Raw genomic sequence first — 72,089 nt, forward strand, 5'->3', positions numbered from 1 at the left:
AAATACTAAAACCATGGTACACGTAAACTTACTTAGACTGTTTTGGGACTTACGTATACTCCCAGGAGGACAATAATCTTATATTAATATAAACCCCCATTGCGGACACAGCCACTAACAATCTAATTAATTGACTAGACTTCCCATGATGAAATATTTATCTAATCAGCAATCCTTTTACAAATATGTTTCCTTTAAAAATGTAATAGCTATATAAAAATTGATATTATTAAAGAGGAATCCTCATTTCCTACTTAACACAGCCACACAAGACATGCTTGAGCGTGATTCTTTCATCACAAGGGTTACAAAATGGAGGATCCTCACCTTCTGACAGATATTCATGAGTATATCTTGTATGGCCAAAATGATATGTTGAATGATGACCTCTTGAAATCTGCACTGACAACCCAAGTAGATCTACACGGTATTATGTAATATATTAATACCTGTTTGGGTGTCCCATTACTTCATCAGATCACGGACGTATGAGCTTGACAATAAGTGTATGGAGTAAGTAGTGGTATCATAGGTTTGTTCAGTGGTGCCTTTGCAGCAAGATCGGCCATTGTCTTCCCAGACGCACCCGTGGCGAGCCACCTCCTCGTGGAGGGTACTGAATAATGCCAAGAGCTCACCGACACCCCAGTAGTGGACCCGGGGGATATTTGGTCCACCAACCAGTTTGCCGTGGGTTCCGGCCCTGTGTCGGCGGAGGAAGGGATCCTGGTGGGTGAGGGCAATATGAACCGTGTTCCTGTTGCTCAATACACCCTGACTTCACCTAGACGGGTGGACAAATGGGCCCGGTTCGACCAATTGGCTGGTCATGCCAAGCCCTGTGCAGGTAGTATTATTGCATTTATTAATGCACATATATCATTTAGAATTGTTTTAACTTTGGACTTGGCTTTATTATATAAAACATTTTTATGTTCTTCTGAATTTTGCCTAGAGTCTTATGCCCAGAAGGCGGTGGCTCATGGGCCAGTCTGGTGGATTAATTCTTTGTAATTCTTCTACTGGAGTATATCATCCGGGTATCCTTGATGCTGCAAGGTGGAGGCCCGCTTGCTTTATCATTGTCCTTGTGATACTCCCTGGTGGGTGGGGAGCTCGGATGATGAACCATATTACACTAACTATGGCGTATGAAACCCCATCCAAAATAACAAAACGTCCACTTGATATTGACCCTGTTGATACTGACCATAGACCGTCTGCATCGATTGAGTATTGGCCGCGTTTCGTTGTTATTGAGACTCCTGACAAGACAACGTTAAAGTTGAACCCCTTTGTTGTATCCAAAGGTATTCAAGGTATTGCTGGGGAGGTGAAAAACATTAGACGATTGCGTTCGTGTGCCCTGCTAGTCGAATGCGAGAAAAAACAACAAGCAACGAACCTGATGAACATGAAATCTTTCGTGGGCATTCCGGTCACAGTCTCTGCTCACAAGACCTTTAACACTAGTAAAGGTATTGTGAGAGATCGTGATCGATTGTTTGCTGATATGTCCGAACTTGACATAGGATCAGAAATGAAAGATCAAGGTGTGCTGTGCGTCAAGCGCTTTTTGACTCGAAAGTGCAATGAAACATTCCAAACAAATACATATCTGTTTACTTTCTCATGTCCAAATGCTCCTAAATCAGTGAAGGCAGGCTATTGTAACATAGAATTGTAATATACAAGTTGACACCTACATCCTCTCTGTGGTGAGAAAACACACACAACAGAGGATTTTGGCAGTGATTTCAAAAAATTGCACCAACTGTTCAGGCGACCATTAATCTTCTTCGAAACAGTGTCCTATTTGGAAAGAACAAATGGAGATAAACAGAATAAAATTTATTCAAAATATCTCCTTTTCTCAGGCCAAAAAACTGGTAAAGAGGTCTGATTTTCCAGAAAGTTATGCTACAGTAGCAAAAACATCATTGGAGTCTACCACTAAAATAACAAAATCATCCACAGGATGCCAGACTACCTTGACTTCGGTAAATTGCGATTCTCCACAGCTTTTGTACCTTGCTATATCATCTCAGACAGAAGAATCACTTCTTAGTACCTCAAAGTCTTCTTCATCTCATCACACTCAAAGTCTCAATCGACAGCTGTTAGTCAACAAACTGTGAAAAGTAAATCGAAGCCAAAGCCTGATGCTTCAAAACAACAAAGTGGCAGAGCTCCTAAAGGGTCACAGAACAAAATTCAGTTGTTCCATAAATACGGGTCTCTCGAAGATATGGGCACATAGCCCAGGGCACATAGCTTGTCGCCCTCCAAAAAAGCGCGGGGTAGATCCCCAATAAATACCCCCAAAAGATAGTTTATTCCAATAATATTGTGCAGTGGAACTGCAGACGATTGAGTACTAATTTACATGAATTACAGCTATTAGTCCAAGATTTTACACCTTCAGCGATATGTCTCCAAGAGACATATTTAAAACAAACAGATACATTTGACCTTCGTCATTTTAATGCATATCATTGTTTTTCCCCTCCGGGTGATCGGGCCACTGGCGGATCACCCATTCTAGTCAGACAAAACGTTATTCAAAGCCCTGTTTCACTTAATACTAATATGCAGGCTGTTGCAGTGAGAATTACGTTACATGTAGCATTTACGCTATGCTCTCTCTATATTTCGCCGTCTTCGACGTTTGCCAAAACCGATCTTCAAGCTCTATATGACCAACTCCCGAAGCCCTGTATTATAATGGGAGATTTAAATGGGCACAACCCACACTGGGGTAGTGTAACTACAAACACTAAAGGTAAATAGTTGGAGGACTTTTGTTCTGACAATGATTTATGTATTTATAATGATGGTTCCAACAGATATTTTACACCCTGGTACAGGGACCTATTCTGCTCTTGACTTGTCACTCACAAATTCAGAACTGCTTAATGAATTTGAATGGTCAGTCCACGATGACCTGTGTGGAAGTGACCATTTTCCTACTATACTAAAATCTGTAACTCCATCTGATGTTCCTCCATCATCAAGACGGACTTTTAAAAGGACTAACTGGGGTTTCTATGAAACACTGTGTGCGGTGAAACTTAAACCTGAACGGTTTATTGACCTTCCTGATGCTATTAAATGTTTTTCTGATGAACTGAATTCCATAGCTGATGAGTGTATACCAAAGTCTTCTGCAGTTCCACATATTCGAAAACCATGGTTCAGCGATGAGTGCAAACAAGCTAGGAAGGTCGCCATCCTATGGTGCATAATTTAAAAAAAAAATAAAATTTTATATGCTAAAGCACGGCATACTTTTAAACAGAACAAAGGCCAATCTTGGCAAAATTATGTATCTAAAATACATTCTCGGACACCCATGTCCAAGGTATGGAACATGGTCCAGAAAATTAAAGGTAAAGGTACTAAATCTACTGTCCATCATCTTAAGTGAGTGAGTGAGTTAATATTTAACGTCACATCGGCAGTATTGCAGCCATATCGTGACGAGAGCATTCTTCTAAAAGGAATCTATGTATATGAGAAAAATCTGTCGACGACGGACGGTAAAACAACTAGAATATCACAATATGAAATAAAACTAGCGTGAAAAGTTAAAACTAATATCCCTATTCAGACAATACAATATAAAAACAGGCTATATGGATCACCAACAACTGAAGGTAGATCACCATACTAGGGGCCATGGGGACTTACAGTACTTCTGCTACCTGCATGGACCCTAGCTGGATTTACATCATCCTCTCAGCTGCTGGTGATTGTATGCAAGATTAGCCACAAATTAAAATGACAGAAATACTACGGCTAAGAAAACATGGAAGATCAAATTTGACTTCAAATGTTTTGGGACTGACGTACCCTCTCAGGAGGACAATAATTTTACAGTGCTTTAACCCCTCTCGAGGATACAGCCACTAACACTCTAAGTTACTCATTCAAACTTCCAAGCATAAAATATTTATCTATTTGTAATTCATTCAGCAAATCTAATTCTTTTAAAAATGAAATAATTAAATGAGAGCTAACATAATTAAAAAGATCCTTCAAAGTTCGTGAATTAAAACATTTATCCCTTGTGATGGAATATTCAACACAGTCAAGCAGGACATGTTTGACGGTGATTCTTTCATCACAAGGGATACAGAACGGAGGATCTTCACCTTTTAATAGATAACCGTGAGTCTACCTCGTATGGCCAATGCGACATCGTCGCATAATGACCTCCTCAAATCTGGACTGACAACCCAAGTAAGTATAACCGATATAGGGTTTTATTTCATGTAATTTATATATACCCACTTGGGTGTCCCACTTCTTCTGCATCAGATGACGGATATAAGATCTTATTGTGGCTTTATAATCTGAGTATGGAATAAGAAGTGGTGTCACATATTTGTTGAGTGCTGCCTTGGCAGCAAGATCGGCCATTGTGTTACCAGAAATGCCCACGTGACTAGGTAACCAACAAAGGACGATGTCGCACTGGCCAGTAGCAAGATTATTGTACAGTTCAATAATTTCTATTAAAAGTGAATGTTTACAAGAAATATTTTTAATCGCCTGAAGGCAAGAAAGAGAGTCGGAATAGATTATATACTGTTTATGTTTAGGGCGTTTTTGTATGTATTTGAGAGCCGTTAGTATGGCGTTAGCTTCTGCTGTAAAAATAAAACTATTATCTGGTAATCTAAAAGATATTATTCTGGATCCAATGACAGTGGCACAAGCCACAGCGCCACCGTCCTTGGACCCATCTGTAAATAAGGATTTATAATTGCTATATTTATGTTTCAATTGATTATATTCTTGTTTATACTTTAATTCATTCGTTTCTGATTTTCTAAATGTAGTTAATGTTAGGTCAACTTGTGGCCTAACCATCTACCAAGGAGGAGAAGAAAGAAGACGGGAGGGAGCTATGTGTTCCAGCTCAATGCCGGCTGAAGAAAGAAAGGGTTTTGTCGTACAAATCCTCATACAGTGGATTGAACACACAGTTATAGGCAGGGTTAGATTCATTAGAGTGTAATTTAGTAATATATTGTAAGGATAATTTAATACGGCGTTGTGTAAGAGAAGGTTCGTCAGCCTCAACGTAGAGACTGTCAACAGGTGAGGTTCTGAAGGACCCAAGACAAAGTCTTAGACCTTGGTGGTGGATAGAATCAAGAAGTTTCAGGTTGCTTTTACAGGCTCTACCATATACGATGGAGCCGTAATCAAGTTTAGACCATACTAATGATCTGTATAAGTGAAGGAGGGTAGCTTGATCCCCTCCCCACAATTTGAAACAACTTTTAACAAATCTAGTGCCTTCAGGCATTTAGCTTTAAGGGATGTAATATGTGGTAAGAATGTTAATGAGAGTCGAAAATTAAACCCAGGAACTTGGCCTCCTTTACCACCTTGATAGGGGTGGCATTCAAAGATAATTCTGGGTCGTTATGCGGCTTATATTCTCTACAAAAATGTATACAATTAGCTTTTGATTTAGAAAATTTAAAATCGTTTTCAAGACACCATTTATTTATTTTATTTAAACACAACTGTAGTTGCCGTTCAATGGTATGCATATTTTTACCACGACAAGAAATATTAAAATCATCCACAAAAAGTGATCTGTGAATCGAATCGTTTAAAACCTTGGATAAACTGTTGATCTTAATACTAAATAAAGTGACAGACACAATACTGCCTTGTGGAACACCCTGATCCTGATTATAATGGTCAGACAGGGTAGAACCCACTCGGACTTGAAATTGTCTGTCTTTTAAAAACTGTGATATAAAAAGAGGCAAACGGCCTCTCAACCTAAAGTCATGTAAATCCTTCAAAATACCATGCTTCCATGTCGTGTCATAAGCTTTCTCGAGATCAAAGAAAATCGACACAACATGTTGTTTATTGACTATAGCATTTTAACGAAGGATTCTAAACGTACCAGATGATCAATAGTACTTCTATTCTTCAGAAAACCACACTGAATATTTGTAATGAGGTTATTGGTTTCCAGATACCAAATCAATCTGTTATTTACCATTCGCTCCATGGTTTTACAGACACAGCTGGTTAAAGATATCGGTCTGTAATTGGAAGGATCAGTAGGATCCTTACCAGGTTTGGGTATTGGGACCACAATGGCATTACGCCATGAAGGAGGAAAATTTCCAGATGTCCATATTTTGTCAAATATATCCAAAAGTGTAACCAGACATTGTTCAGGCAAGTGTTTCAGCAGCTGATAATGAATATTGTAATCACCCGCTGCTGTGTCATGAGCTTGCACAAGAGCAGTATATAGCTCATGTAATGAAAACACTTCATTATAGTCTTCACCGTTATCTGATTCAAATTTAAGTTTTATCTTCTCCTGTTGTTTCTGGTATCTCTGAAACTCAGGGACGTAATTTGCTGATGAAGAATTTTTGGCAAGAGTTTCGCCAATTTTGTTTGCAATTTGACATTTGTCAGTAATTAGATTATCACCATCTTTGAGATGGTGAACGGCAGATTTTGAACCTTTGCCTTTAATTCTTTGAACCATGTTCTATACTTTGGACATTGGCGTGCGTGAATTAATTTTGGAGATATAGTTCCTCCAAGATTGTCGCTTACTTTGTTTAAAGGTACCACGCGCCTTTGCATTCAGTATTTTAAATCTGTTTCAGTTATGGACAGTTGGGTGATGGCGGATATATTTCTCTGCCTTTTTCCTTGCTTTTCTAGCACTTTTACAGTCTGTCGTAAACCATGGCTTTCGTACATGTGGAGTTGTAGAGGATCTTGGTATGCACTCATTAGCAATTACATTTCAAACGTCAGAAAAAACCTGAATAGGATCAGCAATATCACCGAAACATTCGGGTCTTAGTTGAGATGTGCATTGAGTTTGAAATGAGGACCAATCGGCCTTGGAAAAATTCCATCTTGTATAAGATGAAGAATCAGTCGGAGAAGATGCAGATAATATCATTGGAAAATGATCACTTCCACAGAGATCGTCGTTGTGAACGGACCAATCAAATTCATTGAGTAGATTAGAGTCTGCTAGAGACAAATCTAGAGAAGAGTAGGCGCCTGTTGCAGGATGTAGATAAGTGCTTGAATCCTCATTAAAAATGCACAGGTCATTATTTGAGATAAAATTTTCCAGTATTTTGCCTTTAGTGTTAGTATTTGTACCACCCCAGAGTGGATTGTGACCATTAAGATCACCCATTATAATGCATGGTTTCAAAAGTTGATCATAGAGACCTTGGAGATCAGTTACGTGAAGTGTTGAAGAAGGCATACAGTGAGCATAATGTAAGTACAACATGAAGTGTAAGTCTCACTGCAACGGCTTGAAGATTAGTTGTAAGTGGGACATGGCTGTGGATAACATTCTGCTTAACAAGGATTGAAGATCCACCAGAGGCCCTATCACCCGAAGGTGAGAAATAATGATATGCATCGCACTGACGTAAATTAAATGTATCTGTCTGTTTCAGATGGGTTTCCTGCAGACAAAATGATGATGGTGCCAGATCTTGGACTAACAGATGTAACTCATTATAATTAGTCTTCAATCCTCTACAGTTCCACTGTACTATATGTTTGGAAGACATTATCTTTTAGGTGGGTTGTTTGGGGATCTACCCCTCACGTTCCTGGAGGGCGACAAGCTATGTGCCCTGTGGTGGGTGTTTTCTGACACATCCATGTCTTCGAGTGAACCATATTTATTGAATAATTGTATACGATTTTCTGAACCCTTGGGTGATCTGTCAGTCTTTTTCCCATTACCTGTTCTCGTTTTGACAGTATTTTTAGACTTTGAGTTTGTTTCAGATCGAGTATGTTCTGCAGATTGTGACAATCTCTGTTCTTCACCCTGAACTGTAGATGGCACACGGGCGTTCACATTTGTTTCTGAAGTCTGAGTAGTTTGTTCAGGCGTGAAAAGTTTCGGATTATCAGTTTTAACCCAAGTCAGGTCTGTTTGAGTCACACTTGATGAAGTGAATACGTTTTTAGTCATGGTGTCAGAAGGTAATCTGATGACTGATGCATAAGTCGTATTAGATAGTGTTGATTCCACAATCTTTTTAGCATCTGCAAAGCTAACATTTTGAGTGAATTTCACTTTGTTTATTTCCATTTGCTTTTGCCATATTTTACTTTCTCTGGAGGGAGTGAGTGAGTGAGTTTAGTTTTACGTCGCACTTAGCAATATTCCAGCTATATGGCGACGGTCTGTAAATAATCGAGTCTGGACCAGACAATCCAGTGATCAACAACATGAGCATCGATCTGCGCAATTGGGAACCGATGACATGTGTCAACCAAGTCAGCTAGTCTCACCACCCGATCCCGTTAGTCGCCTCTTACGACAAGCATAGTCACCTTTTATGGCAAGCATGGGTTGCTGAAGGCCTATTCTACCCCGGGACCTTCACGGGTCACTTTCTTTGGAAAACGATGAATGAGTGCCTGAACAATTTGTGCATTTTTTGACAGTGCTAGTGCAGTCTTCCGTTACATGAGACGTTTCACTACAATGAGAACATGTCACTGGCTGTGTACAGGTATTAACTCCATCACCATATTTTTGGCATCGAAAACACCTCAGTGGATTCGGGATGTATACTGCAACTGCGATGTTACAATAACCCACTTTAACAGACTGAGGGAGACTTGGAGATGAGAATGAAAAAAGACATGTGTTTGTGGATATCAGTTCATTGTTTTTCCGGGTAGTAATTCGTTTTAACATATGTCACACCTTGATCTTTCATTTCAGACGCAATGTCCAGTTCTGACATGTCAGCTAACAAACGGTCTCTATCTCTTATGATGCCTTTGCCGGTGTTCAAGGTTCTATGGGCTGTGACTGAGACAGGAATGCCAGCCAGTGTTTGCATTGACAATAGGTTGGAGGCCTGCTGTTTTCGATTGCATTCTATCAGTAGAGATCCCGAACGCAAGCATTTGATGTTCTTAACGTCGCCTGTAATGCCATATATACCCTTAGAAATAATAAAAGGGTTCAACTTCAGTGGAGTCTTGTCAACAGTGTCAAGAACAACGAAACGTGGCCAACTTTCTGTTACAGTGGATTCATTCTCTTCATTGTCATTATCAAGTTGACGTTTGGTCTTTTTCGAGGGATTCTCGTAAGCCATAGTGAGTTTATAATTGTTTCATCATCCGAGCTCCCCACCCACCACGGAGTATCACAAGGACAATGCTATAAACAAGCGGATCTCCAGCTTGCAGCACCAAGGATACCCGGTTGATATACTCCAGCAGAAAAATTAAAAGTATAATCATTCCACCAGATTGGCCCATGAGCCACCGCCTTCTGGGCAAAGTTTATGAAAAACGTACCACGAAGTGAAATCTTTCCTATGAATAAGGGTGCCAATACCATATTTTCAAAAAGTCCAAGTTAAAAGGTTGTGCAATCATATAAAATCTATGCACAGGGCTTGGCATGACCAGCCGATTGGTTGAACCGGGACAGTTCGACCACCCGTCTAGGTGAAGTAAGGGCCGAAGTGGTGTGTTGGGCAAATGGAACGTAGTTAATAGTCCAATTGCCCTCAACCACCAGGATCCCGTCCTCCACCGACACGGGACGCAACCCACGGCAAACAGGTTGCCCAATTTGGTCGCCTTTTACGACCAGCAATGGGGTGCTGTTGACACATTCTGCCCCGGGTCCACAGGGAGAAGAGCACTTGGCGTTACCCAACACCCACCACGAGGAGGTGGCTCGTCACGGGTGCCTCCATCATCAATTACTTACTGATCAATCAGATATTGCGAATAAACTGGGCGAAACTCTCGCTAAAAATTCTACCTCTTCTAATTCTAATTATATACCTAAATTTCAGCAATATACAAAACAACAAGAAAAGAAAACTATTAATTTCAATTCTGATAATGGGGAAGATATTATAATGAAACGTTTTCTGTTCATGAACTCCTTGCTGCCCTTGAACAAGCTCATGACTCTGCTACAGGAGCTGATAACATACATTACCAACTGCTGAAGCATTTACCAGAATCCTGTTTAGAGACGCTCTTATCAATATTTGATGATATTTGGACATCCGGGAAATTTCCTTCTTCATGGCGTGATGCTATAGTAGTACCAATACCTAAACCTGGACGTGATCATACGGATCCATCCAATTATCGTCCGATTTCATCAACTAGCAGTGTTTGTAAGACCATGGAACGCATGATAAATAATGGACTTGTTTGGTACTTGGAAACAAATAACCTTATAACAGATATACAATGTGGTTTCCGTAAAAACAGAAGTACTGTCGATCACTTAGCGCGTTTAGGATCATTTGTGAAAAACGCACTGATTAATAAACAACATGCTGTGTCTATCTTTTTTTTATCTTGAAAAGGCATATGACACAACCTGGAAATGTATACATTTTGAGAGATTTACATGATTTCGGTTTGCAAGGTCGTTTGCCTGAATTCATTGGCAACTGTTTAAATAACAGACAATTGCAGGTCTACCCTGTCTCGTCATTACAATCAGGATCAGGGTGTTCCACAAGGCAGTATTTTGTCAGTCACACTTTTTAGTATCAAGATAAATAGTTTATCAAAAATTTTAAGCGATTCAATTGATGGGTCGTTATTTGTGGATGATTTTAATGTTTCTTGTCGTGGTAAAAATATGCATAGTATTGAACGGCAGTTGCAGTTGTGTTCAAACAAAATAAATAAATGGTGTCTTGTAAATGTCTTTAAATTTTCTAAATCGAAAACTAAGTGTATACATTTTTGTCGTAAATATAAACCACATAAAGACCCTGAACTATCTCTAGATGGCACACCAATTAAAGTTGTGACGGAAGCAAAATTCTTCGGTCTCATTTTTGACTCACAGGTTTTTACCGCATATTAAGTCACTTAAAACTAAATGCCTTAAAGCACTTGACTTGTTGAAAGTGGTTTCAAATTCTAAATGGGAAGGGGATCAAGCTACCCTTCTCCACAGTTAAAACAATGAAGGATCTTTTTACTAGCGTTAATTCATATTTAATTATTGTTTATTTTTTGAAAGAGCTTGATTTTTTGGTGGAATTTTGAATGTTATGTTATGTGAATTGTTGTATTTTAATAATTGGTAGTTTGGATTAGTAACTTGAATTGTTGGTGACTGTGCCCTCAAAGGGGGTTGAAGTATTGTAAAATTATTGTCCTCCTGAGAGGGTACGTAAGTCCACAAACATTCACAGTAAATTTAAGTCTACCAGGATTTTAATCGTAGTATTCATTTTCTTTTAATTTCGACTAACTTTTCATACAATCGCCAGCAGCTGAAGGGATGGTGTAAATCCAACTAGGGACCATGCAGGTAGCAAAGGTACTGTAAGTCCCCATGGTTCCTAGTGTAGTGATCTACCTTCTGTTGTTGGCGATCTATAGTCTGTTTTTATATTGTATTGTCTAAATAGTGCTATTAGTTTTAACTTTCCATGTTAGTTTTGATTGAACTTGTGATATTCTAGTTGTTGTACTGTCCTTCGTTGACGGGTTTTTACAATGTATATATGCTCTTTTTCATTGTTGAATGTTCTCGTCACGATATGGCTGAGATATTGCCGATGTGACGTTAAATATTAACTCACTCACTCAATCAATCAATCACTCTTCCCAGAAATACTTACTTCTCTGGGTAACCAACAGAAAATCTCTATTTGCCCAGTAGAATGTTCATTATAACATTCAATAATTTTGATTAAAAGCGGATGGTTGGAAGAATAATTTGGAAGAACGTGAGTGCGAAAAGATTACATACTGTTTATAAATAGGGTGTCAGAGACCAAAGATATCACTTCCTGGTACACCTCGAATACAATCAAACACAATCCCGAGTGAGCGAGTAGTAGTATATACAATGGGGGTTTTAAAACACTTTCAAGAAAAGTCTCTACAAAGCCTTATTTACTAAATAAGGCTTTGGTTGGGCCCTTAGCTCTTGCTACTATTACCCCTACTACTTAACGTGTGTTGGAGGTAACACTGTGCCTATGTCACGTTTATATCGATGAAACAGTTTAACGTGAACCGCCTACGATCACTTTGGTGTTCGTAATAAAGGCTTGCTGGGCTTTTTGTATCCCCTGTTCTATGTACTTTTTTTTCTCGTCCTCGCTGATAGCAGACTTACGAGACATGGACCGAATATCTTGTTTCATTCCGTTATATTTTGTGAGTTCAGAGAGGATTGAACGAAACTCCTCTTCTGAGATCTTACTATCAGAGAGTGCCTTGGAAATACGCTCACTCACTGTGTTCAGCTTTGCTTCGGCCAGAACCCTGATCTCGTCGTGTTTCAATGCCTTACGATGCAGTCTGCGTGATACTAACTTAAGCGCCAACCCTAACACCCCTGCTATCCCAGCCGTTATTTCAATACCTAGCACTATAGGTGCGGCCACGATGGTAGCTAACAACCCAACACCTGCCGCCCCTGGTCCCATGCTGGTTGCCATAAGGGTAGTGTCAGCCCCGTCCACGATATTGAAAGCTCTATTGTACTTCTTACATAGTGCTTTCCGCGTGTCACGGTCTTGTTCTAGTTGGCGTTTCACATCACATAACTGCCTCAAGCGGAACCCATCTACGGTTTCCAGCGTCTTCGCTACTTCCTCTACGACTGGGTACAGACCCATCCTATAATATATATTTTGAAAGATATTTTAATTGGGTTTCAGTTAATACTCTATTAATGTATTTGAAGTCTACAAGATCTAGACTAGTAGTCAGGGTAATAGGTGAGAGGCTAATAGACTTTCCTGTTGTAATAAAAACCCCACTGAGGTTTATTAAGCGGTTTATAGAACCCCAGTGGGTATCCTGTTGTATAATAATACGACAATATTGGTGCATGTGTTCGTTAGACCAGTGTATTGACACCCCGAGTAAAATTTGGTGTACTGTTGGGGGGTTTTCATTGTCTAAACCAAAGAAGACTTCTATGATGAGTGTGAAAGGGGGGAATATTCTATCAGGATTACTGCTAAATGTTAATTTATTGTTTGACCTAGCACTTAACCCCTTTTTTTCCCCGTCCCAAATAGTTATCATGCGTAATTCCCTCTCCGGAATGAAATCCCCGGGCCAGATACTGTTGTTCCTAATCTTAGTGGTATACCCCGTATCTGCGTCTATTGTGATATAACGTGAGGCGAGTGTTAAGTTGATCAGCCATTTGGGCTCTTTTAAATCTGATAACGACACCAGTCTGTACACGTTGTCTTTGAAGTGCAGGATGTATAATTCATCTTCCTCACCAGGCTGATCGAATCCCTCCGTATCTCCTAGGTCGTTAAGCGTAGTGTTGGGACGATGACTGGTCATTATTACACTATTACGATATAATTTCCAACTGGTTTTCTGATAATAGTTCAGGGGTGAACTTCATACCCATGAAGTGTATGTTGTCAGGCAGGAAGATCTTGGTTAGTGATATCTTGTTTTCCACGATCACGTTGACCCCCTGCAGACTGGTGTTGGAGCCGACACTCACCCGCACGTAAACGTTGCAAACTTGATACTGGTGTCGTTTCCCCCACCCGAGTTTGATCCCCTTCACGATCTCGACATCATTCCCCGATGGTTCCCCCTAGGTAGACTTTGATGATCAGTGTTGAGTTTGCCGGTAGACTCTCTAGTATACTGACCACGCCTTCGAATTCAGACACCAACTGCAATGCCACGTTTTGTATGGCCGGTTTACTTGATAGCATGTGGGCTGCCATAGTGTTGAGTGGGCTGACAACTACGCTACGTCTCTGAGTTGGGACGTAAGCCACGAGCAGGGTTCCATTGTTCACGACTTTGTTTAGGTGGTTGTCTTTGTTATCCGTGAATACGTAGGGGGAGCCGAGCCTAATATTGAGAAACCAGTCGTTATCGGGTAACAACACCCACTTGTCATCTTCGGTGAAGACGAGCATATATGGCTTGTTTTGGGCGACGGTAGTGCTCTCAACATCGTCTAAGTCGAACAGTTTACCCCCGAACGATGGGTATATTATCCAGTTACTACCGGTGTTGACAAGGGCGTACTTAGTGTTGATTTTTGCTCTTGTGGTATCTACTATATCACTTAGGGTTCCACCGGAGGGGACTTCAACGCGTTTGTAAATGTTGTTTTTCAGTTGCAAGGCGTACGATTTACCATCTACTCCGGGAGCGTCGAAACCGCGCGTGTCTCCAAGGTCGGAGATCCCGATATTGACGCATTTTTTCACTCCGGGCCCTTGTGCGCTGGTCATTTTACATGAAGCGTTAAGCTGAGGTATCCTATATTTACAGGATTATGATTTATATCTAACACCGATATTATCAGCTCAGGTATGTTGCCCTGGGTTAATCTCTTATACTGCCGTGGTGAAAACGACTCGGTTCTACCGTCGTTGTATTTCTCAGTTTTCACCGGCACTGCTCTCAGTATAGTGGAAGGGTGACCTCCTTGAATATTGTACGTTGTGCTCACCTGACCGAGATGAATGTACAGCTCTCGGTACGGTACTAGGTCGGGTAACTTCGTGCCTGTGACGGTTGTTGTTGGTTTTATCTCGTCAGGAGACATACCGAGCATCCTCGCTAATGGTCGGACGAGCCTCAAGGAGGTTCTTCCGTTGTTGATTAACACCACTGTGCCGTTTGAGTCGTTCATCTTAAGTTCGGCTCCCAGGGGTTTGAAGACCTCGTCGTTTAGAGAGCACACGCTGTAGTAGCCGTCAGTTATCTGGCTGCGAGTTCCACTGACGAACAGCTTATTGTTGCTGGCGTTGATGTTACTCCATTGCGGTAGGTAGGTGATATCGCAGAGTGCGACTTCGAGTTGGCCTGACGTGTTATCGATCGCGTGCGTCAGCTGAACGGCCTCACCGCTCGTTATTCCTGGAAGTGTTATGTACATATTATAATATATAATTTATATATTATAATATGGACTTAGCACACTTGAAAATCATGGTGGTAGGTAGTACGGGGTTTAAAACAACCTTTATTAATATCTTTGAAAACTATATCGTGACCGTTAATAACGCGCAGGCGGTGGTAAACTGGAATCAAAACCCAATGCAGTTTTGGCAGAACCAACTCAACTTTGCTGTGTGGTGTGCGACGACAGGGTCGGGTGTGACACTAGACTACGGTATAGACGAACTGAGTAAGGCAGTCATTTTGTTTCATATTTATTATCAAACGAGACGAATATTGAAGGAAATAAGTGCTCCTCTTCCCCAAGATAAAGCGTGGAGTATGACGAATAACCCCTATGATAAACGCGCTTATGAACGTGTTTGTGGGGAGTTTGAGATTCCAACGAATAAAGACTTTCGCCTTCCTGGTGTTAACCATGGTCTCGGTATAGTTCTCGTGTACTTCTACAGGTCCGGAACATATCAGGCCGGTTCTGCAGATGGTACATACAAACCAAGCCGTCATACATTTACAGGTCCCACAACGAATGAAAAGATCCATGTCACCTACATAAAGCAAACCAATCCTGATGCAGCCACAGCCTGGACTAAAATGATCTCAAAAACATCGAAAGAATTCACTCGTGCTGGTACAATACGCTTGAACGAGTCGATTCGAACGTACGTGTGGGCGCTGTTGGGTGCGCAGTCGATGACGCGTTCCAACATCCTCGGTAAGGGAACTGCTTACGACGCTCAGAAACAGTTCGTTGCCAACGTTGAGGATGCTATCAATTCTCCAGTTGATCTCCCGCGGGCCATCGACCGTTACCAAAACGTGTTAGAATACGCCAGATCGAAAGTCAATTGCGTGTTGGGCGTGGGGCTGTACATGGCTCCGAGTGATATGCAACTGAGAGTAAAAAAAGTGGTGGGTTATAACAACAAAATAGTCATAGCCACGGCGGATCAAAAGTTGGGTATCAACCCCGATATTAACACCCCCTATATCCCACACATCCCACCACGTGAAACGGGTATAGTGGCGCCACCCCCGGAGTCTAAAGTTCATGTGGGGGTACCCCCCACACACCCCCATATTCAGGTCTCCAATCACATCGATAATAAAACGGCCCTGGTGGTTGGTGGGGTAGCTTTGGGACTTATTTGGTTAAAAATTTCTTAGCTGCTACGTACACCAGACCCGCCACGGCGACGATGACTGCCCACAGGTTTTGACTGAGCCACGTGGCAGTTTTAGCCAGAGCGCCCAACAACCACGAGACGATGCTACCCAGGATGCCGGGAAGGGCTTCGGCCCACTTGGGGTTCCGCCGCCGGCAGGCCCCACAGTACCCCCTGTCAGTGACAAGACCAAGGTTGATATGATGAAACCCAATGCAGTCAGAACGCTGACGATGGTGATCCCTTGCTCCCGGAACAATAACCGAATCCTGTCTGCTAACGTGGTGTCTCGGTAGAGGACTTGATTGATGGTTTCCCACACACGGCTGACCTGGGATCGAAGCTTTTCTTTGAAGGAGGACGCTGTCTCCAGCCAGGTCTGCCTTTCCTCTTCCAAATTACGTATTCGTTCCTCGATGGTGGCTTTCATAGACTCGTCCTCAGTTTCACCGAGTTTGGTCTTTTCATAGGCGATGTGGTCGTCTATCACGCTAATTTTGGCCGTGCTTTTCGCGAGATGTCCGCGAATGGTTTGCATCGTCAGGTCCAACCCCCACAGTTCCCGAAAGGTAAATTCGAGACCCGGGAAGGGCTTGTTCTTGTAGTCGGCCAACACCTTTTTAATATCATAAGTCATGTTTTGATCCAATGGGGCATCCCTGATGCCTTCCAGACTTTGAATTAACTTCGGAGGATACTGCTTAGGTCGCGCGCCACCGTAATCTCTGAAGTCTAGTTCATCTTGGACAAACTTACTCCCATGTTTACCGGCCAATGTTGATAAGGCAAGCGGTTCTCTCGTGCGTTTATTCATGAGATCGATCTCCGGGCGAGCCTTCAAACGCAGCGTGCCATTGCTATCGATGGTAAACTTGGAAGAGTCTCGCCACGGCGGCTTGATGTTGTCTCTATTTTCAAATGCGTTGTAATAACCGTCGACAGCCTGCTTTAGAAGGTCAGTACTGAATGAGGTCTCCTGGTCATCATCGAATGCCTGGGCACTATCGCCCGGCATCTCATCCATAGGTATGTCTTCATCCATTAGTATTAAAAATATATTTCATTTATATAACAATGTACGGCAGAAAATTAGATCCTTTCAGAAGATTGAGAGAGCCATTAGGCGCCAGAGCCGTGCGCCAGTCGGTGACCATCACCAACAATCCCAGCAAGATAGACCAGAATCAAACTCTGCTGGTTAGATTTCCAAACCTTGGTGAGAATGACCTCATTGTACCAGGCACTGTTCGACTGGCGTTCAATATCACGTTGACCTCCGACAACGACAAACGCGAGCTAGTGCGGAACGTGGGTCGAGCTATCATCAAGAAAACGACCGTCAAGATCAGCGGTAACGAGGTGCTGAGTATCGACGACAGCGACGTGTTTCACTGCTACGGGGATCTCTGGAAAAGCAAGGGAGAACGAGTCAATGATGTGTACCAGGGTATCAGCAAATCAACCCGGTCGCGCATAGGGTATGCCTTCACGACAGACCAGCTAGACAAGCTATCGGACGGTGAAAAGGCCATCGCTCGAGCATACGGGAATCGATTCTGCGTGCCGCTCGACTTCGAGTTGCTCACGGGACACGCGCCGTTTTACCAGGCCGCGCTGGGTGATAGGCTCGAATACGAGCTCACGTTTAACGACTATAGCAAAGTAGTGCGTACGCCGAACGGTGATGAGGCCAGTTATGCCATAGACAACATCTCTCTGGAGTTCGACATGGTCACTAGCCCGGAGCTGGCCAGGCAGGTTCGAAGCCAGTACTCTGGGAAGATGGCTATCCTGTACGATCGCGTACTGAGACATAGATCAGTCGTGCGAGATAAGAGCGACACTGTGTGGAATATCAACCTGAACGTGCCGGCGCGATCGATGAAAGGTATCCTGGTCGTCCCCGTGGAGGATTACGAGCCATTCCGGAGGGACAGCGAGAAGTTTTTCAACCCCGAGATTGAAAAGGTGGAAGTGACCATCGAGGGCGTGCCCAACCAGCTGTTCAGTCATGGTATGAGACCACACCAGCAGTGGGATGAGATAAAAAAGCTACCAGTGGGGGATTATATAACAAAGGACCTGGACCTAGGCTCCGTGCAGATCGGTGAATACCTGACCACCAAGTACGCCCTATGGTTGGACATGCGATCCACGGATGATGATAAACTGCACGGTAGCGGGCGTCGTATAGATAACGGCAGCAAAGGGATAACCATCCAGATTACTAAGAAGGCTCAACCCGCTGGTAAGTTGAAATTATATCTGTAGGTTATTATGGACGCGCAACTTAATATAGACAATGGGAGATTCGTGCAAGCCATCTATTGACCTGCCCACTGACCCACACTGCGCCATAGTGTGCGGGCAGACTGGCTGTGGGAAGACCGTTTTCGTGTTGGATATGTTGGAGGGTTACTACAAGGATGTGTTCGATAACATCGTTATCATGTGCCCTACTCTGAGCATGAATAAAACGTACGCGCGACCTTGGGTGATGACGGACCCGGACGTACACAAAATCGACCCTGGAACACGCCTGCAGGACTGGTTGAAAGCTCTTCACGAGAAATTTAAAGGGGAACCGACGCTGTTTATACTGGACGACTGCAGCGCTAATCGCGAGATAACAAAAAAGAGAGACATGCTATCGTACCTGGCCTTCTCCGGCCGGCATGCAAATCACAGCGTCTGGGTGCTAACGCAGAAGTTCAACTCGGTGTTGAAAGACCTCAGGGAGCAGACGCGATGGGTGGCCTTATTTCACTGCAAGGACAGGGATTCGTTCGAGGAGTGTTTGAGAGAGAACGATGTGATGAGCAAATTAGAACGGGAACGGGTGAAGAAACAGCTCGCTGAAACTAAACACGCTAAGCTCGTGCTCAAGACCGACCAACCAGTAGCATATAGGGTGTGCTAAAGCTAAGCAAAGCTAAGCTAAAGCTAAGCAAAGCTAAGCAAAGCTAAGCAAAGCTAAGCAAAGCTAAGCTAAAGCTAAGCAAATACTAAGTATAGCTATGATATTTGAAGTGTTTGTCGTGTGCAACTTAACCTTCATTTCTCTGTGTTTTTGCTGCATCGGGTATTATATAGTTAAAACTAAATCTTACTTGTTATATTATAAGATGGAGTGTGAGGAATTGCTCGAACAATTGTTGGTGGAGGGTACCCCCACTGATGATAAGCGAGAGAAACTGGTGGCGTTGGCTGTTGGCGGCAAAGCCAAACATTACTTTGGAGACTACACTCCGGATAAAATTCACAAAATGTCAGCCGAAGAAATCGATAAGCTGTACGCTAGAGTCCCGGCTCGGAGCAGAAATGACAAAGACAATAGGATCGGCTATGACCCAGATATACACCGGTATTGTATCATACTTCCTTCCCATTCCACCAGAGCGCCGACTTTACCTGTAGGAGGACCTCGAGAAAGACCCTTTTATCGAACACGCCGTGAGTTCTATCAGCTGCGGGCTGTACCACAAATATGGTATGTTGTTGGCTCCAGTGACGGCGGCGATTATCACGGCAAAGCATTGTCAATTTGAGAGAAAAAATAATAATAATAGTATAGATGGATGCTGCTCCCGAGGTGACGGTGGGGGTACCCCCCACAGTGAGGGAAACCCCTCCCGAGGTGACGGTGGAGACCAGGGAACCAGTGGGGGAAGTGACCCCTTCACAGGAACCCCCAACAGTAACCAGGCAGAAGAATCCTAAGAGAGTAGCTGCCGGTAAAAAACGGTGGTGTAACCAACATAAAATTATTACAGTGACCAACCCAACCCGACTGTTGTTGGTTGTAGGCGTAACTGCTGCCTTGGCTATCTCGTGGTTATATACACGTGAGGGAAACCCTCACCGTGAGGTGGTACCCCCCAACTGTGAGGTGGTAACCCCCACTGTCGACCCGCATATCATGTTATAATTTAAAATATTTTTATATATACATAATGTCTGAGGGGAAAACGTTCGTCAACGACGCATACCACGCCACAGTGGTCGCCAGTCTAGCAGTAGGGTACGCTCGGTTGACTAAAATGGTGCTTAAACAACCAACTATCAAGCTAGATTTCAACCTGCAGGATATGGGTATGCTCATAATGAACCTTGGTATGGCGATGGCCACAAAAGACATCCTAGTAAAACAAGGGATAATACCTGATAATATAATGAAATAAATATAGGATGGCCATGATAGCTATGATGGTCGGTGGGGCGTTAGTGAATGCCCTGGCATTTTCCGGGAGTAATTTCCTCTTCTCGAAACTACGAGATGATCACGCGGCTGAAATACAGGAAGAAAGGAAGCGGCACGATCTCGCTACTGAGAACTTACAAAAGGCACAGGCCGAGTACGCTAAAAAACGCCTCCAGAGGATCGATTTTATTAACAAACAACTCCAGCGTGAAAACCATGCCGTTCAAACATTCAACGATGCCGATGAAGCAATGAAAGAATACTACCTACTAACTGGTAAACGATTGGAACCGCTCAATAAACCCACACTCGCTCAGTACTACACACCATCCAAGGGACAAATGAATCATGAACTGGGCTTCATAGTGTTGGGTATAGCAGCTACTGCGTTGGTTGCGAAGCAATTAAATTAAATACCTATATAAGTAAACATGAGACCCGCTCCATACCGATGCGAATACATACTTATGGGGAAGACCGAGGCCTGTGGTAGGAAATGCAGGAATCAGGGATTCTGTTGTTTCCATATGGGAAGTCCTAACTACACGTGTTCTGTGTGTGGTATCGGGGTTAAAGGACACTACTGTCTATGTAAAGCTCACGGAGCGAACGTAGTCAGACATCAACTCATCTACGAGAATAAAAAGGGCTACATAAAAGAACGTAGGCGACTGCTCAAGATAGACTCCAAATAAATATTTTACTCATATACATGCACAAGGAACAGCCACATATTTTTTATCAAGGGTTACCTCCCTTTACTGTGACCCAATTAGACATTGGTTATGTTAGGTGTAAACACTATGACTACTGTACGCGAGCTTAAGCGGGTCGCAAAACAGAGAGGTGTGATCGGGTATTCTCGAATGCGGAAGTCAGCATTGTTGAGATTACTAGGTTTAGAAGCCCCTCCTACGGTAAAACAATTAAAAGCTCAAGCAAAACAGCTTGGATACACGGGTTTTTCAAACCTGGGGAGAGCCGGGTTAACCGCATTGTTATCACATGCCCCCGTTCCCACTGTAAAACAACTTAAAGCCGAGGCACACGATTTTGTTTTAGGCGGATATTCCCGTATGAGGAAACCACAGCTTGTAGAATTATTACGACAGAATAGAGCTATTGACCTACAGTTCGTGCGCACTGAGCGCGCTGTAGGCAACTATTTGAGAGGTTGGCGCATGCACGTTGATAGAAACATAGACATTACAGATATCAAGCCTCTGATAGCTGATAAGGTCAACCAGGAACTAAATAATCTAGGAAGTATCAAGTTTCAGATCACAGTGAAAATGTCGCTCGATAAGCAGGTTGTGAGTACCACTGAATATGTTCAGCCTTACTTCCGAGGTAAACAAGAGGTTGTCACACATACAGAGACCATTGACGCATCAATCGATACCAGTTTTCAGCAGATACGAGAATACCTAGAACGCTACACACACTTGGGGTCCGGGTGGGCTGTAGATAAAATCGATAATGTCTATCTAGACATAGCTAACTACGTGCCATTCAGAGGCGGGTCATACCTAGCCTTGCCCCCCTACTATAGGAACAAACATGCCATAGTAAACGTTAAGAATAGAGGAAACGATTGCCTGAGGTTAGCTATCAGGTCAGCCTTATTTCCAGCTGACACTAATCCGAACAGGTCTTCTAATTATCCTCAGGAAGATGGGCTCAACTGGGATGGTATGGATGAACCCACCCCCATATCCCAGATCACTAAAGTAGAAAAACAGAATAATCTGGCTATAAATGTCTTTGGGCACGAAGGTAACACAACAATAGTACACAGGGTCAGCCCGGTGAAGGATCGCCAAGTTATCAATATATTCATGATCCAGCGACGTGACAAGTATCACTACACATGGATAAAACACTTTAGCAGGCTGTTGTATGACCAATCGGCACACAGAGAAAAGACCCACTTCTGTGAACGATGCCTACATGGCTTCACACGAGCTGATTTATTAGAATCCCACCGGGATGATTGTCAAGGTGTGGGGCAGACGGCCATACGAGTCGACATGCCTAAGGAAGGTGATAATATCCTAAAATTCAGTAACCACAAGAACCAAATGTCTGTGCCTTATATCATATACGCCGACTTCGAAGCCTTGGTGGTGGGGGATTCCCCCAGTGGTGCCGCCGGCGAGGTTCCCATCACCCACAAAACACAAGAGCATAAAGCCTGTGGGTTTGGATACATTGTCGTCCGTTGTGACGGGGAAACGAAAGCTCAGGTAGTGTATAGGGGCCCTGACGCGGCTGAAAGGTTTCTAAAGTGTTTGCAGGAGGAAGAAAAAATTATTAGGAATGCATTGTATAGAATCGCTCCCATGCGTATGACCCGAGTCGACAGGCTAGCTCACGCTAGTAGCACTAACTGTCACGTGTGTGACTCACCACTTAACGGTGATTCGGTGAGAGATCACTGCCACATAACTGGTAAGTATAGAGGCGCCGCTCACAGTGCGTGCAACCTCAAGCTTAAAATCAACCCTAAGACAATAAACATCCCCGTTGTCTTTCACAACTTGAGAGGGTACGACTCACACTTGATCATGCAGGCCAGCGCGAAAATCGATGGTAATATAACGTGCATCCCCAACAACATGGAGAGATACATCTCCTTCAGCTTAAACGGACTTAGGTTCATTGACTCGTTTCAGTTCCTCCTGTCGTCACTCGACAGTCTGGTCAAGGCCAACAATACCTTCCCTATCACCGATCGATACACAGACGCCGAGACTAGACCCCTGCTTATGAGGAAGGGTGTGTACCCCTATGAGTACATGGATAGTTGGGTCAAGTTCACCGAGACCAGACTACCCCCTATTGACTGCTTTTATAGCAAGCTGAATGAGGCGTCCGTCTCACGAGATGATTACTCGCACGCGACTAACGTATGGAATAAACTGGGTTGTAAGAACCTGGGTGATTATCACGACCTGTACTTGAGGACAGATGTACTGCTGTTAGCCGACGTGTTTGAGACGTTTAGGCGAACGTGTTTCAAGCAGTATAAACTCGACCCCGCATGGTATTACACCAGCCCAGGTCTGTCGTGGGACGCCTTGCTTAAAAAGACCGGAGTTAATTTGGAATTGCTCACAGATTACGACATGCACCTATTCATTGAGAAAGGCTTGCGAGGTGGGATTTCCATGGCATCCAAACGATACGCTAAAGCAAATAATCAATACGTGAAAGGTTACGATCCTAACAAGCCAACCAATCACATTCTCTACCTGGACGCAAACAACCTGTACGGCTGGGCCATGAGCCAGTATCTACCTACAGGGGGATTTGAATGGGTACCCCACGTTGATGTTATGGGGGTTGCACCAGATTCGAACAAAGGTTATATCCTCGAGGTTGACTTAGAGTATACCAAGGAATTACACACATCGCACAACAGCTACCCCCTGGCCCCCGAACGTATGAGGGTTAACCCAGACTGGATGTCTGAGTACCAACATAACTTGTTAGGTTGGCGTGTGACAGACGTTGAAAAACTCGTGCCTAACTTAATGAATAAGACCAAGTACATCGTTCACTATCGCAACCTACAGCTGTACCTGTCGTTGGGTATGAGGCTGACCAAAATACACAGGGTGCTCATGTTCGACCAGAGCCCATGGATGGAGCCCTACATCAGAATGAACACAGACCTACGAAAAAAAGCCACCAGTGATTTTGAGAAAAATCTCTACAAGCTCATGAACAACTCAGTGTTTGGTAAGACTATGGAGAACCTGAGGAAACGCGTGACCGTGAAGCTGGTTCGGTCGAGTGAGGAAGACAAGCTCAGGAGATTGATAGCCAGTCCGGCATTCAACTGTAGTAAGATATTCACAGACAACCTGGTTGCCCTACACATGAAGAAAAGCCACATAAAATTCAACCGGCCTGTTTACGTGGGGATGAGCATCCTCGATTTATCCAAACACCTGATGTACGACTTTTACTACAACGAGCTCAAGAAACAGTACGGTGACAGGTGTGAAGTGCTGTACACTGACACGGATTCCCTGCTGATGGAGATTCGAACCGAGGACGTGTACGAGGACATGAAAAAACACCTCGATTTATACGACACCAGCGACTACCCTAAGACCCATGCCATACACAGTACGGTAAATAAAAAGGTCCTAGGTAAGATGAAGGACGAGTGTGCTGGCACGCCCATAGCCGAGTACATAGGTTTGAGACCTAAGATGTACTCCATACTGAAAGCCGACAATAGTGAGATCCGGAAGGCTAAGGGGGTTAAGAAGGATCGACTGAATGGGTCACGAGGTTACCCAAGGTGGTGTCGGCAATCAACCATGAAGTCACCCGTCTCACCGGTAAGAAACCGGCAGACGCTATCAAACTAAAATCAATAGTTGCAGAGTCGGCCGCTCCATTGCGTGGGAAGGAGAAACAGATACCAGATAGGGCCCTAGTGAGGTATCTATACCAGCCGGGGGAACACGAGGGTGATAGCCGTAAGCGGGCCACCGATCCTATATGGTCAGTCAAAACTTACAACATAGATAAAGTGGATATGAAAGCCGACGAACCTAACTTGTACTACTTGAGGAATGGGCCGGGTAGGGGGTTTGTAAGAGAAGAATTATTGATCGTACCGTACGGCACAGTGTTACCTCCAACACACGTTAAGTAGTAGGGGTAATAGTAGCAAGAGCTAAGGGCCCCACCAAAGCCTTATTTACTAAATAAGGCTTTGTAGAGACTTTTCTTGAAAGTGTTTTAAAACCCCCATTGTATATACTACTCGAGTTAATATTTAACCTCACATGGGCAATATTCCAGCCATATCGTGACGGGAACATAACACTGGGTATGGGTATTATAAAAACCTGTCGACAATGGACAGCAAAACAAGTAGAACATGATCCCCTCAGCCGTCAGCAATTTGGGAAATCCGAAAAGACAATTATTCTACGCTTAAAAACGTCAAAAAGTTTGAATTCACTTTGAATGTTTGTGGACATAGTACCCTCTCAGGAGGACAATAGTTTGACAGTACTTCAACCACCTTTGAGATACAGCCACTAACAACCACAGTTACGAATTTAAACTTCCAGTAGTAAAATATTTATCTATTTAGAATTCAGTTGGTAAATGTAATTCTTTCACAAATGCAATGGCTACATGAATTAGTGAGTGTGTCAATATTTAACGTCACATTGGCAATATCTCAGCCATAACGTGACAACACCTAACATTTAAATGAAACATATGCATATGGTAAAACAGCTATTTTTTACATACTTATCAGGTAAAAAAGCCAACAATGCCCACGTGAGTGGCGCTTACTCAATTTCTCTCATAACACAGTCTACAAAAAGTAGAGACGCGAGGTCAACATACGGGCGGTAGGTCACCCAGGTCACGAGATGACCTGGACACGTCATTCCCTTACTAGAGACGAGCGAGTCAAGACGTGTTGCTTGGCCGCTCTACTGGATTCTAGTTAAGTGTGTGCTTTGTTTATTGCATTTTTCTATATTTCGCTCCCTCTCTCTCTACTATCATCATTCTAGTCGCTTTTAGGTGTTTTTCATTATCTGCGACTAGCTGATTTTTTCTTTCTTGCCAGCAGTTTGTGGGTCGTCGGCCGTCGTCCCACTTGCACGTGCTTCACGGGTGTCCCGATTGTGTCTCGGTTCACGCTTGTGTGGCTCGTGCACTCGGACCCTTGTCGGGCTTCCGCGTTACTCGCTGGCGGATAGGCGGATTGGCGGATAGGCGAACCCTTCGCCCGAGCGGACCTTTCGTTAGGGGTTCCTTAACTATCGTTCACCTGCGCCTTTGTGCGCAGTAGCGGAGGTCAGGCGGACCCTCCGCCTAGGCGGACCCTTCGCTAGGAGATTCTTCTGTCGTTCCCCTCAACCCCTGTGTGGTGTAGAGGAGCATTGGCGGACCTTTCGCCTTGACGGAGAGGCGGAGGACAGGCGAACCTTCCGCCTGGTCGGACCTTTCGCTTATGACGTGCCTATCCTCCTCGTATAGGAGTTTACTCTGCCGTCACCCCTCGGCAGCGTACCCTGTCGTGCGTTCCACCATGGTATTCGCCTCCTTCTGCACTCAGTGCGGCACTAGGAAGTCGGCTAAGTGGGATCCTCACACATTGTGTAGGCTTTGCAAGAGTCCCTGCGCTGCGGATAACACTTGTGCAGAGTGTGAGGTCCTCTCTAAGCGGGACTTTCGTCAGTACCTGGCAGTACTTAGGAAGAGCGAGAGGGAGTCTCATCGGAAGAAGGCAGCGCCTTCCGCAGGTTCGCCAGTGTCTTCGGCGTCATCTAGACGATCGGTGCCTCGCTCTCCCATCCGCCCTCCTTCTCCCTCCGCATCAGAGGAGTTAGTTATTCACGAGGAGGCGGAGGAGTTCGACTCTCAGTCAGGAATGGAGTCGGACCCCATCAGGACTATGCCAGAGGGGAGCGATACTCGCTCCCGTTCCGTCTCTCCCTCTCGGCCCCTCCTGAGGGAGGACGTAGCAGTATCACCGGAGGGGAGGAAGGAGAAGAAGAGAAGGAAGGAGAAAAAAGCGAAGAAGTCTCGTAACAGGGAGCAGGTTCGCTCAGAGAGGCTTCTCCTTTCCGTTAAAGGGTTAGTGGAGTCCATCCTTGATCAACGCCTTGGTCCGCCCACATCGGCTCGTTCCGCGGGAACCCTCCTCTCCGCTCCGCCTCCGGAGGCGGACGCCTGTTCACTCCCCGAGGCGCTCTCCTTCTCCCAGGTCCTCCCCCTCTAGGGAGTTCATTAACACAAGAGACCCTCCACTTATTCCTATCCTCCCGGAGGAGGTGGGGGATGACAGCGACCCTGTCCTCCCAGAGCCTAACCCTCCAGTCTCTGACTCTGCGTCTAGACTGGAGGCAATTGCGGAATACACCGGTGTGGTGTTGGCGGAGGTGGACGATCAACCTTCTGCCGCTTCTAGGGCGAGAGGCGAGTCTTTCTGCCCTGAAGACTGTGTTCTCTCCCCTCGGAAAGTCCTCCCTCCGCACCGCTTCCTTGAAGCAGCCGCTAAGGAACTGAAGGAGGCTGTTGCCACCGCCGGACCAGGTCGCCTTACCCCTCAGCTCCTCCTCTCAGACAAACAGAGGATCAGGCTTCCAGTGGCGAACTCGCCCATTCCTTTAGATCCTCCCTCCTTGGATCCCGATATCTCTCGTGTTGCTTCTGCTGGGGTACCCCACAAGGTGTCGGACAATCACCTTATCCATTTGGACAAGGAGGCCAGATCCATTGTGGGGCTGAGCAACTATGTTGCTCACGCCTGCCAAGCTATGGCCACTTTCGCCAAGGAGGCAGGGATGGAACAGGGTGAGGAACCTCTGTATAGGGCATTTGGAGCGGTAGCTGGCGGAGTGGCACAAGTCACCCAGTGGGCTGCTAGGATTTCAGCTGCCATTACCAACCTCAGACGGGAAGGCTTCCTGGGGCGCACTAATCTCCCTGCGGAGATTAGGGACTCCCTCCGTCACGCCTCAGTGTCGGCAGACACCTTGTTCGCGGGGGAAATCCCAGAAGCTCTCCGCACTCGCCATGAGATCCAGCAGCAGGACCTAACCAATTGGATCATGACGGGTGGCGGACCCTCAGCAGGCTCCACCCCCCGCAAGCGTCATGGAGGTCCTCCAGCAGACCAATCCACTCCTAGGAAGCGGACAGGGAAGGTGGACTTTCGGTTCGGAGGTCGTGGCCGAGGACCCACGAACCAGTCCAACCAGCCCAGCCAGGCTAACCAGGGATTCCAAACCCCCAGCAAGGGCACTCCGCGGAAGCGGAACAAGGGCAAGTGGACGTCCAAGAAGAAGTGACTCTTGGTGCCCGCCAATCCTTCTGCCACCTATCATTCCTCCATTCGATGGACCCGTTGGCGGCCGCTTGAACCTCTTTGTCCCAAACTGGCGTCAGCTAGGACTAGACCCATTCGTGTGTCGGATCCTGGAGCGTGGCTTCCGCATCCCGATCTCCTCTCCGCCCCCTCTAACCTGCTCTCCAGTGGAACGTCCGATGGACTCGGTCAGGTTCCAACTCACCTTAGAGCAGGTGGAGTCTCTAGTCTCCAAGGGGGCAGTTCAGGAAATCCCCCTCCAGGATCGGACTCCCGGGTTCTATTCCCCCGTTTTTGTCAGGCCCAAACGCAGCTCGGGGAAATGGCGGCTGATTCACGACTTGAAGGAGTTCAACTCCTCCTACCTCGAACAGCCGCCATATTTTCGACTCTTGACTGTTCCATCAGCCATGCGGTTACTGGAGCCCTCGGACTACATGGTGTCCCTCGACCTCCAGGATGCGTACCTGCACATCCCCATTCACTTGGCGGATCGCAGGTACCTCCGTTTCGTCCTGGGGGACAGGCACTTTCAGTGGAATGTCCTCCCGTTCGGGATTTCCTCTGCCCCATGGCTGTTCACTCGTGTGACCCAACCCATCGTCCAGTTCCTCCACGAACTCCAGGTCCAATTCCTTATGTACCTGGACGATTGGGTTCGCTCACAACCCTTCGCCCTCCATTCTCGAGGCGCAATGGGACCTCGTCATCCACCTCCTTCGACGCCTAGGGTGGCTAGTGAACCTGGAGAAGTCGGACCTGGTACCAACCACCTCTCTCCAATACCTAGGTGCCATACTGGATACAGTAGCCTTCAAGGCTTTTGTACCCAAGGAGCGGATGACCAGGCTAGCGCCCCTGATGACTCGGGCACTATCAGAGCCCCTGTCCCTCAGGCAGTGGCAGCGGATATTGGGCCTCCTGACGTCAGCCCAGGACCTAACCATAAGGGGGAGGCTGATGCTCCGACCTCTTCAGGTGTTCCTCAACGAGCACGTCAGGGAGACCCACTGTCTTCACCCAATAAGTCTCCCACCTCACCTCAGACACTTCCTCACCTGGTGGCAAGTGGACGACAACGTCCTCAAAGGAGTTCCCCTAAGGACACCTCTCCCGACCAGTCACCTTTTCGTGGACGCCTCCACCCAAGGATGGGGCGCTCACTTGGGGTCGGACCAGACGGCAGGTACCTGGTCAGCAACCCAGCAGGACCGGCACATCAATGTGCTGGAGTTGGACGCCGTACGACTTGCCATCCTCCATTGGTCCGTTCCCCTCAGGCACCAGACCTTACTGGTCCACACGGACAGCTCAGTCGCAGCCTGGACGATCAACCGTCAAGGCTCCACCAGAGCCACTCCTCTCCTAGACCTGACCCTCCGCCTGTTCGAACTGGTAGACAGGCTCTGCCTGAGCATCCGTGCAGTTCACATTCCAGGAGCCAAGAACGTCCTGGCAGATGTTCTCTCCCGGCCGGACGCGCCTCCTTCGACAGAGTGGCAACTGAACCCGCGGACGTTTCAGTCCCTCTGTCTCCAGTTCGGCAGGCCCATGTTGGATCTGTTTGCCACCAGGCTGAACTGCCAGCTCCCGATCTATGTATCCCCCGTGCCGGACCCAGCGGCCTGGGCCGTCGATGCACTGTCGTTAGAGTGGGAAGGGATGGACGCTTATGCCTTCCCTCCCCCAGCGGTTCTAGCACAGGTAGTGGCCAAGCTTCAGAACACCAAGTCCATCAGACTGCTTCTGGTGGCTCCCATGTGGCCTGCCCGGCCCTGGTTCGTTCCCCTTCGCAGACTCTGTCTGCAGGATCCCGTTCAGATCCCTCACCGGAGGGACCTTCTCATAAGCAAGCCAAGCGGCCGTGTTCATGAAAACCCTCAGGTATTCGATCTGCACGTTTGGCTTGTATTCAAAGGGGGCTCAGGAACAGTGGATACTCCAAGAGAGTAGCCTCACAGAGGAAAACCACGCAGAAGCTCTACGACTTCCAGTGGGGTTCCTTTTCCTCCTTCTGTGAAGACAACGGCGTTGAGGCCGGTTCTGCCACTCTTCCCCAGATAGCTGATTATCTGGTTCACTTGCGCAACGTTCGAGGGCTCAAGGCCTCCTCCATTAACACCAATCTGGCGGCTATCATGTCCGTTATAAGGAAGAGGTCGCTGGGACTGGACATTTCTGTACTGAGGGAGCTCATCAAGTCTTTCCGACAGGCGGAGGGTCGAGGGCTCCTGAGTGGGATCTGGCAGTGGTCCTTGACCACCTCAAGTCAGATTTTTATGAGCCTCTGGAAGAGGCTCCCCTCCTCCGCGTCACGGTGAAGACCACCTTTCTAGTGGCCATGGCCTCGGCGGCCCGAATATCGGAGCTTCACGCTCTTCAGGCGGATCTCCTGAGATTTGAGGCCACGGATGGAGGATCGGCGTCCTTGGGCCTCGCCCCCGACTTCGTTTGCAAGAACCAACAGGCAGACGAACTGGGACGTACCTTCCACATCCCTTCCTTAGGGCCGTTGGTACACCCGACGGAGGAGGGAGCACTCTCTCTCTGCCCTGTCAGGGCTCTCCGAGTGTATACCGACCGTACCCGCTCCCTTAGGCAGGGGCGGCGGAGGCTCTTCCTCCCTCACTCCCAGAGGAGCAAAAGGGAGATTGATCGGAGAGCTCTTGGGGTATACCTTCGGTCGGCCATCATAGAGGCCTACAAAGGCCAGGACAGACCTCTTCCGACTCGAACCAACCCACACGAGATCAGGGCCGTCTCGGCCACCATGGCTTATCACCGCAACATTGCGGTGGCGGACATCATGGCGGGCTGCTTCTGGAAGTCTGGCTTGGTGTTCGCCAACCACTATTTACGAACCCTCTCCAACGAGGATCTGGCGGGCATTTCAAGGCTAGGACCCCAGGTCTTTGCCCAGCAAAGAACGGGGGGTCCTTACCCTTTAATTCGGCGCGGGGCTGCTCCTCTTTAGGTGGCCTACACTCCCCCGCCTCTCGTATGGTGCCAAGCTGGGGACCTCAGCTACACACCCTTTTTGCCTCAAATAAACTTTTCTGTTGCTTCTCTCCACTCCTTCAGTGTTGAGCTGTCTTTTCTCGTGTTGGGTTTCCCTTCCGGGGTTGTCGGCCGATCCCTCCTCCTTATCGGAGATGTCCGGACAGCGGTTGGTGTCCTACCCGCCCTATAGTGCGGAGGCGGATGCCGGTGGATCGCTCTCCTCAGGGTTTCTTGGTTCCTCTTTACGTAGAGACGCACGGGCGAGGTCTCGCGTCCACGCTCTCAGCCCTCCGCCTCTGTGCCATTCTGGGCATTGTTGGCTTTCTTACCTGATAAGTATGTAAAAAATATAACATTTTTGATTAAATGTCATTTTTATACTTACCTGGTAGAAAGCCAACAGTCGGGAGTTCCCGCCCAGCCTCCCCTCCTGAGGGTTTTGTTGTCTGCCTCGCTGGGTAAGGGAATGACGTGTCCAGGTCATCTCGTGACCTGGGTGACCTACCGCCCGTATGTTGACCTCGCGTCTCTACTTTTTGTAGACTGTGTTATGAGAGAAATTGAGTAAGCGCCACTCACGTGGGCATTGTTGGCTTTCTACCAGGTAAGTATAAAAAATGACATTTAATCAAAAATGTTATAGAATTTCACCATTTGAATTAAAACTAGCATGGAAAGTTAACACTAATACCACTGTTTACACATTATAATATATAAACAGGCTATATAACGCCAACAACCGAAGCTAGATCACCACACGAGGGACCATGGGGACTTACAATACCTTTGTTACTCACATGGACCCCAGTTGGATTTACATCATCCCTTCAGCTGCTGGCGCTTGCACGAAAAGTTAGCCAAAATTGAAATAACACGAATTCTATGCTTAAAAAGCGTTGAAAGTGCACACTAACCTCACAGATTTTGGACTTACGTACCCTCTCAGGAGGACAATAATTTTACAATGCTTCAACCCACTTTGAGTTTACAGCCACTAACAATTCAAGTTACTAATCTAAACAACCAATAGTTAAAATACATCTATTTACAAAAACATATTATTCAAAATTCAACCGAAAATCAATTTCTTTTTAAAAAAATAATTAAAAGAGAACTAACGCTGGTAAACAGATCCTTAATTGTTGTAACTGTAAAATATTTATCCCTTGTGATGGAGTGAGTGAGTGAGTTAATATTTAACGTCACATCGGCAATATTGCAGTCATACACAAGAAAAAAAATGGTGATTTACAAAAAATTTACAAAATTTAAATGTCATATTTACAAACATTTACAAGGCTTGTAAACTTTTGTAAATTCAGGAAGGATTTTACCACTACTTCTTTCAAGTTTGCCATTTCTCTGTATACTTACTAATTTATTTTTTTTTGTTCTGTTAGAGTTCTTATTGTTGATATGCATAATAGATCTTGCATGTGACATATTTATTCATGAAAACTGAATGGAATAATGGAAAGGAATAAGCCATAATTTGTACAGTCCATTTGTGCTTTATATCAATGCAACTGCGTCTGGTGCATGAAAACATGAAAGTTGATGTGTACGGCCAGCATTGATCTATATACCAAGTACTTGTGACTTTTAAAACAGATGTCTTGCCTTTGTTCGAGATCATCATCCCAAGCTCATTCCGGTGATTTTACCACTCTACTCTGTGGGAACTATATGCATTCTCAAAATAACACCTGTCACTAGACCTTTTATGTTGATGTTCATTAACGGTGTTATGCACTTGGCGTATTCAAGAAATCTCATAAACATGTCAATAGATAATTGGTTGTGATGTCAATACGTGTGGATTGGAGCAAATACTCAAATGAATTAATACAAATCATTGTGTAACCAGATTTATATCATCATTTACAAGAAGTATGTTACAGAATATTTAAATGGTGCGTGTCGGTCTATCATTTCTTTGTTTATGTTCGGCGTACATAATTTTTTTAATTTTATCATTCATACATAAAACATAACTTACATAACTGTACACTCTGTTTTGCATTTGGTAACTTTCGCAAATATAAGAAATTCTTAAAGTGTTACACAATCATACATCATCAGTGTCAACAGTGATAGTTCATTTATACACAACTGACTCAACAAGATGGGAAAAAACTTTTCCATACCCTGTCATGGTCTTCCTTTCTGCTTGAATATGTTTTTTGTCTTTAGTCTATGGTTACTTCGGTGAGCATCCATTATTTTACTATCAAAACACCAAAAATAATTACCTTACCAATAACATTCTCATAAATGCTCTATATTAATACAATTAGTTTGTATGTGTGGAATGCACTTTACAAAGGTAAATAAACCAAAGTTCTATTACAAGATTATCATATGACAAACCACGAGGTTAATTCTTCAATCATATTTAGTATCAAATCTAAAAGAGGAAGTGACGAAGAGGTAGGCAGATCTTAAGATGGACAGATTATTTAGATCAGATAATTCACTATTTCCATATAAGATTGTCTTCAAGCTTTACCCATGTTTGTAATTCAAATTTATATACATATGTGACAACACATGCTACATTTAAATTTTGTATTGTATGTTGTATGGTACCGGCGTCGATTTAGACTGTAAAGCTGTTCACAATCGCATTTCATTTTTTTTTTTTCAATAAAAAACAAACACAATAATTAAGCACAAAAAATATGAGATGTGTAAATCATTCCCTCTGCTGGTGATGGCTGTGTGGGATTAGTTAAACGACCAAACCCAGTTGAGCATGCCTTATAATCCTCTTACTCTTAAAATAAACAACTTCAGTCCAAAGAGGATATCACTAGTGGGAGGTGTCTTCCCAAAACGCCGACCTCCCAAAACACCGACGTGTTAAAACAGCAAATGTTATGGTTCATTGCATTCTAGTTTGTTACTCTGTAACCTTCATTAAATAATGAACTAGTCCAACTAATCCTACTCCCAAAACACGAAGACAAAAGACTTTAAAAAGTGTTTATTTTTCATAAGTTATCAAATATATTGTAAATATAAGCACCGCATAAGGACATCAACAATTGGAAATTTCATTTGATATTTAGGTAGGCACTTTATACATGCTATAGCAGAGACGTATTCATTGTTTCATAACTCATCAAATATATCATATCAGCACTATATAAAGACACGTGAAATGAAATTGTCATAGTTCAACTATGGCACTACTTGTCACACGAATGTCACAGTTCATGTCACTAGACTTCAATACTTCAGTGATGGCAGAATGATGTCACAAGGGTTTGTCAACCAAGTTTGAGCAGATGCCCCACAGCATCGAGGAACTCCATCGATGTCTTGGTCGCAACACGGAGGGATGCTTGAAGACGGAAGAGCCTGTTGTCAACTTCTCGGTAGACCCTTTTCCTAGGAGGGGGAGCGGCACCAAGATTGATCTGCTGGAGTTTGGCTCTTTCGTTGATCTCGACCTTCTGGATGATTTCCACAAATCTGTAGACGTTGGGGTGGTGGTGGTGGAGCTGCTTGCTTAGTCTGCTGTGGAAACCTTCTAGGTTGTTATTGGTCCTCGGTCCAGCAGTCTGATGATGGTTCCAGAGATGAGTGGAAATCGGGCCTCGTAGTCGACCCAGGTCTCAACAATGTAGTCATGCATGTCGTCTGCGCGGGGAACAGCTGGTGTGTCGTTCATGGCATCAAGCCATGTGTCCTGAACATCACCGACCGGCAGGAGTGGGAGGCCAGCAGCTCTGCGGATCCATCTCTGTACGTCAGGGTTGTCTTTGTAGAGAACAGCAAGGCCAAGATCTTGTGTCTTCCTCCATACTGCTTGGCAGTAATGGAAAAAACACCCTTTGACTTCAGCTTGTGGGAACTCCCTCTCTATGGCTCGGATTGCTGCTAGTTCGAAGTCTGTCTGTACTCTTGTGGGTTGAAGGGGGCGGTTGTGTAACTCTTGCACCTTGTCCTTGAGGAGTCGGAGTAGTCTGGCATACGTGGTCTGTTGTCGATCAGGCATCAGGACGAATACGAGTGGATACATGGTTGAGCCGTTGCGTGCATGTATTATGTAGAGTTGGCTCCACAAGGCTGGGCATGACGAGAAGGTACCGTCCATGTAGATGGTGTCTGCGGACTGAAGGGTAGCTAGCTGTTCCTCTGTGGAAAAGGCAATCATCTTATCGTCATCTCCATCGCTGAATAGCAGGAAGGGGCGTCCGTCTTGTGTCTCGGTCCATTGTCCTTGTAAGTCAACATCTCGACGACTCTGTGGAAGGGCTGGTATAGATGTATTATTACAATAAAATTATGCAACAAAATGTGATGTTCATAGGCGATTTTGTTGAACCGGTTGCATGTGTTTGGTGACGACTTCTTGTTATAATTCTGTAATCACTCTATAATATTCGTCAGTTTTATTGAAACATAAAGTTTCTGTCAGGGTATTGTATCTTGTTTGTTGCAGTGGCTATGACAAGACGTTTGCAGACAAAAAAGGAAACCGTCTCAAGAAAGAAAAACAACCAAAACAAACACAGTGGTGTCATGAGAAAATGTTCCAGAAAAACTACAGTAAGTAAACATGAAAACCAATTTAGCTAGCTTTCGGGAATCAAGAATTAGATGAAACTGTTTTAAGAGGATGCACTACGTAACTTAGCTTACCATCAATTAACAAGGAAGAAGGCATGTTAATTGATGAATCTCAACTGAGATGATATCAAGGCTATTAGGCCTTGTTAATTAATGAACCCTTACTGGCATGACTTGGTCGTCAATGAACAAGGGGTTAGGCCTTGTTATGTGTTGAGGCTTTGTTCAAGGCTGGGAGATACAGTAACAATCACCCCACAGTATTAATCCTAGTCTGTCGTACAGACCCTGAAGTATATATATCCAAGAAAGCCCACGCCAGTCTAGAAAATGTGGCAAGTCTAGATTTCCTTAGCTTCAGAAAATGAAGAAAGTCTCAGGGCTTCATTTCATTATTCACTATGAACGTTTTTTTTCAGTAAAATATGTTCATTTCAGAGACTAGATGTTAGTCTATATTAATCCGTGTGATCTTTCAAAGGAGAAAAAAGGTTGTACCATACAACACCTGTGTTCAAATGCACTAAATACACAAGTATCAATAATACTTGCTATGAGATTATGAGAATAACCATTGATTCCATTTTCACATTGGTTTACCATTCACTTAATGCAAGTATAATCATATTGACTGTTTTCTTCAGAAATCGAGTCAAAGGGATGCGACATGCAGACCTCCCCAGCCATAAGAAAGCAAAATATGAACCAGTATTAAAGAATGCACAACTACAATGCCACCCCATTGTTTTTTATTGTATATTTGATAATAATGTGTAACATATTTTCCGTAAATTTGTATATGGAATGTTTTTGTATGAAATTTAATCCTCCTCTTTCTTGTTGTAATCTGTAAATAAACATCTAGTGTAAGCTTGACACTGTCTATTTGTTTTGGGGTAATTTAATTCGCATGAAAGGCATGCGTATTATAAAAGTGAAACAAATTCCGCATTATAGAATACCATTTCCATCAACACTGCAGTATTGACCACGGAGCACTATCAAGCGAACCTAAAATTTATTTCAATGTTATGATATGCGTTATGAAACAAATTCAGCACGTTACAACTTTCACCACCTAAACAACCCACTCCTCGGCGCATTATCGCGATGATGACACTGCAAGATGTCAAAGCAGCCTACAACTCAGCTGAAACAATTTCAAAATGTTTTTTTTATCCATTTTTTTATCCAAGAAAGATGCAGTAGAGTTGCAGGGGAAATGGAAGCAGTGTGACTCGGCACACCTCAAATATGGTTCCTATGCCATATGAATAAAATGACAATGCACAAAGCCGAACGAGGGCTATTCTGTGTATTTTACAGGCACAAGGTGGACACGATCTTACTAGTATTGAGGCACACATGAAGAGCCACCTCCTCGTGGTGGGTGCTGGGTAACGCTAAGTGCTCTTCTCCCGTGTGGACCCGGGACAGAATGTGTCCACAACACCCCATTGCTGGTCGTAAGAGGCGACTAAATTGGGCAACCTGTTTGCCGTGGGTTGCGTCCCGTGTCGGTGGAGGACGGGATCCTGGTGGTTGAGGGCAGTTGGGCTTTTAACTGCGTTCCATTTGCCCAACACACCACTTCGGCCCTTACTTCACCTAGACGGGTGGTTGAATGGGCCCGATTCAACCAATCGGCTGGTCATGCCAAGCCCTGTGCATGGACTGTGTCTGTGTCATTGCACAATTTTGATATTTGGAATTGTTTTGAAATTCGGTCTTGGCACTACTGTTGATTTGTAACTTTTTTATTCTGAATTATGATCGTATGAACTTTGCCTAGAGTCTTATGCCAGAAGGCGATGGCTCATGGGCCAATCTGGTGGATTAGTTATTTTTAATTCTTCCGCTAGAGTATATCATCTGAGTATCCTTGGTGCTGCAAGTCGGAGACCCACTTGCATTCAGCATTGTCCTTGTGATGTTCCGTGGTGGGTGGGGAGCTCAGATGACGAAATCTAACTAAATAAACATGGCTTACGAAACCCCTCAAAAAAAGAGCAAACGTCAGCTTGATACTGATCCCGTTGAAACTGACCACAGACTGCCCAACTCAATTGATTACTGGCCACGTTTTCTTGTTGTTGAGACTATTGACAAGACCCCTTTAAAGTTGAATCCTTTTGCCGTAGCTAAAAGTATACAAGGCATAGCTGGTGATGTTAAAAACATTAGGCGATTACGTTCCGGTGCCCTTCTGGTTGAGTGTGCCAAAAGTTCGGCCATGGGGTTAATAACTGCACATTGTCTGTTGTTTGTGCTGAATGTCCTGTCTGGAAGTATCACATGGAGATCAACAAACTAAAATTCACCCGAAACATTAGTTTTGCAGATGCCAAAAAACTGGTCCAAAGTTCTGACCCTAAAGAAAGCTATGCTTCCATTACTAAAACATCGTCGGAAGCAAGTACAAAATCAACTGCAAGCTGTCAGTTTCTGAAAACGTCCATTCTAGGGCACATAGCTTGTCGCCCTCCAAAAAAGTGCGGGGTAGATCCCCAATAAATCCCCCCAAAAGATAGTTTATTCCAATAATATTGTACAGTGGAACTGCAGAGGATTGAGGACAAATTTACATGAATTACAGCTATTAGTCCAAGATTTTACACCTTCAGCGTTATGTCTCCAAGAGACATATTTAAAACAAACAGATATATTTGACCTTCGTCATTTTAATGCATATCATTGTTTTTCCCCTCCGGGTGATAAGGTCACTAGCGGATCATCCATTCTAGTCAGACAAAACGTTATTCAAAGCCCTGTTTCACTTAATACTAATATGCAGGCTGTTGCAGTGAGAATTACTTTACATGTAGCGTTTACGCTATGCTCTCTTTATATTTCGCGTTCTTCGACGGTTGCCAAAACTGATCCTCAAGCTCTATATGACCAACTCCCGAAGCCCTGAATTATAATGGGAGATTTAAATGGACACAACCCACTCTGGGGTAGTGTAACTACAAACACTAAAGGTAAATAGTTGGAGGACTTTTGTTCTGACAATGATTTATGTATTTAAAATGATGGTTCCAACACATATTTACACACTGGAACGGGGACCTATTCTGCTCTCGACTTGTCACTCACAAATTCAGAACTACTAATTGAATTCGAATGGTCAGTCCACGATGACCTCTGTGGAAGAGACCATTTTCCTACTATATTAAAACCTGTAACTCCATCTGATGTTCCTCCATCATCAAGGCGGAATTTCAAAAAGGCTAACTGGGCTTTATATGAAACACTGTGTGCTGAAAAGCTTAAACCTGAACGTTTTATTGAAGTTCCAGATGCTGTTAAATGCTTTTCTGATCAACTGAACTCCATAGCTGATGAGTGTAAACCAAATTCCTCTGTAGTTCCACACATAAGAAAACCATGGTTCAACGATGAGTGCAAACAAGCTAGGAAGGCAAGGAAGAAGGCAGAATATTATTTCCGTCGTCATCCTATGGTGCATAATTTAAATAAATTTAAAATTTTAAATGCTAAAGCACAGCGTACTTTTAAACAGAACAAACGCCAATCTTGGCAAAATTATTTATCCAAAATAAATTCTCGGACACCCATGTCCAAGGTATGGAACATGGTCCAGAAAATCAAAGGTAAAGGTACTAAATCTACTGTCCATCATCTTAAACATGGAGATCAATTACTTACTGACGAATCAGATATTGCTAATAAACTAGATGAAACCCTTGCTAAATATTCTTCCTCTTCAAATTATGTACCAAAATTCCAGCAATATCAAAAACAAGAAGAAAAGAAAACTATTAATTTCAATTCTGATAATGGGAAAGATTATAATGAAACATTTTCTATTCATGAACTCCATACTGCTCTTGATCAAGCTCATGACACTGCTACAGGAGCTGATAACATACATTATCAACTCCTGAAGCATTTACCTGAATCCTGCCTAGAAACTCTCCTAAATATTTTTGATGATATTTGGACATCGGGTAACTTTCCTCCATCATGGCGTGACGTCATAGTAGTACCAATACCTAAACCTGGACGTGGTCATACCGATCCATCCAATTATCGGCCGATTTCATTAACTAGCTTTGTTTGCAAGACCATGGAACGCATGATAAATAATCGACTTGTTTGGTACTTGGAAACAAATAACCTTATAACTGATATACAGTGTGGTTTCCGTAAAAACAGAAGTACTGTCGATCACTTAGTGCGTTTAGAATCATTTGGTAAAAATGCACTAATTAATAAACAACATGCTGTGTCTATCTTTTTTTATCTCGAAAAAGCATATGACACAACCTGGAAATATGGTATTTTACGAGACTTACATGACTTCGGCTTGCGAGGTCGTTTACCTCAATTTATAGCCAACTTTTTAAATCACAGACAGTTTCAAGTTCGAGTGGGTTCTACCCTGTCTGATCATTACACTCAGGATCAGGGTGTTCCAAAAGGCAGTATTTTGTCTGTCACACTTTTTAGCATAAAGATAAATAGTTCATCCAAAGTTTTAAACGATTCAATTGATGGATCGTTATTTGTGGATGATTTTAATATTTCTTGTCGTGGTAAAACTATGCATAGTATTGAACGGCAACTGCAGCTTTGTTTAAACAAAATAAGTAAATGGTGTCTTGAAAACGGCTTTAAATTTTCTAAATTCAAAACTAACTGTATACATTTTTGCAGAAAATATAAACCACATAAGGACCCTGAACTATCTCTAGATGGCACTCCCATCAAAGTTGTAAAGGAGGCCAAGTTCTTGGGCCTAATCTTTGACTCACATTTGACATTTCTGCCTCATATCAAGTCCCTTAAAACTAAATGCCTGAAAGCACTTGACTTGTTGAAAGTTGTTTCCAACTCAAAGTGGGGAGGGGATCAAGCAACCCTCTTACACCTATATCGATCACTCGTACGTTCGAAACTCGATTATGGCTCCATCGTATATGGTGGAGCCTGCAAAAGCAACCTTAAACTTCTTGATTCTGTCCACCATCAAGGCTTACGACTTTGTCTTGGGTCTTTCAGAACTTCACCTATTGATAGTCTCTACGTTGAGGCCGATGAACCATCTCTTACACAACGTCGTATAAAATTGTCTTTACAATACATTACTAAATTATATCCTAATGAATCTAACCCTGCCTTTAACTGTGTGTTCAATCCCCTTTATGAGGATTTGTACAACAAAAAATCTTGTCTTGTTCCACCTCTTGGGCACAGAATTAAACCTTTTCTTTCTTCTGCCGGCGTTGAGCTGGAAAGTATATCTCCTTCCCGTCTTCTTTCTTCTCCTCCTTGGCAATTGGTTAGGCCACAAGTGGACCTAACGTTAACATCATTTAAAAAATCAGAAACAAATGACTTACAATATAAACAAGAATGTCATCAATTAAAACATCAATATAGCAATTACAAACCCTTATTTACCGATGGATCCAAGGACTTGTGCCACTGTCATTGGATCCAGAACAATATCTTCTAGATTACCAGATAATAGTTCTATTTTTACAGCTGAACCTAACGCCATATTAACAGCTCCCAAATATATTCAAAGACACCCTAAACGTAAACAATATATAATCTATTCCGATTCTCTTTCTTGCTTTCAGGCTATTAAAAATATTTCTTGCAAACATCCACTTTTAATAGAAATTATTGAATTGTATAATGATCATGCTACTGGCCAATACGACATCGTCTTCTGTTGGTTACCCAGCCATGTAAGCATTTCTGGTAACACAATGGCTGAAGCTAAAGCAGCACTCAACAAATCTGTGACACCACTTCTTGTTCCTTATAGTGATTACAAAGCCACCATTAGATCTTATCAATGGGTATCAATAAATTACATGAGATAAATCCTTACATTGGTTATACCCACTTGGGTTGTCAGTCCAGATTTGAAGAGGTTATTTTACGACGATGTCGCATTGGCCACACTAGATGTACTCATGTGTACCTTTTGAAAGGGGAGGATCCTCCGTTTTGTATCCCTTGTGATGAGAGAGTCACGGTCAAGCATATTCTGCTTGACTGTGTTGAATTCTCCATCACAAGGGATAAATTTTCCAATGTCAAAACTATCAAGGACCTTTTTAACACTGTTAGTTGTCATGTAATCATTGGTTTTTTAAAAGAAATTGATTTTTTGGTGGAATTTTGAAAATTATGTTGTGTAAATAGATGCATTTTAATGATTGGTAGTTTGAATTAGTAACTTGAATTGTTGGTGGCTGTACCCTCAAAGGGGGGTGAAGTATTGTAAAATTATTGTCCTCCTGAGAGGGTACGTAAGTCCACAAACATTCACAGTAAATTTAAGTCTACCAGGATTTTAATCGTAGTATTCATTTTCTTTTAATTTCGACTAACTTTTCATACAATCGCCAGCAGCTGAAGGAATGGTGTAAATCCAACTAGGGACCATGCAGGTAGCAAAGGTACTGTAAGTCCCCATTGTTCCTAGTGTGGTGATCTACCTTATGTTGTTGGCGATCTATAGTCTGTTTTTATATTGTATTGTCTAAATAGTGCTATTAGTTTTAACTTTCCATGCTAGTTTTAATTGAAATTGTGATATTCTAGTTGTTTTACTGTCCTTCGTTGACGGGTTTTCATGATTTATATATGCTCTTTTTCATTGTTGAATGTTCTCGTCACGATATGGCTGAGATATTGCCGATGTGACGTTAAGTATTAACTCACTCACTCACTCACTAAGAGCGGTTAATATAATGTTTGCTTCTGCTGTGAAAGTAGAACTATTATCTGGTAATCTGGAAGATATTGTTCTGGATCCAATGACAGTGGCACAAGCAACTGCGCCACCATCCTTGGATCCATCTCTAAATAAAGATTTGTATGTATTATATTTACGTTTTAATTGATTATATTCTTGTTTATATTGTAATTCATTTGTTTCTGATTTTTTAAAACGTGTCAGTGTTAGGTCAACTTCGGGTCTAACAAACTGCCAAGGAGGAGACGAAAGTAGACGGGAAGGAGATGTATTGGCTAGCTCAATGCCGCAAGCAAACAGTAAAGGTTTCACTCTAAGTCCCAGAGGCGGAACAAGAGAAGAATTTTTATTGTACAGATCCTCATAAAGAGGATTAAAAACACAGTTAAACGCAGGATTGGCTTCATTAGAATATAGTTTTGTTATATACTGTAAGGAGAGTTTTATACGTCGTTGAGTTAGAGATGGCTCATCGGCCTCGACGTGAAGACTGTCAATAGGAGAAGTTCTAAATGACCCAAGACATAGTCTTAGACCTTGATGGTGGATAGAATCAAGTATTTTGAGGTTGCTTTTACAAGCTCCACCATAAACGATGGAGCCGTAATCAAGTTTCGAACGGATGAGAGATCTGTATAAGTGGAGTAGGGTAGTTTGGTCTCTTCCCCACTTTGAATTGGAAACAACTTTTAACAGATCAAGTGCCTTCAGGCATTTAGTTTTAAGGGATTTAATGTGGGGTAGAAAAGTTAGATGTGAGTCGAAAATAAGACCCAAGAACTTGGCCTCCTTTACTACTTTGATGGGGGTGCCATTTAAAAATAGTTCTGGATCTTTATGCGGTTTATACTTTCTGCAGAAATGCAAACAATTTGTTTTTGTTATAGAAAATTTAAACCCGTTTTCAAGTGACTATTATTTCAATTTTATTGAGACAAATTTGTAATTGCCTCTCTATTGTATGCATATTTCTACCTGTACAAGAAACATTAAAATCATCCAAAAATAGTGATCCATCTTCTGAATCACTCAAAACCTTAGAGAGACTATTGATTTTAATACTAAATAAAGTCACAGACAAAATACTGCCTTGTGGAACACCCTGATCTTGAGAAAAATAGTCTGAGAGGGTTGATCCCACACGTACTTGAAACTGTCTGTCATTTAAAAAATTGGATATAAACTGAGGCAAGCGACCTCTCAACCCAAAAGAATATAAATCTTTCAAATACCATGCTTCCAAGTAGTATCATATGCTTTTTCGAGATCAAAAAAGATTCATACTGCATGTTGTATTTTAATTAAAGAATTTTTTAACAAATGATTCCAACCGAACCAAGTGGTCAATTGTGCTTCGGTTTTTACGAAAACCACATTGTATATCAGTAATCAGATTGTTGGTTTCCAAAAACCAAACTAAGCGATTATTTACCATTCGCTCCATGGTTTTGCAAACACAGCTAGTTAAGGAAATAGTTCGGTAATTTGATGGATCTGTATGATCCCTCCCAGGCTTTGTAATAGGAACAACAATGGCTTTTCGCCATGAAGGGGGAAAATGTTGTGTTATCCAAATATGGTCAAAAATGACAAGTAACGTTTAAGAGTTGGTAGTGGATATCATCAGGTCCTGTTGCAGTATCGTGAACCTGCAACAGCGCAGTATGAAGTTCATGTAATGAAAATACCTCATTATAATCTTCACCATTATCAGATTTAAACTTTACTGGTTTCTTCTCTTGGTGTGTTTGATAAGTCTGGAATTTTGGATGATACTTTGAGGAGAACGAATGTTTAGCCAAAGTTTCACCCAACTTGTTTGCAATATCAGATTTTTCAGTTAGTATGTTATTATCATTTTTGAGATGCTGAATACTACTGGGTTTGGAACCCTTGCCTTTAATTTTTTGGATCATATTCCATACCCTTGACATAGGAGTACGGGAATCTATTTTGGAAACGTAATTTTTCCAAGTATAACGTTTAATGTGTTTAAACGTTCGTCGAGCTTTAGCGTCACTGATTTTTACATTATTTAAGTTATGAACAGTGGGATGAAGACGAAAATATTTCTCTGCTTTTTTCCTCTTTTTCCTAACCTGTTTGCATTCATCATTAAACCATGGTTTACGGATGTGCGGATTTACAGAGGACTTAGGAATAGTTTCATCAGCTATATGTTTTAGTTTGTCAGAGAACATTTTAATTGGATCAGGGACATCCATGAAAAGGTCTGGTTTAAGTTCCATAAGGCAGGTGGCCTGAAATAATGGCCAATTAGCCTTTGAATAATTCCATCTTGTTACAGGCGGATCATCGGAAGGGTTAATTGCTGTAAGTACTGTAGGAAAATGGTCACTACCACAAAGATCATTATGGACTGACCATTCAAACTCATTATAAAGTGAGTGACAGGTCTAAAGACGAATATGTTCCCGTTGCAGGATGCAAATACGTGTCAGAGCCATCATTGAATATACATAAATTATTATCAGATATAAATTCTTCAAGAACTTTCCCTTTACTGTTGGTATCAGGACTTCCCCATAATGGGTTATGACCATTGAGATCACCCATTATGATACAGGGTTTTGGTAATTGGTCATACAAATCTTGAAGATCATTCTGATGGAGAATGGAAGAAGGGGAGATATACAAGGAACAAAGAGTAAGAGTTATATGTAAAGTAAGACGAACAGCAACAGCCTGAAGATTGGTTTTAAGAGGAACAGGGCTATGAATAGTACCATGTCTCACCAATATGGAAGATCCACCAGTGGCTTTGTCACCAGGGGGTGAAAAAGAATGATAAGAATGGTATTTACGCAATTCGAACTTATCAGTTTGTTTCAAGTACGTTTCTTGAAAGCTAAATGCTGATGGTTTATAATCCTGTGCTAGTAATTGTACTTCATTAAAAGTGGTCCTAAGTCCTCTGCAATTCCATTGGATTAAGGAATTATTGTTCATTTAATAGCAGGTGGTAGTCCAGGGGACCAACTTTTCCCCTTCCGAGGCGGACTGCTTCTATTTCGCGCACGGGGATGAGGAGAGACATCCATGTCTTCTAAAAGTTGAAACTTGTTATAGATTTGTACAGGATCACGTGATCCCTTTTGTACTCGATCAGATTTTTGTCTATAATCTACTTTGTGACAAGGATTTTTCACTGGAGGAGATACTGTTTGTGAGTCAGTCTGGCAAGCTGATGTTGCATGATTCTTATCAACAGCAGAATCTGATGTACTTAAAGTATGTTTGTCAGCTTTAACCCAGGTGATATCTGTCTGACATGAAACAGACAGCACAGATTTAACATGAGGGCGAGCAACGACAGCAGAGTATGTTATACTTGATGACTGAGGCAAGGCTGCATTTACTAAACGTTTTGCCTCATGATAGGTGACATTCTTTTGAGTTTTGATTTTGATAATTTCATATTCTCGTTTCCAGATTTCGCATGACTTTGATGAGGACATATGGTCTCCAAGACAATTAACACATTTTGGAGAAGACAAACAGTCAGAACCTTCATGATCCTCTTCACCACATCTGTAGCATGTTGCACGATTCCTGCAAGATTGGGCACCGTGACCAAACTTTTGACACTTGTAACAACGAAGTGGATTTGGAATATATTGCTCCACTTCGATATTACAATATCCAGCTTTGATGTACTTTGGATGTTTCGGTTGTGAAAAAGAAATCAAATAAGTATTTGTATTGAAAGTTTCTCCATTTTTCTTAAAAGTGAATCGTTTGACATGAGTGACTCCTTGATTTTGTAGTTCAGTGGCGATTTCTGTTTCACTCATGTGGGCAAGCCACCGGTCTCTGTCTCTCAAGATGCCTTTGCTGCTGTTCAAAGACTTATGGGGAGAAACAGATACTGCAGTATTTGCAAGTTGTTTTATACCTATGAGGGTAGCTGATTGTTTCGCTGTTTTACACACAATGAGGAGAAACCCAGATCTAATTTTTGTAACAGCTTGGACATCCCCAACAAGTCCATAAATTGCTTTTGATGTTGCAAATGGATTGAGTTTTAGAGGTTCACCGTCAGTAGAAGATACAACCAAAAATCTACTCCATGTATCCGGTAATCTGTTTGTAGCACTGTCCTCGTCCGAGGACAAACACTCAACTAGTGCTCGTTTATGTTTTTTGGGTTAAGCCATGGTTAATAATAGAAAGTTCACCATCCCAGCTCCCCACCCTCCACCGAGTATCACATGGACAATGCTATATACCAGTGGCTCTCCGACTGGCAGCACCAAGGATACTGGAATGGTATACTCCAGCAGAAGATTAATTCAAAATTAATCGATCCACCAGATTGGCCCATGAGCCACCGCCTTCTGGGCATAAGACTCTAGGCAAAGTTCATAACATCAGTTTTCAAATCTAAAAGTTTTATATGAATGAAAAAGCCAAGGCCAAAATTGGAACAGTACAAAATCAAATCTGTGCAATTACATAAATAATCCACGCACAGGGCTTGGCATGACCAGCCGATTGGTCGAACCGGGCCCATTCGACCACCCGTCTAGGCGAAGTCAGGGCCAAAGTGGTGTATTGAGCAACAGGAACACGGTTACAGGTCCATATTGCCCTCAACCACCAGGATCCCCTCCTCCGCCGACACAGGGCTGCAACCCACGGTAAACGGGTTGGTGGACCAAATATCCCCCCGGGTCCACTACGGGGTTGTCGGCGAGCTCTTGGCGTTACCCAGCACCCACCACGAGGAGGTGGCTCGCCACGGGTGCCCCTGCCTTAAGTGACTTTAAGGGAAGGAAAACAGATATGTGTTGGTTTTTATGGTTGTGTTGTTTTTACGGGTTGAGAAGCGTTTGACATATAGTACAGCCTGATCTCTCATCTCGGAAACGATATCTAGGTCAGACATGTCTGCTAGCAATCGATCACGATCTCGCACTATTCCCTTACTGGTGTTGAGTGTGTTGTGCGCCATGACAGTAACCGGAGTACCAACAAAAGAGTCGATATTCAAAAGGTTGGTTGACTGTTGCTTTCTGGCACACTCAATCAACAGCGCACCAGAACGTAATCTTCGAATGTTCTTTACTTCGCCAGCAATGCCTTGGATACCTTTAGACACAGCAAATGGGTTCAGCTTCAAATGTGTGCTATCTTTGGTCTCAATGACAAGAAAACGTGGCCAGTAATCAATCTGTTTGGACGGTCTGAGGTCGTCAACGGGATCATTTTCGAGAGGACGTTTGCTCTTCTTAGTGGGGGTTTCTTAAGCCATGGTTAGTTATGTAGATTTCATCATCCGAGCTCCCCACCCACCACGGAGTATCACAAGGACAGTGCTAAAGCAAGCGGGCCTCCAGCTTACAGCACCAAGGATACCCGGATGATATACTCCAGTAGAAGAATTATAAATAATTACTCCACCAGATTGGCCCATGAGCCACCGCTTTCTGGGCATAAGACTCTAGGCAAAGTTCAAAACAACATAATTCAACATCAAACATGTTTTAGACAATAAAGCCAAGACTAAACGCAATCAAAATTAATTCCAAATCATACTTGTGCAATGATAAATAAATTTATAATCTATGCACACGGCTTGGCATGACCAGCCGATTGGTTGAACCGGGCCCATTCAACCTCCCGTCTAGGTGAAGTAAGGGTCGAAGGGGTGTGTTGAGCAAAGGGAAAGCGGTCACAGGCCCCCAGTGCCCTCAACCCCCAGACTCCCGTCCTCCACCGACACAGGGCCGCAACCCACGGCAAACGGGTTGGTGGACCAAATATGCCCCCGGATCCACACGGGGGGTTGGCGAGCACTTAGCGTTACCCAGCACCCACCACGAGGAGGTGGCTCGCCACGGGTGCCTAAAACTAAAGGGTTGTAGTATATATACACATAACAGTAGACCGATAACAATGGGTAACACGATATACAGGTTTCTGTTAATTGATGTACAGGCTTCGATTGATTGATGTACAGGTTTCAACTGATTGGTGTGCAGACTTGTGTTGTTTAGGTTAACGTGTTATCGGTAAACATGTTTGGATAAAGATTAGTCACTGAGGATAAGGTGGTTCCATGCATTGGGTAATTTGTTAGCTCATTCTTATAGCTCATTTTTATATTGCATTGTCCTCTACAGATAAACTGTTTTACGTATAGTTACTAGTTACTATTCTTTTCTGTGATATTCTAGTTGTTTTACTGTCCTTTGTCGACGGGATTTTAAAATACGCATATGTTCCATTTCAATGTTATGTTCCCGTCACCATATGGCTGAAATATTGCCGATGTGACGTTAAATAATAACTCATTCACCCACCTCTAGTAGGTTTTACTGTCCTTCGTTGACAGGTTTTTATAATGTCCCATTGATTAATGTGCACTACATGTGTAGTTTTGTAATGAATCGTTCTTGTCACGATATGGCTGGAATATTGCCGATATGACGATAGATTTTAACTCACTCACTCTTGTTACGTTCCATATCCGGAGCTTAGATATGGAAATGGGGGTTTGAAATGCCATGGATTCTATTTGGAAACTAGGTCACCCAGTTTCACTGAATGGATACCAACTGGATGTCAGGATGGCAAACAATTACAAATTGAATGTCACTTATTTCAAGACACCGCCATGGAAACCAACACAAAACTACATTTTGTGCTTTTATGTTGGTTTCCCTTTAATGAAATCTTCCACTTGCAAATTCCAGGTATGGAAACGAAAAAGAAAACCATGAACTTAGATTCAGTTTGGTTTCCCTTTACAGAAATACCAAAATCAAAGATTCCAAAATGGAATCTAGTTGGAAACTCAGTTAATGAGTTTCAGGGAATGGAAACTAACAGGATTCCACAATTACCAACATTACGGAAGGTTTCCAGGTTTCTGGAAACCAAGTCATTTATGTAGTGCTACACATTAATCAATGGCACATTATAAAAGCCTCTCTTCAAAGGACAGTAGAACCAACTAAAATATCACAGAAAATGTAAAACTAGTAATTAGATCTAAAACAGTTCAACTACAGAGGACAATACAATATAAAAATGGGCTATAGATTGCCCCCACTGAAGGTAGATCACCACACTAAGGACCATGGGGACTTACATTACTTTTGCTACCTATATGGACCCTAGCGAATGTGTTACGAAGGCTCTTTGATGTCATCATCTTTTCAAAGAATGTGTTGATGTTGCCTGTTATCCAAAATATTCGTTTGTGCATCACGACAGGAAATTTCACAAACATGTCCTTCTGTGTCATTGAGTGACAGCTGACAGCAATAACTATCATTTATTTCTTTTTACTGGGTCAATTTAAATCTGCATCTGTAATGTTCTGTGTATCCTTGTTAACAGGTCTTGATATGCAGTATTATACTGTTGTCGTATGCACGTTCTAGCTTATATTCAGTCTTGTAACAATAACTTTGTTATTGATAAGTAATCACGTTCCCTCGCTATCTCGGCTGCATTAAAGCCCCGATTATTCCCTGTGGTTAAATCTACAATACTCCGTGAGAGTAAATATTTCACAATGTCTTCATCTCCCTGTACACAGGCCAAATGAAGGACATTGTCACCATCATTATTTACTGCAGAAGGATCTGCTCCACTTTCTAGTAGCAATTCAAACACACCGAATGTACCTTGTCTTGCTGCTAACAGCAGTGGTGTCATCCCTTTCGACCCTCTACAGTTTATATCAACAACGTGTAGCTTGAGGATATGCTTCACTATCTTCTCATCTTCTCCCATAGAGGCGAAATGAAGGATGCTGTTACCATCACTATCTACTACTGAAAGATTCCCTCCACTCTCTAGTAGTAATTTAAACACGTCGTATGCACTGTATACTGCTGCTACAAGCAGTGGTGTCCTCCCTTTATATCCTCTACAGTTTATGTCCAGAGTGTGTAACTTGAGGACATGCTTCAATATCTCCTCACTGTCTCCCTCACAGGCCATATGAAGGATATTGTCACCATTACCATTTACTGCTGAAGGATCAGCTCCACCCTCCAGTAGCAATTCAAACACATCGTATTTTTTGTATTCTGCTGCTAATAGCAGTGGTGTCCTCCCTTTCGATCCTCTACAGTTTATGTTCAGAGTGTGCAGCTTCAGGACATGCTTCACTATCTCCTCATCCCCTCTCATACAAGCCAAATGAAGGACGTTGTCACCATCTCTATTTACTAAAGAAGGATCTGCTCCGCTTTCCAATAGCAACTGTAACACATTGCGTGTGTGATATTTTACTGCTAACATTAGTGGTGTCATCTCATTAAACCTACAGTTTATATCCACAATGTGTAACCTGAGGATATGCTTGACTATCTCCACATTTTTCCCTTCACAGACCAAATGAAGGATGTTCTTACCATCATTTCCAACTTCTGACAGGTGGACTCTTTTTCTCACCAGAATATCAAATACTTCTCTTTTTCCATAATATGCTGCCAGCATCACTGGTGTCATTCCCTTGATATTTCTTCCATTTATATCCACATTGTTTTGCATCAGGATAAAATTCACTAACTTATCATTTCCCCCGACACAGGCCCAGTGAAGGATGTTCCGATTATTCGCGTTAGTTACTGACAGATCAGCTCCTCTTTTCACAAGAATATCAAATATTTCTCTTTCCCCAGTACCTGCTGCAAGCATCACCGGTGTCACTACACCGTCGTTTTCTTCATTTATATCCACAATGTTTTGCATCAGGATATAATTCACAATCTTAACATTTCTTCCTCCACAAGCGCAATGAAGGATGTTGTCACCATCCTCATCAGTTACTGACAGATCAGCCCCTCTTTTCACAAGAATATCAAATGCTTCCTTTTTTCCATGAAATGCTGCAATCAGTACTGGTGTCATGCCTCCATCCCCTTTACTATTTATATGCACAATGTTTTGCATCAGGATATAATTCACAATCTTTGCATTTCCTCCTCGAGAAGCCACATGGAGGATGTTGTCACCACCCACATCAGTTACTGACAGATCAGCTCCTCTTTTCACAAGAATATCAAATGCTTCCTTTTTTCCATGAAATGCTGCAATCAGTACTGGTGTCATGCCTCCATCCCCTTTACTATTTATATGCACAATGTTTTGCATCAGGATATAATTCACAATCTTCGCATTTCCTCCTCGACAAGCCACATGGAGGATGTTGTCACCATCCTCATCAGTTACTGACAGATCAGCCCCTGTTTTCACAAGAATATCAAATACTTCTTTTTTCCCATGATATGCTGCAAGTAGCACTGGAGTCATTGCTTTAAAATCTTTACTATTTATGCCCACAGTGGTTTGATTCAGGACATACTTCACTGTATCCACATGTCCTCCAGTGCAGGACAGATGGAGACTGTTTCTTCTTTTCTGATTCACCGCTAAAGTATTAGCACCTTTTTCTATCAATAACCCAAACACATCTATTTTCCCATGATATGCGGCTAACAACAATGGTGTCATATTATTGTCACCGTAGCCGTTCACGTCAACAATATTTTGTGTCAGTATATATTTAACAATCTTCACATTTCCTCCTTGACAGGCCCAATGAAGAACATTTCGGTTCCTACTATCCTTTGTTAAGGTGTCAGCTCCTCTCTCTATCAGAATATGAAACACACCTTTGTTCCCATAACCAACTGCCAACAACAATGGTGAAATGCCATTGTTATCTGTACTGTTTATAGACAGAACATTATGTTTCAGGACATATTTGACAATATCTACATTTCCTCCTTGACAGGATGCATGGAGGATATTTTCACCATGATCGTTCTCTTTTGATATATCAGCTCCTATTTTCGAAAGAAAAAAAAACACGTCCTTCTTCCCAAACATTGCTGCTGACATCAACGGTGTTGTCCCGTTTCCTCCCCTACTTTCAATGTCTATGATCTTCTGTGAGTGGATATACTTCACTATCTCCAAGTTTCCCTCCATACAGGCAATGTGTAAGATATTGTTATCCTCATTGTCTAATAGGGTCAAATTTGCCCCTTTCTCCACAAGTAATTCCAGCAATGCCCTGTCTCCTGCTACTGCCGCTATCATTGCTGGTGTCCAACCAGCTTCACCTCTTGAATTAACGTTTGAAGGATCTAGAGGCAATAAGTACTTAACTTGATCCAAGTCTCGTAGTCTACAGGCATCAATAAAAGTAGTGTTGACAAAGGCCCGGCTAGATGTTTGTTGATGTTCGTCTGAAAGAAACGATAACACAGTTTTCAGTTTTAGACCCATGTTCATTTAACCCATTAAAAATCACTTGCAACAAACAAATCAAACATGATTAAAACATATTTATCACTTGTTCATGATATATAAAAAGCATTGGTGATTCGGAAAAAACAAACAAACATATGAGTTAATATTTAACGCCACATCGGCAGTAATGCACTCATATCGTGACGAGAACATTTATGTATATGGTAAAAAACCTGTTGAGAATATCGCAAAAAGAAATAAAACAAGCGTGAAAGTGAAAATTAATATCACTATTCAGACAATACACTATAAAAGCAGGCTATAGATCAACAACTAAGGGTAGATCACCATACTAGGGGCCATGGGAACTTATAGTACTTCTGCTACCTGCATGGACCCTAGCTGGATTTACACCATCCCCTCAGTTGCTGGTGATTGTATACAAGACTAGCCACAAATTAAAATGACAGAAATACTACGGCTACAAAAAATGGAAGAATAAATTTGACGTCATGTTTTGGGACTTACGTATCCTCTCAGGAGGACAATAATTTTACAGTAGTTCAACCCCCCTCGTGGATACAGCCACTAACAATCTCAATTACTATTTCAACTTCTACTCATAAAATACTTATCTATTTACATAGTGATGTTCATGCGTATATCTTGTGTGGCCAATACGACATTGTCGCATGATGACCTCTTCACATCTGTAACCAACATCTGGTTTTATTTCATGTAATTTATTGATGCCTACCTGGGTGTCCCACTTCTTCTGCATCAGATGACGTATATAGGATCTAACGTTACCTTTATAATCAGTGCATGGAATAAGACGTGGTGTCACAGATTTGTTGAGAGGTGCCTTGGCAGCAAGATCAGCCAATGTGTTACCAGAAATGCCTTCATGGCTGGGTAACCAACAAAAGACGATGTCATATTGGCCAGTAGCAAGATCATAGTTGATTTCAATTATTTCAATTAAAAGTGGATGTTTTTACAAGAAAGACTTTTAATAGCCTGAAGGCAAGAAAGAAAATCTGAAATTATGATATATTGTTGATATTTACGATGGCTTTGAATGTATTTAAGAGCCGTCAATACGGTGTTTGCTTCTACAGGAAATACAGAGCTGTTATCAGGCAATCGGTAAGAAATTGTTCTGGATCCAATGACAGTGGCACAAGTTACAGCGCCACAATCCTTGGATGCGTCTGTAAATAAGGATGTATATGCATAATATTCAGTACGTAATTGACTGAAGTCTTGTTTATATTGTAGTTCATTTGTTTCTGATGTTTCAAATGTAGTCAATGTTAGGACCACGTTGGGCCTAACCAACTAACACGGAGACAAAAGAGTGAATGAGTGAGTGAGTTAATATTTAGCGTCACATCGGCAATCTTGCAGTCATATCGTGACGAGAACCATTAATAATATACATAATAGAAAATCGTAAAAACCTGTCAACGAAGGAGAGTAAAACAACCAGACTATCACAGTGACTGGGTGAGTTAAGCATTTAATATTTAGCCATATCATGACGGGAACATAACACTGAAATTGAATATATGTGTATTATAAATGAGTGAGTGGACCCATCTTGAAATAAGGATTTATAATTGCTTTATTTATATTTTAGTTGATTATATTCTTGTTTGTATTGCCATTCATTAGCTTTTGCCTGTTTAAATGTGGCCAATGTTAGGTCCACTTGGGGCCTGACCAACTGCAAAGGAGGAGAAGAAAAAAGTGAGTGAGTGAGTGAGTTAATATTTAACGTCACATCGCCAATATTTCAGCCATATCGTCACGGGAACATACCACTGAAATACACAGCAAAAATAACTTGGTTTCCATTCTTGCGGAAACCTGATGGATACTGGGTAATGTAGGTTTCCGCTAGGTTTCAGTTTCAGGAAACGCGCAATGAGAGTTTCCGCATACTTTCCACAACTGAAACTAACAAGTCTTAGTTTCCGTCATGTTTCCGTCAACTGAAACTGTAGTTGGAAGTTTCCATTTAGTTTCAGTTTACTGAAACCTTCATAGCTGGAGTGAGTAAGTTTCTGGTCTTGCGGAAACCTTGTGGATCTTGGGTAATGTAGGTTTCCGCTAGGTTTCTGTACAAGGAAGATGACAATGAGAGTTCGCTTAGTTTAGAAAGCTGAAATATGTTGTATTATCTTGTTATATTTATTACATATTTATTTCAACAAAAAAACAAACGCTGGAAATATTATGATCCAACTGTTTCATTTCTTAGAAAAGCTCACATTTTAATGCAACAGGGCAGTTGCAGTAGTACACAATTCGCTGTATTAAGAAACTGGGGCGCTCAGAAGAGTAACAGAATTCTCTGCACACAAGCATTGCTCAGGAAGTAGGCACACTGAATGAAGACGAGCTAGCCAGTACACAAAGTGCTTTGTTCTTCTGTAGATGTTTGTTGGTGTATGCGAGTCCTGGTTAATATCTGGCGAAACATCTGAATCCGAATCAATCAGGCTCTCACATTGTGGTGGTAATAGCTCGCAAACCTTGAATGTGCTGTTAATATCTTGGTCACTGTCAGTGTCTGGAAAGGAAAAGGACATTCAGTTTGAATGATCAATTCAACTGAGAGACAATTCAATGAATGAAACACAGCAATATATATGATAATGCAGATAACATGTATTACAAATATTAAATACGTATTACCATTTGCTCACTTTCAGTTATTACAGTTACATGTATGATACATACATTAAATATATTAAACATGGGTAGCAAAGTGACAGTGCAAACTCGATTTTTAGTGAAATCTAAAAATTCTTTGATGACTAACCTGATGAAACATTTGTCACGCACCCGAAAAATCTTTACAAACTAACAAACATCTTGTTACGGAGATGGAGATAACGTGTTTTTCTTGAAACAGACGTCTGGCAGTGAGGACAGAAAAGCCGTATTTCTCCTGGAATTTCAAATATATGTATATATTATGCTTGAATCCATGTACAGTTACACTTTGAGTGAGGTCAAAAAGGTTTGTTGTATGTATTAACATAGTGTCAGCTTCATTATAAAGCTATATGAATAATATTGTTATAAAAGAGATTCCCTTACCGGGCATCATTCTCCGAGTTTGTTGGTCCACAATCCATATCTGTAAATCAAATAACTGACACAACGATTCTTTCAGAAATATGAAACTCGAGGTGTGATGATAATGCATTGTAGGGCTAACACATGCAACATGTACTGATGGACAATGTTTTAATGGTTATAAAACAAATATCAAACCATGAAACTGATTAACTGGTACAACTGGATACACAGAAGTGACACAGAACATAAGATACTAGATAATTTGATGAACTAATAAATGTATGATGTGACTTGGTTGAAATATTTCTGGAGTACAGATTATATGAATAGATATAACGAAGACATATATGCGGAATATCTCTGGGTACCCATGTTAAAACAAATATTGTAGAAACCAACCATATTTCAGAAACGTATTTCTCGTGATTTTAGGCTGTTTTTCTTGACAATTACTTGTCGCAATGTCCACAAAGAACTGTGTCCCTGCAGCAGAAAGTGCCACGAATAGTCTATAGAAATTATGCATGTACAAATCATAGCCAAAGGGTCAGTGGGATTGTGCTTCATTCTTCATTCACATTGACAAATGAATTAAGGTTTCAAAGAAATTGTGACACATCACCAAATTATATTAGTAATAGTAGTTAAAATAACTTAAAGGGTAGATAGGGATAGTAGATCTGGGTGTATTAAAGAACAAACAATGTTAATATTTCTAACCCCCGTGCATGTTGCGTAAATTACTTACATGGTACGTGGGGGGGGGGGGGGGGGTCGTCCATCCAGCAGAAATATATCCGGATACTACCTTCTCCTGACAGGATTTTAGAAAATAACTTATTTGCCACAATAAAGTTTCCCATGAGTGCTAAATCAGTAGGACTCATGACGCTCGGGCATGTTAAAGTAAGGTGAACATGTTTTCACAATTAATCACTGTTAATAATCACAAGGTCTACATATTGATGCTTGACACTGAGAAAAAGCAATCAGTGACGCTAATGCGATGAAAAGACTGCTAAAACCATAACTGCTCACTGTTGTCACTTTGAGTACTTACATTCAATCCGCTGAATTCCACTTTTCACACTCCCCTTTGATGTCGGCAATGTAAACAAATAAACGAATGGCGACAGGATCACGTCCACGCGAGACTATCTAATTGTTAACAAAACAACTCACAACAGGGTGTACCTTCCTCTTTTGTTGTAGAACGAGGAAATCTACTGTCAAATGGTCACATTAGATTTATTTTTAAAAAACACAATGACAAAACTGTCTATTTCCCGTGAGTGTTAGCGAGACGCCATCTTGTTTGGCGGGTAGGAACAAATTTGTTTTCCTAGCAATTATTTTTCAAAACTTTAAGCATAAGATGGCTGCGTCGTGTAAACTTTGCCATGGCCACCTCACTTTCCCCAAAAGCACTCGACGAAAGAATTCGCGACTTGGAGAAGAAAGCAGAGAACGGATGCGAGCAACTCGGAGTACCTCGGATGTGTCAGGTAAGACCGAGGGTATTTTATTGTAAATAACGTTTAAAGAAATATTGCGTTAATGACAGAAATCCGGATAGATTATAAAGTTTATCCCGCGAATGTATATTTTCGCTCGTATTATTTTTAAATGTTATCGTTAAATCTAAGTAAAATAGGCCTGAAAAATAAGTTTGTTTATATTCCATTTCAATAGATCGACATGGTATAGAATACACCAAGCTTGTATTTGTAAGTAACTATGTTAGTACTAACCACAAGTATTTATTTAAGTTTAAAGGGGCAGACTTTTGATTTTAGTGCTGCTGTTAATAGTTTGCAAATTTTAGCGTTGCAACTCGGTTAACACTTGTACAAAAGGTGTGTGTGTGTGTGTGTGGGGGGGGGGGGGGGGGGGATGAATTACGATCTACATCAAAAAGATCCGCCATATGTAGTGGTTCACTCATGGGTTTACTGGGTATTGCAAGATGTATTTCACCAATTCAGATATATTTTAAAGAATGATAAAAATGATGGGCTTTTACAATGGCAACATTTCTGTGTAATTTATTAAATGGAATCCTGGATCATTAGTGAAATGAAATTGTTTACCCCCAAATTCGCTCAGAGGGGTCAGATGTGTTTCTGAACTATTTGAGGCAAACACTAAATTCATATAAGAAACTGTTAGCTCTGCGTAGGATACATTTAAAATTTCATGTAATTTTTCAATAATTTAATACATACGTGTTGAGCATAATCATATATATATATATACCTGTTATATTTAACGTATTTGATTTAATCTTTTAGGCTGTTGTGAGAAAAATCTGGACACGACTGCTCCTGGAGGATCACCCTTGTCTATCGAAGGTATGTGCTCATGTTACTAGGTAATTTCACTTTGAATATTTCATTAATTCACTTCCCTACGTACGTTTTTTCAAAATGAAAAATACATGAAAGTATCATTTGCAAATGGATTTGAATAGCCGGTAAACTAAATCAGTTTAACATTACACCTGTGTGAAATTGCCATCAAACTGACCCCTTGATTTTACAATGCTTAATTGCTGCAAGGTTATGTCATGTGATATAACTAAACTTCTTTTATCATGATCTTTATGTCAGTTGTTCACTTACCGGTTGCATAACTTTGGCAAACAGGATGTACATAGAATTTGCACGAAATAACACAAAGGATGGTTAGCCTTTTGGAAGTTATTTTAAATCATTTAACTACAAAATGGTAAACTTTCAGAACAATATATGTATTCAAAGATATAAATCTGCAGTTTACTTGGTTGTATAATTTTCACTGACGATCGTTAATTTTAATAGACATTGTGTTGAATGCATGATTGAATGAAGTGCAAGAAAAATGACATTTTGTTTTTATTTCAGTAAAGCCGATGACGAGGACTCTATGAATATAGTAGTCAAAGAAACAAGTGACTATATCACGACCAAGGATGGTCAATAGGATCTTGTGAAGGTAATTTTCACTCACCTGCCTGTCATTATAAATAGTTAATGATTTAAATAATAGTGTAAAGACAGATTTATGGATGTTAACTTCAGTAACCAAGCCAGCATGGCATATATAAATACCTTTGCCTAACAGATGAACTAAAACGTGTGAAACATGATGTATAGTACTTTAAACATTTATTTTCAGAAGCGCTTTGTAGAGTGTGGCGGAACAGGCGTGATGATCTCAGTAGACAAGAAACCGGAAAGAAAGTGTCACACAGAACAGCAGCAAAAAAACAAAAAGAATGAAATCCGTAAGTATATCTATTCGAATAATAACATGTAACAATTCTTCTCATTACAATGTGTGACAGATTCTAAGTTCCGGAAATATACATTTAAAATGTTTATGGATTATTGCTTTTTACATTCTTAAGATATGTAACACATAATTCAGATCATAATTTCATAAATCATAACATAAGAATCAAGTCAGTTAATGGTGATATATAAACATGTTATTACACTTCAGTGACTTCATGTCACTTCAGAGCAACAGATTGTGTGTCCATAAGAAAATAGGATATGTCATTAAATGTGATGAACTGCTTAACTTGTGTTGGGGTGATTAATGAAGTAAATAATTTTTCATGACACTTCCTTTTTAATAATTTGCAATCCATCTTGGCATTATGGTTTATCTGTTGATTGATTTTTGTTTATTTTTCAGAAAATTGCACTGCGCATGAAAAGCCTGAAAACTATTGACTGGCCAGATCGACGAAAGGAAAGGGTTTCAACTATACTTACCTTGGAAATGACTTCACCAGTTGTGAGTGATGAAGAAGATGCCAATTCATTGCTCTCTTACCCCTTTACCTGGGAATCTAAACTCAAGATGTCTGCACTGGACTCAGCCACGATTTTCAACGCCACCACCAAAGCTAAGGCCAACATGAAGACCAGGATGCGGCATCCAACCACAATGACAGAGATATCCGCTCAAGGATGCCCAAGTGGGCTAGTAAATAGCTAATCGATCACATGAACGTAATTTTATCTGTGATCAATTAAATTTGAATTATTCTCAATGTAAAACTTTAATAGTTTTGATATTCTGATTGTATTTCAATTAATACAATTTTATTCAATCTTAATTTTTATCTATTTTCCAAGAGACCTTTATTTACTTTAAATACATTTTTTGTACTTTCAATGTAACCTAAGTTCTTTATTGCATTTTATTTCATTGTTGTATTGTATTGCATGGTGTGTGTTATTATATGTTTAGCATTGACTGACTGGGGTGTGTTTTTCTGTGTCAGCGTGAGGAGGTGCAGGGGGAGTCAAGGCATGCAACTGTTATAGCATGTTTTTAGAAATATTTTTGTCATAAGTGACAAATATTGATCTGTTATCTAGTGCTATATCTTTTTATTATTTATTAGATATGTGTTTGATCCATATTTGTCTGAAAATAAAACAGTGAATCTTATTGTATCTTTTGTTTTTCTTTATGTATACGTGATGATTGTACACAAACTCCTTATATTGTCTTTCCCAACCAGGAGTAACAAGAATGTTATATGCAATGACACACATTGAATGACTCCTGTGAACCCGAGTAAATGAAATGCTGTGGAAAGTATTCTGGCAACAGAAACTCTGCGGAAACCTGATGGAGTCTTGGTAACTGAAACTCTGCGGAAACCTGATGGAGTCCTGGTGACTGAAACCCTGCGGAAACCTGATGGATCTCTAACTTAACTGAAACTCAACGGAAACTTGTTGGAGCATGGGTAACGGATACCGTGCGGAAACCCTTAGAAAGTGGGTAATTGACAGTTTCCGTCATTGCGGAAACTCAGTGTAAAAGAACGGAAACTCACTGGATTCTTGGTGGAAACTTAAGTTTCAGTCCACTTTCCATTAGGTTTCCGCACTGCGGAAACCAGGTTATTTTTGCTGTGATAGAGTAATATAAAACCTGAGTAATATAAAAACCTGTCGAAAAAGGACAGTAAAAACACCAGAATATCGCAGATATAAATATAAAACCAGCATGAAAAACTAAAACATTCTAATCAAAGAAGACAATACATTATAAAACACCTGCTATAGATCGCCAAAGGTAGATCACCATACTAGGGACCATGGAGACTTACAATAGTACCTTTGCAACCTGCATGGATCCTAGCTGGATTTACATCATCCCTCCAGCTGCTAGCGAGTGTACGAAATGCTAGCCAAATTTACAATGACAAGAATACTACGATTAAAAACCTGGTAGACTTAAATTTACATCGAATGTTTTTGGGCTTACGTACCCTCTCAGGAGGAGAATAATTTTACAATACTCCAACTCCCTTTGAGGGTAGAGCCTGTAACAATATCAGTTACTAATCTAAACTACCAATAATAATAAAATATCTATTTACAATTCATTCAACAAAACCAATTCCTTTAAAACTGAGAATTGATATTAGTAAAAAGGTCCTTCATATTACATGGTTTAAAATAGTTATCCCTTGTGATGGAATACTCAACGCAGTCAAGAAAGACATGCTTGACCATGATTCTTTCATCACAAGGGATACAAATCGGAGGATCCTCACCTTTCAACAGGTATTAATGCGTAAATCTGGTGTGACCAATACGACATCGTCTCATAATGACCTCTTCAAGTCTGGACTGACAACCCCAGTAGGAATAACCAATAGTGGATTTTATTTCATGTAGTTTTTTTATGCCTACCTTGGTGACCCACTTCTTCTGCATCAGACCACGGAAATAAGATCTAATGTTAGCTTTGTAGTCACTCTATGGAATAAGAAGTGGTGTCACATGTTTGTTCAGAGCTGCCTTGGCAGCAAGATCAGCCATTGCGTTACCGGAAATGCCGACGTTGCTTGGTAACCATCAGAAGACAATGTCGTATTATACAATCCCATAATTTCAATTAAAAGTGGATGTTTACAAGAAATATTTTTAATAGCCTGAAGGCAAGAAAGAGAGTCGGAATAGATTATATACTGTTTATGTTTAGGGTGTCTTTGAATATTTTTAAGAGCCGTTAGTATGGCGTTATATTCATCTGTAAAAATAGAACTCTTGTCTGGTAATCTAGAAGATTTGATTATTATACAGTTCAATGATATCAATTAAAAGTGGATATTTACATGATAAATTTTTAATCGCCTAAAGAGAAGAAAGAGAGTCTGAATATATTATATATTGTTTACGTTTAGGGTATCTTTGAATATAGTAAAGAGCTGTTAATATGGCGTTAGCTTCAGCTGCGATAATAGAACTATTATCTGGTAATGTAGAAGATATTGTTCTGGATCCAATAACAGTGGGACATACCACTGCGCCACCGTCCTTTGACCCATCTTGAAATAAGGATTTATAATTGCTTTATTTATATTTTAGTTGATTATATTCTTGCTTCTATTGTCATTCATTAGCTTTTGCCTGTTTAAATGTGGCCAATGTTAGGTCCACTTGGGGCCTGACCAACTGCAAAGGAGGAGAAGAAAAAAGTGAGTGAGTGAGTGAGTTAATATTTAACGTCACATTGGCAATATTTCAGCCATATCGTGACGAGAACATTTTGATACTTGAATGAAATATGTAGACATTATAAAAACCTGTCGTCAAAGGACAATAAAACCACTAGAATATCACATTTACAATTAAAACTAGTGTGGAGAGTTGAAACAAATTCCACTATTTCGACAATACAACATAAGATACGGCCTGTAGATCACCATACCAGGGTCCATGGGGACTTACAGTACCGAGAAGAAAGAAGACGGGAGGAAGCTATGTTTTCCAGGTCAATTCCGGCTGAAGAAAGAAAGGGTTTAATTCTATCTCCTGGAGGCGGCTCAAGAGAAGATTTTTTCGTGTATAAATCCTCATATAGGGGATTGAAAACACAGTTATATGCAGAGTTAGAGTATGATTTGGTGCTGTAAAACGTTATACGGCGCTGCTCAAGAGGTGGTTCATCAGCCTCAACATAGAGACTGTCAATGGGTGAATTTCTAAGAGACACACGACAAAGTCTTAGACCTTGATGATGGACTGAATCTAATAGTTTTAAGCTGCTTCCGGATGTTTCCGTTCTTTTACCACCATAAACGATGGAGCCATAATCAAGTTTAGAACGCATGAGTGATCAATATAGATGGAGAAGGGTAGCTTGATCCCCTTCCCATTGAGAATTTGGAACCGGTTTGAACAAGTCAAGTATTTCAGGCATTTAGTTTTAAGGGATTTAATATGCGGTAAAAACGACCTCACAAGCCAACGTCATGTCTCTTAAAATACCATATTTCCAGGTTGTATCATATGCTTTTTCTAGACAAAAAAAGACAGACACAGCTTGTTGTTTATTCATTAGTGCGTTTCAAGTCACACTAGGTGCTTGACAGTACTTTTGTTTTTACAGAAAACACACTGTATATCTGTTATGAGATTATTTGTTTCCAAGTACCAAACAAGTCGATTATTTAGAATGGTCTAACTGATCGAGGAGAGGTTGAGAAAATTATAGAATGAAAAAGTGGTTTGAATGGCAGCTGCTTCCACCCACCAAGATGGCGTTTGGGGCGCAAATTTGTAGCGTCGCAGAAACCATCCACCACGTTCTCCATGAGGACACTACGTTGGCCGATAGGATTCGAATTCTGTTACAAGAACAAGGCTTTGCAGTGCCAGCATTCATTGTGTTTCATCACATTGACATTGTTTATATTGCTGATGGGCGATACTGTCCTGCAGCACCACCACCACGCGGTGGTTGTGTCAACGACTGGATAGAGAAACATCTGAAATTGCCGTGAAGAGCTTCCTAATCTTGCGGGGTAAAGCCACTGAAGAGCTTCCTGGAATCATGGACATCATCGTCACATGGCTGCTGAGTCAAAGCCTGTGGGCTGTCATCGTTGCCATGATTGGACTGGGGTATGTATCAGTTCGTGGTTGAAGCACAAACCAACTGTGATCCTGCTGACCACCACGGCTGTTTTACTATTTATGTGTTGTATATTTTCAACCACCTTGCGTGGTGGTAGTACTGGTTGAACCCTGGGCTCTGGGAGTGTTGTCACTATTCCCGTTTCACCAGTGCTCACAGGCATGAGGACTTGGACGTTGATATCTGCCCAACTGTAGCTCGACGGTGGTGATGATGGTTTGGGTCTTGTAACCCATCATTTTATGGATTCTCAGTTGCATCCACATAGTCCACTATCGACTGGCCGTTTTCCAACACATTTTGACAGCACTGGATGTCACTCGAAGCTGAAGGTTTCTAGTGTCCATCAAGCCAGTCTCATTCTCTCCTCAATTAGAACTTGTCATTCGGATCCATCACTAGCCATATCAACAGCTTCGGTTTATATTCTGAAATAAAGCTTTACGGATTCTTTTGTCAAATGTGGTATCGTACCGGTATTGTATATACTACCACTTAATTAAGACCTTTTTATGTTAATTTCTGGTCCTTGTTTACACAATTTCTTGATTTTTACCGTGTTTATCTTCTGGGGTTTAATTAAATACTGTAAGAATTACACTTCATCTTCATTTTTGTTATGAGTTAAACCAGCAGGAAAGCATCCTAACTGTTAACTCTATGTTTAGTATAACTTTGACAACCTATTGTAATATAACGATATACCACGTAAGTAAACGTTTTCAACATATATCTATAATGTTTCATTTAGATGGTTTGAATTTCTGTCGTATGTAAGTCCCAAAACGTTCAATGTCAATGTAAACATACCGGGAGTTTTAAGTGTCATATTATTTGTTATTTTAATTTTGGCTAAACTGTCTTACAATTGCCAACTGCTGAGGGGATGGTGTAAACCCAACTAGGATCCATGCAGGTAGCAAAGGTACTGTAAGTCCCCATGGTCCCTAGTCTAATGATCTACCTTCTATTGTTGGCGATCGATGGCCTTTTTTATGTTGTATTGTCCATATAATGATATCAGTTTCAACTTTTCACCCTAGTTTCCATTTGTGATATTCTAGTTATTTTAGTGCTCGTTGTTGACAGGTTTTTATAGTAGAAATATATTTCATTCCAGTATTAAATGTTCTCATCACGATATGGCTAAAATATATGCCGATGTGACGTTAAAGTCTTAAGTCGATCAATGCTTTCACCAGTCCTTGTCCCTTTCTTGACATCGGCAGAAGTACGAACAAATAAGGTGAAAATAGATCTATTATGACAAATAAATACTTCACACATAGTTGTTGTTTGCCAGTGAAATCATATCTATGGGATTTGATTACCAGTGGATATCAAGACCTTCGACCACACATTTATTTCTTGGAAACATTCCTTTCAACCATAACTTAATTCGATGTAAACCAATTTTAAACTGACCCTCAGCTTTCACAGCTTCTTGGGTCCAGCATAACTATCGGGATCTTTGGAATCATAAAATATCCTACCTAAGTGTTCTTCCTAAGGTGCAGTCTCAAAAACTGAATATGAATTACAAACATTATGCTTTGTATACAGATATAAAACCAGTATGCAATAGAAAACAAATCCGTGACAATATTTCTCCAGCTAACACGGAAACGTTCTGAAAACGTATAAAAGAAACCGTTTCCGTAGGGTTTTAAAAAAAGTAAGAAAAAACGTTATTTAAAACCTAAATTTGTGGAGTATTTATATCATTTGGAAAAAGCGTTGGCAAGAATCATTACAAACCTTCCAAAAACGTTTAGTTTTGAAAACGTTTTTTCCATGAGGTTTCCCAAGTGTTTCAGAAACGTTTAAGTTCAACCTTCTGGTGAGTGCAGAGATATTAGAAACAATATCTGGTGATTTCTACTGTGGTATAAATGTTTCACGATTACCCTATGACTGAGATTTGGGATGAAATAATAATTGTTGTTTGAGTGGATTGTTCTCTCGGGAGTAGTAGTTTTTGCACATGTCAAATCTGTTTGACAGGTTGGTCCAAACTATTCATCTGCGATAGGTGTATGATGTGTTTTATATACAAGAAAAATGAAACGATCATTCCTATTTCGGCATTTCATTGTAGAGCTAAAATGTCATTAACTGGCTTATTTTATGTGCTGGCGAGCCATACCAAGAGTCATCAGAAGATGACATGTAACCCCTGGCCCCCACATGTTTCCAAGGACAAATCATGTGGCAGTTACGTATTGTTTTGGAAGACTAAGTTTGATTTGTTTCCATGGAACCCATGATAAATATAAATGCCATGTATCTGCAATCATCAAACGTCAACGTTTCAAGATCTGTCTCATATATCTGCCACGATCTGTTGAAAGATATGAAAATGGTTCTGCTCCGGAAACGAAACCCATCCCTCCTTCATGAGACTAAGTCCGAAACGTTTCCATGGAAAGCAGGAAAATAAAAATCTGTACATAGCACAAAGCACCACTTTAGGTACTGATTGATATATCTACCAATTTTTTTAGACAAAATATTGAACGTTTTTTTAGCTCTGCTCCGGACACGAAGCCCACCCCACCATTAGACTGACACCCAAATGTTCCCTGGAAAAACAAAAAAACAAAAAATAAATATATAAAAATGACAAAAATCTGAAAATAGCAGAAGGCACAACCATAGGTTGCAATGATAAATGTGATACAAGGAGGCTAATCTGCAAGGGTGTCTGCAATTTCGTGAATAAAACATGAACAAACATACTGACAATAACACTCAAATGAGATGTAAATTGTAAAACTGTATTTGAAGAAAATCAATATTAAAACAGGCCTAATATTTGTAATAAATTATGGTAAGTACCTTTCACACAGACGGTCTCTCCACCATGAGTCTCCAAGCTCCTCCCTCGGCATGCGCCCAATGTACAAATACCAGCCTCGACCTGAAGACAGATGCTAGTTGAAATAAATGACGTTCAATATCCATTATTTAGTCATTTTTACGATGTGACATAAGTCAGAAACAGAGTGTGACCATTTGTAACCCCTAATACAGTCATTTCAGCTGGACAGCCAAGGAAACCTGAAACATCAAAAAGATCCATATCACAATTGTCAGAATAAAATGTCAGCATCTGGTGAGGCCACCATGAGCATCGAAAACAGCTTTTCTGGGGTGATCCGTAGAGGAAAGGAGATGCCGAATGCTCTCATGATGCATGTTTTGGTGCTCTTGCTGAAGTGCTGTGTGCTTGTAGTGTCTGAGGTGGTAGATTACGCTGTCATAAGCGTTGATCATGAGAATCACATAGAGTGAGTGAGTAAGTGAGTTAATATTTAACGTCACATCGACAATATCTCAGCCATATCGTGACGAGAACGTTTAATACTGAAGTGAAATATATGGATACTATAAAAACCTGCCAACGAGGGACAGTAAAACAACTAGAATATCACAAATATGATTAAAACTAGTGTGGAAAGTTAAAACTTATATCACTATTCGGACAATACAATATAAAATCAGGCTATAGATTGCCAACAACTGAAGGTAGATCACCATACTAGGGACCACGGGGACTTACAGTACCTTTGCTACCTGCATGGATCCTAGTTGGATTTACATCATCCCCCAGCTGTTAGCAATTTAGTCATATTTAGCCACAAATTAAAAATACACATATACTACGACTAAAAACAGTGGAAGTCTAAACGTACAGGAAATGTTTTGGGACTTACGTACCCTCTCAGGAGGACAATAATTTTACGGTACTTCAACCCCCTTTGAGGGTACAGCCACTAACAATTCTAGTTACTAATCTAAACTACAATGAATTAAAATACAGCTATCTACAGAACATAATAATCAAAATTCAAAGATGAAATCAATTTCTTTTAAAAACCCAAGAATTAAATGAGAACTTACGGTGTGAAAAAGATCCTTCATTGTTTTTACATTGCAATATTTATCCCTTATGATGGAGAATTCAACACAGTCAAGCAAGATATGATTGACCGTGGTTCTCTCATCACAAGGGATGCAAAACGGAGGATTCTCACCTTTCAATAGGTATGAATGAGTATATCTAGTATGGCCAATACGACATCGCCGTAGTATGACCTCTTCAAATCTGGACTGACAACCCAAGTAGGAATAACCAATATACGGTTTTATTTCATGTAATTTATTTATACCTACTTGGGTGTCCCACTTCTTCTGCATTAGATCACGGATGTAAGTTCTAATGCTAGATTTATAATCGCTGTATGGAATAAGAAGTGGTGTCACAGATTTGTTGAGTGCTGCCTTGGCAGCAAGATCGGCCATTGCGTTACCGGAAATGCCTACATGGCTGGGTAACCAACAGAAGACGATGTCGTATTGGCCAGTAGCAAGATCATTATACAATTCAATAATTTCTATTAAAAGTGGATGTTTGCAAGAAATATTTTTAATAGCCTGAAGGCAAGAAAGAGAATCGGAATAGATTATATATTCTTTGCGTTTCGGGTGTCTTTGAATATATTTGAGAGCTGTTAGTATGGCGTTTGCCTCTGCTGTAAAAATAGAACTATTATCGGGTAATCTAGAAGATATTGATCTGGATCCAATGACAGTGGCACAAGCCACTGCGCCACCGTCCTTGGACCAATCTGTAAATAAGGGTTTGTAATTGCTATATTTATGTTTTAATTGATGACATTCTTGTTTATATTGTAAGTCGCTTATTTCTGATTTTTTAAATGATGTTAATGTTAGGTCAACTTGTGGCCTAACCAACTGCCAAGGAGGAGAAGAAAGAAGACGAGAAGGCGATATACTTTCCAGCTCAATACCGGCAGAAGAAATAAATGCTTTAATTCTGTGCCCAAGAGGTGGAACAAGAGAAGACTTTTTGTTATACAAATCCTCAGGAAGGGGATTGGACACACAGTTAAAGGCAGGGTTAGATTTATTAGAATATAATTTAGTAATGTATTGTAAAGACAATTTTATACGACGTTGAGTAAGAGATGGTTCATCGGCCTCAACGTAGAGACTATCAATAGGTGAAGTTCTGAAAGACCCCAGACAAAGTCTTAAGCCTTGATGGTGGACAGAATCAAGAAGTTTAAGGTTGCTGTTGCAGGCTCCACCATATACGATGGAGCCATGATCGAGTTTCGAACGTACGAGTGATCGATATAGGTGTAGGAGGGTTGCATGATCCCCTCCCCACTTTGAGTTGGAAACAACTTTCAACAAGTCAAGAGCCTTCAGGCATTTAGTTTTAAGGGACTTGATATGAGGCAGAAATGTTAAATGGGAGTCGAAGATTAGGCCCAAGAACTTGGCCTCCTTTACACCTTTGATAGGAGTACCATCTAGAGATAGTTCAGGGTCCTTATGTGGTTTATATTTTCTGCAAAAATGTATACAGTTAGTTTTGGATTTAGAAAATTTAAAGCCGTTTTCAAGACACCATTTATTTATTTTGTTTAAGCACAACTGCAATTGCCGTTCAATACTATGCATATTTTTACCACGACAAGAAATATTAAAATCATCCACAAATAACGATCCATCAATTGAATCGTTTAAAACCTTGGATAAACTGTTGATCTTAATACTAAATAATGTGACAGACAAAATGCTGCCTTGTGGAACGCACTGATCCTGATTATAATGATCAGACAGGGTTGAACCTACTCGGACTTGAAATTGCCTGTCTTTTAAAAACTCTGATATAAAAAGAGGCAGACGGCCTCTCAACCTAAAGTCATGTAAATCCTTCAAAGTACAATGCTTCCAAGTCGTATCATAAGCTTTTTCGAGATCAAAGAAAATCGATACTGCATGTTGTTTATTGACCATAGCATTTTTCACGAAGGATTCTAAACGTACCAAATGATCAATGGTACTTCGATTTTTTCTGAAACCACATTGAATATTTGTGATCAGGTTATTGGTTTCAAGATACCAAGTTAGTCTATTATTCACCATACGTTCCATGGTTTTACAGACACAGCTAGTTAGAGATATCGGTCTATAATTCGATGGATCTGTATGATCCCTGCCAGGTTTTGGGATTGGGACTACAATGGCATTACGCCAAGAAGGAGGAAATTCCCCCGACGTCCATATTTGATCAAATATATCTAAAAGAGTTATCAAGCATGGTTCAGGTAAGTGTTTCAGAAGCTGGTAATGGATATTATCATCACCAGTTGCAGTGTCATGAGCTTGCTCAAGAGCAGTATGTAGCTCATGTAATGAAAACACTTCATTGTAGTCTTCACCGTTATTTGATTCGAAATTAAGTTTTGTCTTTTCCTGTTGTTTCTGATATCTCTGAAACTGAGGAACATAATTTGTCGATGATGAATTCTTGGCAAGCGTTTCGCCGATTTTATTTGCAATGTTGGACTTATCAGTAATTAAATTATCACCATACGGCAGATTTGGAACCTTTGCCTTTAATTCTTTGAACCATATTCCATACCTTGGATATTGGTGTGCGTGAAGTAAGTTTGGAGACATAATTTCTCCAAGATTGTCGTTTGGTTTGCTTGAAGGTACGACGCGTTTTTGCATTAAATATCTTAAATTTATTTAAATTGTGGACAGTTGGATGACGGCGAAAATAATGTTCTGCCTTTTTCCTCGCTTTTCTGGCCTGTCTACAGTCTGCATTGAACCATGGTTTTCGTACATGTGGAGTCGTAGAGGACTTTGGTATACACTCATCAGCTATTCTATTTAAAATGTCAGCAAAAGTCTGAATGGGATCAGTTATATCACTGAAATATTCAGGTCGCAGTTTTGATTCACACACAGTTTGATATAAAGACCAGTTAGCCTTCGAAAAGTTCCATCTTGTAAACGATGGAGAATCAGATGGAGTAATTTCTGAGAGGATAGTTGGGAAGTGGTCACTTCCACAAAGGTCATTATGAACAGTCCAATCAAATACATTGAGGAGGTTAGAATCTGCAAGAGACAGATCTAGAGAGGAATAAGTGCCAGTTGCAGGATGCAGATATGTGTTTGAATCATCATTAAATATACACAAATCATTATTTGAAATGAAATCTTCCAGTATTTTGCCTTTAGTATTAGTGTTAGTACTGCCCCAGAGTGGGTTGTGACCGTTTAGGTCACCCATAATAACACATGGCTTCGGGAGTTGGTCATAGAGTGATTGGAGATCAGTTTGCTGAAGTGTGGTGGAATATACAGAGAGCATAATGTAAATGCTACTCAGTAGAGTCAGTCGCACTGCAACAGCTTGGAGATTAGTTTTAAGTGTAATAGGGCTGTGAATAACATCCCGTCGTATAAGGATAGTAGAACCTCCAGTAGCCCTATCACCTGGAGGGGCAAAATAGTGATACGCTTCAAACTGACGTAAATTGAAATTATCTGTCTGTTTAAGATATGTTTCTTGCAGACAGAATGCCGATGGTGTTAAATCCTGGACCAATAGCTGTAATTCATTATAATTGGTTCTGAGACCTCTACAATTCCACTGCACGATATTACTAAAATGACCTATCTTTTAGGTGGTTTAATAGGGGATCTGCCCCTCACTTTCTTCGAGGGTGACAAGCTATGTGCCCTGAGATTGATGTTTTCAGACACATCCATATCCTCCAGTGAACCATATTTATTAAATATCTGTATTTGATTTTCTGAACCCTTAGAGGTTCTGCCACCTTTTTTCACGTTCTCCGTCCTTGGTTTGGCTGTATTTTTTGCTACTGACTTTGAAACTGTTCCTGAACGAGTCTTCTGAGTGCACTGTGACAACAAGTGCACTTCATCCTGAACTTTGGCTAACATCTGACTGTTTACACATGACTCTGAAGTCTGAGTAGACTGTTCTTCTGGTATAAGAAGTTGAGGGGTATCGTTTGTAACCCATGTCAAATCTGTTTGACATTCAGTGGAACAACGGGATACTGGTAAATTTACTTTTGGCAAGCTTTCAGAGGGTGTCCTGACGACTGATGCATAGGAATCATTTCGAACTGTAGATTCAACAAGTTTTTTAGCATCAGCGAAGCTAATGTTTTGAGTAAATTTGATTTTGTTTATTTCCATTTGTTTTTTCCAAATTGTACAGTCTTTAGAAAAGGATGAGTGATTACCTGAACAGCTTGTACATTTTTTAACGGTACTTTCACAATCCTCGGTTACGTGTGAAGTCTCGCTACAGTGAACACACGTTATTGGCTGTGTGCATGTGTTGACACCGTGACCATATTTTTGGCATCTGAAACACCGCAAGGGATTTGGGATGTAAACATTGACTGAAATATTACAATAACCAACCTTGAGAGATTTAGGAAG

At 41.5% G+C, this 72,089-nt stretch overlaps 2 protein-coding genes and 1 long non-coding RNA gene across 3 annotated transcripts; 2 read left to right on the plus strand and 1 right to left on the minus strand.

Annotated features, from left to right (window-relative positions):
- Positions 1–28,374: 28,374 nt before the first annotated feature.
- LOC137259430 (uncharacterized) lies at positions 28,375–30,516 on the plus strand. The gene is made up of 3 exons (XM_067797089.1): positions 28,375–28,694; positions 28,804–29,973; positions 30,114–30,516. The coding sequence occupies exons 1-3, from the start codon at positions 28,375–28,377 to the stop codon at positions 30,514–30,516; spliced, it is 1,893 nt and encodes a 630-aa protein (XP_067653190.1).
- Positions 30,517–34,730: 4,214 nt separating this feature from the next.
- On the minus strand, positions 34,731–51,806 carry LOC137259432 (ankyrin-1-like). Its single transcript, XM_067797090.1, has 2 exons — positions 50,171–51,806; positions 34,731–35,458 (listed from the first exon to the last, which is right to left on the minus strand). The coding sequence occupies exons 1-2, from the start codon at positions 51,804–51,806 to the stop codon at positions 34,731–34,733; spliced, it is 2,364 nt and encodes a 787-aa protein (XP_067653191.1).
- A 6,923-nt stretch (positions 51,807–58,729) lies between these two features.
- On the plus strand, positions 58,730–59,605 carry LOC137260114 (uncharacterized). Its single transcript, XR_010954730.1, has 3 exons — positions 58,730–58,817; positions 59,001–59,109; positions 59,526–59,605. It is a non-coding gene; the product is annotated as an uncharacterized lncRNA (long non-coding RNA).
- Positions 59,606–72,089: the final 12,484 nt, after the last annotated feature.

This window comes from Haliotis asinina, chromosome 13, assembly GCF_037392515.1.
Source record: "Haliotis asinina isolate JCU_RB_2024 chromosome 13, JCU_Hal_asi_v2, whole genome shotgun sequence".
NCBI classification, from domain to species: domain Eukaryota; kingdom Metazoa; phylum Mollusca; class Gastropoda; order Lepetellida; family Haliotidae; genus Haliotis; species Haliotis asinina.

Bases quoted from the DNA above. Each gene is read 5' to 3' on its own strand.
- LOC137259430 (XM_067797089.1), top strand. From the start codon at position 28,375: ATGGACTCGGTCAGGTTCCAACTCACCTTAGAGCAGGTGGAGTCTCTA. The intron at 28,695-28,803 runs GTACCTCCGTTT...CCCATCGTCCAG, and splicing joins ATTCACTTGGCGGATCGCAG to TTCCTCCACGAACTCCAGGT. The intron at 29,974-30,113 runs GTTCGTTCCCCT...TTGTATTCAAAG, and splicing joins ATGTGGCCTGCCCGGCCCTG to GGGGCTCAGGAACAGTGGAT.
- LOC137259432 (XM_067797090.1), bottom strand. From the start codon at position 51,806: ATGACTCCAGTGCTACTTGCAGCATATCATGGGAAAAAAGAAGTATTT. The intron at 35,459-50,170 runs GTACATTCGGTG...CATCTATACCAG, and splicing joins GCTGTTAGCAGCAAGACAAG to CCCTTCCACAGAGTCGTCGA.